The 72,089-nt window shown below is 39.6% G+C and overlaps 2 protein-coding genes and 1 pseudogene across 2 annotated transcripts; all 3 read left to right on the plus strand.

Annotated features, from left to right (window-relative positions):
• Positions 1-32,470: 32,470 nt before the first annotated feature.
• LOC132226548 (olfactory receptor 6C2-like) lies at positions 32,471-33,454 on the plus strand. The gene has a single exon (XM_059681150.1). It carries the CDS (start codon positions 32,471-32,473, stop codon positions 33,452-33,454), a length of 984 nt encoding a protein of 327 aa, XP_059537133.1.
• Positions 33,455-59,846: 26,392 nt separating this feature from the next.
• LOC132227713 (elongation factor 1-alpha 1-like) lies at positions 59,847-61,583 on the plus strand (annotated as a pseudogene).
• A 7,563-nt stretch (positions 61,584-69,146) lies between these two features.
• LOC132226549 (olfactory receptor 6C2-like) lies at positions 69,147-70,151 on the plus strand. The gene has a single exon (XM_059681151.1). The coding sequence runs from the start codon at positions 69,147-69,149 to the stop codon at positions 70,149-70,151; it is 1,005 nt and encodes a 334-aa protein (XP_059537134.1).
• Positions 70,152-72,089: the final 1,938 nt, after the last annotated feature.

A 72,089-nucleotide genomic window follows, 5' to 3' on the forward strand; every position in this document is an offset into this window, starting at 1 on the left:
TTGATAAAGTCTCCAAAAGATTTTAGAGATAGAGAAATCCTGCCTGTGAGGTTGAGTAAGGGTTCAAAAAAATGTGTGACTGGCAGTGCACTTACCTATCTCCGCTGACACATGTCTGGTCAGCTTTTGTCACCCTGAGGAACTTGGGGATTAAGTGACTATCTGAGACTATGATTGTCAGAAGAGTAAGTATTTTCTTTGTTGTTTATTATCTACATAAATTATACAATGATGTTTTGCTTCTGAAATCTAAGGTGATGTGATGTTTTGTTTAAAATTCCTTTCTAAATTAAGACAAGTTATTGTTGTTATTATTGTTGTCAATCCCCACCTGTGGATATTGCTTTTCAAAGGGATTAGAAGGAGGATGTACAGAACAAGAGACATATGAAAACATGCTCAATGTCACTAATCATCCGAGAGATGCAAATCAAAACAACAATGAGGTACCATCTCACATCTGTCAGAGTGGCTATATTCAACAAATCAACAAATGAGAAGCACTGGTGAGGATGCAGAGAAAAAGGAACCCTCATGCACTATTGGTGAGAATGCAAACTGGTGCAGCCACTGTGGAGAACAGTATGGAGTTTCCTCAGAAAACGAAAAATGGAAATCCCATTTGACCCAGTGCTCCCACTTCTAGGAATATATACCAAGAAATCAGAAACACCAATTAGTAAGTATATATGCACCCCTATGTTCATAGCAGCACAATTTACAATAGCTAAGATTTGGAAACAGCCTGAGTACCCACCAGCAGATGAGTGGATTAGAAAACTGTGGTACATCTACACAATGGAATACCACTCTGCTGTAAAAAAGAAGGAACTCCTGCCATTTGCATCACCATGGTTGGGCCTGGAGGACATTATGCTAAGCAAAATAAGTCAGTTGGAGAAAGATAAATATCACATGATCTCACTCATTTGTGGAATATAATGAACAACATAAACTGATGAACAAAAATAGATCCAGAGACAGAGAAGCATTGATCAGACCATCAAACCTCAGAGGGAATGCAGGAGAGGATGGAGTGAAGGGGGAGAGATCAACCAAAGGACTTGTAGGCATGCATATAAGCAAAACCAATGGACACAGACACTAGGAGTGTGTGTGATTGAGTTGGGGGGAGGGGAATGGGAGGATAAGGACACATATGTAATACTTAATCAATAGAGAAAAAAAGAAAGAAAGAAGAAAGAAAGAAAGAAAGAAAGAAAGAAAGAAAGAAAGAAAGAAAGAAAGAAAGAAAGAAAGAAGAAAGGAAGGAAGGAAGGAAGAAAGAAAGAAAGAAAGAAAGAAAGAAAGAAAGAAAGAAAGAAAGAAAGAAAGAAAGAAAGAAAGAGATTAGAAGGGAGAGAAAGAGAGGAATTGGAGGAGAGAGAGAGAAACATCAATGAGAGAGGCACATAGACGGGTTGCCTCCAGCACATACCCTGATCAGGGGTGGGGAGTGAACCTGAAACCCAGGTAAGTGCCCTTGACCAGGAATGGAACCAGAAACCCCTCAGTTCGGGCCAACATTCAAACCAGTGAGCCACGCCATGCTGCCCAAGGTAAGGCAAGTAATATTTAAGTAATTAAATATATATATTAAAATTAGTTGACACCTGCTTATGAATTAGTAAAATTAAAGATATCTCAATGTAGCATGGTTTTTTAACATCCAGAAGCATCCTGTGTCAAAATGTTATTCATACCTGAAAATATATCTCTAAAAAGGGAAACACATATATTATAGGTGTGTGTATATATGTGTGTACACAAACATAGGCATACAATTTCCTCAATAAAATGACATGTTTGTTGATGTTCCAATAGTTTCTTCCTCTACTCACTTGTAAATTTAACAAGAATCATCTCTACAAGAGAGCTAGAAATGGGGCCCTTACACTTTACTATCAATTAGTTTGCCAAAATTTGTCTATTTGTGTCTAGGCAGAGAATAAACATGACTCAAAGACAAAATATTTTTGCAATAATGAACACTGTTCTGAAAACTGTGTACCCATAGAGGAAAGTGAGTTAAGAAGAGATGAACTGAGAAGAGATTACCAAGCTACAGTTATATTTTCTTTCTATAACTCAGTATGAGCTATTGTGGTTGATTTTTCTCTATGGTCTTAAAATGCTGCCTTTCAGCCGGGTTGGTATGGCTCAGTAGTAGAATGTCGACCTATGAATCAGGAGGTCACAGATTCCTGGTCAACGCACATGCCTGGGCTGCAGGCTTAATCAGCAGTGTGGGGTGTCAGAGGCAGCCTGATGATTCTCTCTCATCATTGATGTTTCTATCCTCTCTCCCTCGCCCTTCCTCTATGAAGTCAATAAAAATACACTTAAAAAATAGTAGATGTCGACAAAATGGCGGCAGAATAGAGGGACATGTCCTGAGCCTTGTCCTGGGAGCAGATAGAATGAGCAGCTGAAACGAATAAAATCCACCCCGAATTGGCAAAGGAGACTCAGCTGGTGAGACAATTTGCAGCCAGGAAGGGCAGAGGACCCCTGGAGAAAGGTAAAATCAAGGATCTGGGCAGGAGAGATCTGCCAGACCTCTGAGCCCAGAGGGTCAGAGGGAAACTGCACAGCACTGAGCCACATCCCTTGGGACAGGAACAATTTCAGACTGTGGAAAGGAGGTCCGCAGGACTGCAGTTGGCAGGGGAATCTAGATCTAGGTCCACAGTCATGAAAGACTGAGCCCAGAGGGGGTAGCCTGAAGGGCTGACCAGACCATGCAATGCCAACTGGAGAGAAGCTTGCAGAAGCACAGTCTTTTTCCTCTCTGTGGCCCGTGCTTTTCTTCACTGAACCTAGTTCAAGGGACTTTTTGGATACAGACACTCACCCGTGGCTTGAGGTGCAGGAGAAGGTCCAGACTTGTGGAGTCTGGGGAGAGGAGAGGGTCTAGGACAGGAGTGGGCAAACTTTTGACTCGAGGGCCACAATGGGTTCTTAAACTGGACCGGAGGGCCAGAACAAAAGCATGGATGGAGTGTTTGTGTGAGCTAATACATGTTAACACTGCTGCTGGTGAAGGAGCGGAGGGGAGAGCAAGAGAACCCTCTGCTCTTTTGGCTCTGCGGGCTGGCTAGAACAGCCGAATGGGCCGGATCCAGCCCGCTGGCCGTAGTTTGCCCACGGCTGGTCTAGAAGAAGTGGCAGCGAGTCTGGTGCTGAGTCATACCTGAGCCTGGGACCTGGGCAGCCATTTTCTCCTGAAGAGTTAGCCCCTCCCTCCAGTCTCTAGGCTACCAATACAGCTACAACCAGAATACATTCTGAATGGTACAAAGGATTAAAAAAAGAAAAATCTGAATAGTACCTAAGAGTTCACAGGGATTGGCCTAAATAAAGGCCTTCAGTCCCAGCAATAGAAAACAGAGAAACAGCAGACAGTACTGAAGACTGGGATCTTAAGCCAGCCAAAAGAATGATACTTCACTGTTTCATGTTTATTTTTTTATTTTTTTATTATTTTGTTATCTCTTTTTTTTCTTTTTTCTTTATTTTCCTTTTTTTGTTTGTTGCTTTATTTTCTATTTCTTTTCACATTATTTTTCCATCATTTTATTTTATTTTAATTGCTATTTTTTACACCATTTTTTAAATCAAATTTTTGGTAAATTTATTATTATTATTTTCTTATCATTCTTTTTCTTCTTATCCATTCATCCCCTTTCTACTTACTCTATACTGAACTTATGTCCTCCCCATATTCATCCAATTCTTAACCTTATTTTCTGTATATAAGCTCAGCCTCTACAGATTCCCCCTCCACCCTCTTTACTGGGTGTTTGGTGTTTGCATTTTTTTGGTTTATCTGTTTGTTCTGTGGTGTTTTCTCCATATATATTTTCTTCCTTTTTCTTTTCTCTCTTATCTTTTCTCCTCTCTTCGATATCATTTGTTTGCTGTTTTCTCTCCCCTCTTTTCTCAGGTGGTCACTTACATTGGGGTTATCGGTGTCATGAGTACATTTGTGCTTTGTTCCCTTTGTGTCGTGTCTTGTCAAGGTGAATTTTATCCTATCCAAACAATGTGCCAGAGAGTGAGCCACATAACCATACTCCTGGAGAGGAAACACACCAAAACCAACTACCGAGACAGGAAGACGGCGGCAGTGAGTGAGAGAGCGTGAGTGAGTGAGGGAGCAAAAGAGGAGTGTGTGGTCCTGTGTGGGGTGTGTGTGTGTGTGTGTATGTGTGTGTGTATGTGTGTGGCAGAATTATATCCCAGAGGACCTTTGGGGGAAGGCTAACCGGGCTCACCTCACTTGGCAGCCTCTGCTACCTCTGCAAACAGTACCAAGAGGATGGCTCTTCCTCAGAGGCCTTGCCTCTTTGAACAAGAGAGCTGCTGTAACTGGGAGTCCAGCCTCATCTCCATCCAGGGTGCCCTCAGATAACTCCTGGGACTCTACATCAACCCCTACCAGGACCTGCTACCTTGGCTGCAGTCCCACATTCACCAAGACTCCAGCTACCCCGGGCACAGGCTCCTGTGAGTTCCACCCAGGGTGCCCTCATATTACACCTGGGACTCTACAGCCACCCCAGCCAGGGACCTGCTACCCCAGCAGTGGTCCTATGGTCACCGAATCTCCAGCCACCCTGGAAGCAGGCTCCTGTGAGTTCATAAGCACGCTCCCCTCTTACCAGCCCAAATCTTTAGCCCAGAGCACTGTGACCACATGAGAAGCAGACACATGAGCAGCCCGCTCCTGTCTAAGGAGCAGTAACCCCATGAGCAGCCCATCCCAAGCCAAAGAGCATCAGCCACATGTGGCCTGCCCCTGTCCAAAGAGCAGCAGCTTTGTGAGCGACCCACTCCCTGATCCGAGAAGCAGCAACCACGTGAGAAGCTTGTCCCTGTGCGAGGAGGAGCAGCAGCCGCACGAGCACCCCGCCCACTACTGAGGACCTATACCCCCCGGCAGGCTGCTCCTGTCGGAGGAGTGGCAGCTGCGTGCAGCCCGCACCCTGCACCCGTCCGAGGAGCAGCAGGCGCACAAGCACCCTGCCCCCAACCTAGGAGCAGAAGCTCCTCGAGCAGCCCGCCCCCATTCGAGGAGCAGCAGCTGCCCTAGCACACCACCCACATTGGAGGAGCAGAAGCTCTGTGCAGCTCGCACTGGTCCGAGGAGCAGCAGCCAAATGCAACCAGCACCCATCCAACAAGCAAAATCTGGGTGAGCGGCCTGCTCTCATCTGAGCAGCAGCAGGCACAAATGTACCTCAATCCCATCTGAGGAGCAGCAGCAGCACAAGCAGCCTGTTCCCTGTCCAATGAGCAGGAGCCACACGAGCACCCTTCCCCCATACGAAGAGCACAACCCTGCGAGCAACCTGCAACTGTCCAAGGAGCAGCAGCCTCAAAAGCAACTCGCCCCATCTGAGGAGCAGCAGCCGCGCACAGCCCACCACTTCCTAGAACAGCAGTTATGCAAGCAGCCTCCCCCCAATAGCCAGAGGAGCCACCACTGCTGAGAGCAGCATCCACCAGAGGAGCCGCAGCCAACTGAGGAGCAACCGCTGCCATGACAGCCCGAGAGACTACCACAGCCAAAGGAACCACTGCCACCCCAGGAACAGCTCCGGAACAACTCAATATCAACATTGCTCAGTGAGATCAAAAATGAGTAGATAAAGAATCCCCAAAAGAAAAGAGGATCACTAGAAAAGCAGCTAAGTGAAACAGAGGCATGCAATATGTCAGAAAAGGAATTCAGACTAAGGGTCATACAGTTCATAAACTGGATAGATGAAAAAATCAACAACTTATGTAAGAATCAAGAAGAAATGAAGAGGGATATAGCTGCAATAAAAAACACCATGGAAAGTTTCAACAGTAGTCTAGGACAAGTGGAGGACAGAATTAGAAGACAGGGAAGCAAGACATATCCAAACTGAGCTGCAATTGTAGAAAAAAATTAAAACACCCGAGGAGAGCCTAAGGGAGCTATGGGACAACATGGAACGAAGCAACATATGAAAAATAGGAGTTTTACAACAGCAGGAAGAGGAACAAGGGTTAAAAAACCTATTTGAAGAAATAATGTCAGAAAACTTATCTGATGTGGGGAAGAAAAAAGTCATACGAGTACAGACAGTCCCAAACAAGATGAACCCAAAAATACCCACACCGAGACACTTCATAATTACGATCAGAAATGTTCAGGACAAAGAGAGAATCTTAAAGGCTGCAAAAGAGAGACAGAAAGTTACATACAAGCGATCTCCCATTAGATTATCAAATGATTTCTCAACAGAAACACATCAGGCCAGAAAATATTGGAAGGAAATTTACAAAGTGATGCAAAGCAAGGAACTGAATCCAAGAATACTCTATCCAGCAAGGCTATCATTCAAAATTGAAGGGGAAATAAGGAGCTTCACAGACAAAAAAAGGCTAAGGGACTTTATCACTACCAACCCAGCAATGCAAGAAATGTTAAAGGGACTGGTATAAAAAGAAGAAATAAAAAGGTAAGAAGGAACACAGGCACAAAAAATAAAAAAGGCTACCAAAAAGTACCTATCAATAATAACTTTAAATGTAAACAGACTAAATGATCCAATCAAAAGACATCGAGTAGATGAATGGATAAGAAAACATGACCCATATATATGCTGTCTACAAGAGATACACATCAGAACAAGGGACACACAGAGACTGAAAGTGAATGTATGGAAAAATATCTTTCAGGCAAATGAACATGGGGAAAAAAAAGCTTGGGTAGCAATACTTATATCTGACAAAATAGACCTAAAAGTGAAGGCCATAACAAGAGATAAGGAAAAACACTCCATAATATTAATGGGATCTACACAACAAGCGTGTATAACCCTGATGAACATATGTGCAACAAATTTGGGAGCACCAAAATACATAAAAACACTCCTGGAATATATCAAGGGAGAGATCAATAAAAATACAATCATAGTAGGAGATTTTAATACACAATTGACATCACTGGATAAATCTTCTAGACAAAAATTCAGCAAAGAAACAGCAATCCTAAATGACTCACTAGGTCAGATGGACTTAATTGGCATCTTCAGAACATTTCACCCCAAAGCTGTGGAATATATGTTCTTCTCAAGTGCACATGAGACATTTTGAAAAACAGACCACATATTGGGTTATAAGCAAAGTCTCCCAAAATTCAAGAAGATTGAAATCATATCAAGCATCTTCTCAGACCACAATGGCATAAGGTTATAAATGAAATACAATAAAAATAATCCAAAAAATACAAACACTTGGACACTGAATAGCATGCTATTATACAATGATTGCAGTACCAAAGAGATCAAAGAAGAAATTAAAAAACATCCTGGAAACTAATGACAATGAAAACAAAACAATCCAAAACGTATGGGACACAATGAAAGCAGTCCTGAGAGGTTAGTTTATAGCTCTACAGGCCTACCTCAAAAAAAAGAAAAAATGGTAGTAAATCATCTAACTCTACAACTTAAATAATTAGAAAGAGCAACAAGGAAAGCCCAGAGTGAGCAGTAGGAAGGAGATAATAAAAATCAGAGCAGAAACAAATGACATAGAGACAAAAAAAATTTAAAAAATGATCAATGAAACCAAGAGCTGGTTCTTTGATAGGATAAACAAGATTTATGAACCTCTAGCCAGGCTCACCAAGATGCAAAGAGTGAGGACCCAAAGAAACAAAATCAGAAATGAAAGACGAGAAACAACAACAGACACCACAGAAATACAAAGGATTGTTAAAAAATACTATGAACAACTCTATTCCAACACACTAAACAACATAAAGGAAATGGACATATTCCTATAAAAATACAACTTTCCAAAACTCAACAGGAAGAATCTAAAAATCTCAATAGGCCAATAACTATAGAATAAATTGAAGCAGTCATCAAAAGCTTCCAGCAAACAAAAGCCCGGGGCCAGACAGCTTCACAGGGGAGTTTTACCAAACATTCAAAGAAGAACTAAAACCTATCCTCCTCAGACTACTACAAAAAATCCAAGAGGAAGGAACACTTCCAAGCTCATTCTATGAAGCCAGCATCACCCTAATACCAAAAACAGATAAAGACAGCACAATAAAAGAAAATAGCAGGCCAATATCCCTCATGAACATAGATGCCAAAATCCTCAACAAAATTCTACCAAATTGGATCCAGCACTACATCAGAAAGATCATACACCATGAACAAGTAGGATTTATCCCGGGGATGCAAGGATGGTACAATATCCACAAATAAATAAACATGATACATCACATAAACAAATTGAGACATAAAAATCGCATAGTCATATCAATTGATGCAGAAAAAGCATTTGACAAAACCCTTTTCTGATAAATACTCTCAGCAAGGTGGGAATAGAAGGATCATACCTCAACATAATAAAAGCCATATATGACAAACCCACAGCCAAAATCATACTCAATGGGCAAAAAATAAACCATTTCCCCTAAGAACAGGAACAAGACAGGGATGCCCACTCTCACCACTCCTGTTCGACATAGTACTGGAAGTACTACCATTGCTATCAGACAAGAAGAAGAAATAAAAGGCATCCAAATTGGAAAAGAAGGAGTGAATCTGTCACAGATGATATTATATTGTACATAGAAAACCCTAAAGACTCCATCAAATAATTATTAGACTTAATAAATGAATTCAGCAATGTAGCAGGATACAAAATTAACACCATAAATCTATGGCATTTCTAATAGCGAACTTACAGAAAGAAAGACTAAAAAAACAATTCAATTTACCATAGCACCAAGAAAATTAAGATACCTAGGGCCCTGGTCAGTTTGGCTCAGTGGATAGAGTGCCGGTGTGTGGACTGAAAGGTCCCAGGTTCAATTCCAGTCAAGGGCATGTACCTTGGTTGTGGGCACATCCCCAGTAGGAGGTGTGCAGGAGGCAGCTGATCGGTGTTTCTCTCTCATCGATGTTTCTAGCACTCTATCCCTCTACCTTCCTCTTTGTAAATCAATAAAATATATTTTTATTTAAAAAAGATACCTAAGAATAAGCTAAACTAAGGGGGTGAAAGAGCTATATGCAGAAAACTACAGGACACTAAAAAAAGAGTTAGAGGAAGACATAAACATATGGAAGAATATACCGTGTTCATGGATTGGTAGAATCAACATCATTAAAATGTTCATACTACCCAAAGCAATCTATAGATTCAATGCACTTCCCATTAAAATACCAATAGCATATTTCACAGACCTAGAACGAAATTTCCAAAAATTCATCTGGAATAAATAAAGACCCCAAATAGCTACAACTATCCTGAGAAACAAGAACAAAGTAGGTGGGATCTCAATACCAGATATAAAGCTGTATTACAAAGACACTGTTCTCAAAACAGCCTGGTACTGGCACAAGAACAGACATATAGATCAATGGAATATAATAGAGAACCCAGAAATCAACCCAAACCACTATGCTCAATTAATTTTTTAAAAATATATTTTATTGATTTTTTTTCAGAGAGGAATGGAGAGGGATAGAGAGTTAGAAACATCGATGAGAGAGAAACATCAATCAGCTGCCTCCTGCACATCCCCTACCGGTAATGTGCCCACAACCAAGGTACATGCCCTTAACCGGAATCGAAACTGGAATCCTTCAGTCCGCAGGCCAATGCTCTATCCACTGAGCCAAACCAGTTATGGCTCAATTAATATTTGACAAAGGAGGCAAGAACATGCAATGGAGTCAAGACAGTCTCTTCAATAAACGGTGTTGGGAAAATTTGGAGAGATACATGCATAAAAATGAAACTAGACCACCAACTTACGCTGTACACAAAAATAAACTTAAAATGGATAAATGACTTAAACACATGACAGGAAACCATAAAAATACTAGAAGAATCCACAGGCATCAAAACTCAGTCATATGCCGAAGCAATTTCTTTACCGATTCCTCTCCTAAGGCAATGTAAACTAAAGAGAAAATAAACAATTGCGACTACATCAAAATAAAAAGCTTTTGCAGAGCAAAAGAACCATCAATAAAACAACAAGAAAGCCCACTGCATGGGAGAACATAATTGCCAATGTTAGCACTGATAAGGGTTTAATCTCCAACATTTACAAGGAACTCATAAAACTTAACAAAAGGAAGATAAACAACCCAATCAAAAAAAATGGGCAATGGACCTAAATAGATACTTTTTGAAAGAATACATAAGGAATGCCAAGAGACATAAGAAAACATGTTCAAAGTCAGTAATTATAGGACATGCAAATCAAAATGACAATGTGGTACCATCTCACACCTGTCAGTATGGCTATCATCAACAAATCAACAAACGACAAGTGCTGGCAAGGATTCGGAGAAAAGGAACCCACGTGCACTGCTGGTGGGAATGTAGACTGGTGCAGCCACTGTGAAGAACAGTATGGAGTTTCCTTTAAAAAACTAAAAATGGAACTCCCATCTGACCCAGTGATCCCACTTCTAGGAATATATCCCAAGAATCTAGAAACACCAATCAGAAAGGATATATGCACCTCTATGATCACAGCAGCACAATTTACTGTAGGTAAGATTTGGAAGTTGCCGAAGTGCCCATTAGCAGATGAGTTGATTAAAAAACTTTGGTACAGATGAAGAGAAAATGGCGGAGGTATAAACGGACGTGTCCTGTGCCTTGTCCTGGAGCAGATAAGGGTGAGCAGCTGAAACAGGTAACATACAGCCCGAATAGGCAGAGGATTTTCAGCTGAGAGACTGTCTGCAGCTGGGAAAGACCGAGAACCCCCAGAAAAAAAAGGACAGTTGGAGACTGCGGCTGAAACCTCTCTTGGTGCGCCAGCTAAGCAGCGGAGACTGTGCCATCTTGGGTGGTTGTTGCCGGCATCCAGAGACCAGCTACTAACCTGCAAACAAGGGATCTCAAGCAGCGTGACTGCGTGAACTCAGACGAGCACTGCTTCTTCTCACGGAAAGGTTAGACTTCCCCTAAAGGTGCAGTTTGCAATTTGGGTTGGAGAGAGGACCGAGCTCGCGCGCACGCATGCGCGGGGTGAAATCTGCGTCCCACAGAGTCCGCAGCCATTGGGACCAGCGTGACCTGCGAGTGGGGAAGGGGCCCCACAGGGCTGCTGGCAGAAGGGAACGCTGGAAATAGGCCCATAGCTGGACTGGATGTAAAAAAGCAGCCTTGGACTTTGCCAGTGTGCCGGCTGCTTGGTGCCAGGGGCGAGTGGGTGCACGGAGACTGTGCGCAGACCTGGAAGGTGGAGGCTTGCGAATTCGCACAACATAGCAGGTTCTTGTTACAGTTCCCCTTAGATCCATGCATTTGATCATTAAACCCAGTGCATGGGATTCCCCAGTTGGGGTCATTCACAGAGCCTGTGGGGGAGGGTTCTTTTTGGGGAGCCTGGGAAACAGAGAGGGCAGTGACGATTGAAGAACCAGCTCTGGGCAGTGGACTTTCCCAAATCAGTTTCAAGTACCATAGAGAGAGAAAAAAAAAAAACCCTACTGATAGAGAGGACTTATAGCCTCAGAGGTCAATCCAGACACACTGCCACCCAGAGGCAGATCCACGAACTGTCTCTTCTGTGATCACAAATAAAGGCAGTCTGGTAAACAAATACAACCTGCCTTAAAATCAGGACTGTGGTTTACAACACGGAGGGACAGTGTATCGCAGGGAAATTCAACACTCTCCTGAATGCCTGGCAGGACTAAGGCGTGCCAAAAAGAAGAGTAGAAGATCTGAAGCACCTTCACTACTGCATATTTTTATTTTATTTTTTTAAATTCTTTTTTCACCATTTCATTAAGAACCTATTTTATTATTTTTTTATTTTTTTTTCATTACTTGATTTTACCGTTTTAATTACTACATTTTTTAACCAGTATTATTGCTATTATTTTACCATTTTTTCAAGTGTCATTTTATTTATTTTTTTTTATTTTTTTTTTCTTTATTTTATTTTGGGATTAGTGTTCTACACTCTATTTTCATCGTTCCTTTAGCATCATTTCTCTCTATCTCACATTTACCCTTAAGCCAAAACTCTCTTCCTCACTTTTCCCCTTTTGTTGTCCTGTTTCTCTTACCCTATTCCTTCTTTAGATTTTCCCTATTCCTTCTTTTGACCCACTGTCTAAATTTCACCCTACTTATATATCTAATTTCCAATCCCTTGCTCTAAATCCATATACACCTCTCTCTTATCTTTCTTCACTATCCAATTTTTTTTCTCTCTCTCTGTTGTTTTGCTAGTGTTTGCTTGATTTTGAGTATATTGGGGTTTTTTATGCTTGTTTGGGAGATTGTTTTGCTTTTCATTTTCATTTTTCTGTTTTGCTTACTTTTTCTTTCTCTGGTTATTTTTGTGCTTCTGTTTTCCCTTGCCTTGCTTGATATTAGTGGTTGTTTGTAGTTTGCATTAATCTTCAGGGATCTGCTGCTGGAATTCATTGAGATTAGTTGCGGTTCTCTTAGAGTTTTCTCCCCATACAAATAGCCTCTTCCCTACCTCTACTTCATTCTCTCTCTTACTTTTTTTTTGTCTGTTTGTTTTTTTTCTTCTCTCCCTTTTCCCAATCTCATTTCAGCACTCCTTTCTGTTTTTTCTTTTTCTCTTTAATTTTTTTCTCTTTTTTCTTCTTTATCCCCTAATTCTCTTCACTCGGGTGGTCACCTTTATTTGGGGTTATTAATATCGTGAATACATTTTGTTCAGTGCCTTGTACGTTGTGCCTTGTGTCATATTTTGTGCCTTTAAATCAACGCAGCAGAGAGAGAACTACATAACCAAACACCTGGAGAAGAGAGATCATGGTGAAACAAAGAACCAACCCACATATGAAAGAAAAACAGGCATCATCAGAAAAGGAAGTAAATGAAATGGAGGCAATGGAGGCAAGCAACCTGTCAGAGAAAGAATTCAGAGAAATGGCCATAAGGTGGATGAAAAGAATGGAAGACAAATTCGACAATATATGTAGGAACCAAGAGGAAATGAAGAGAAACCAAGAAGAAATGAAAAATGACATCACTGATATAAAGAACTCAATAGAAAGCATCAACAGTAGACTAGAAGAAGCAGAGGACCGCATCTGTGAGCTAGAAGACAAGGTAGGAAAAAATACCCAAACAGAACAGCTTCTAGAAAAAAAAAATTAAAAAGCAGGAGGAGAGCCTAAGAGAACTCTGGGACAATGCTAAACAAAACAACATCTGAATAATAGGGGTGCCAGAAGGAGAGGAAACTGAGGAAGGAATAGAAAACCTGTTTGAAAAAATAGTAACAGAAAATTTCCCTGATATAGGGAAGAAAAAACTCACACAAATCCAAGAAGCTCACAGAGTCCCAAACAAAATAAACCCGAAAAGACCGACGCCAAGGCACATAATAATTAAATTGGCAAACACCAACGACAAAGCAAGAATCTTAAAAGCAGCCAGAGAGAGACAGAAAGTTACCTACAAAGGATCCCCCATCAGACTAGCAACCGATTTCTCAAAAGAAACACATCAGGCAAGAAGGGAATGAAATGAAATATACAAAGTCATGCAAAGGAAGGGTCTGAATCCAAGAATACTGTACCCAGCGAGGCTATCAATCAAAATTGAGGGTCAAATCAGGAGCTTCACAGACAAAAACGGTCTACAGAAGTGCCGGGGTCCAACCCCAGCGGGTCCAGGGGTCCCCAAAGGTGTGGACGGAGTCGGCGAAGAAGGAATGACACGGAGACAGTGTTCAGTTGATCAGCAGCCTAGCCAGGATCTCTAGCCCGGATCTCCAGCAAAGTTCTGTTTCGCATCTCCAGAGAGGTTCTGCTTAGGATCTCCAGCCAGGTTCTGTAGCCATGTCCCCTCGCTAGGTTCTCCAGCCAGGTTCTGTCTGAGATCTCCAGCCAGGTTCGGTCACCAGGTTCCAGTCAGGCTCTCCTGCCAATCTCCGCAGTCAGGTTCAGTCCAGGATCTTTTGCCATGTTCTCTCCAGCGAAGTTCTTCTGTCTGTAGGTTCTGTGTAGGTTCTGTCTTCTTGGCACTCTTCTAAGTTCTGTGTCCTGGGTTCTGTCTCTCTGTCTGGTTACATCTGTATTTATACCAGTTGATTCAATCCTATCAATCTCTATTACAAAGGTTAGGGCATTTCTTATCTCCATTCCAGGGAGTAAAGATTATGTAGCTTAAGCATGATTGTTTGTAGTGATTAACTACCGGCCTGGCACTTAGTTAAGGAGTTTCATCCCCTCCCTGACTTCAGGGAAAAATTCCTACCTGGGGAAACAACCTTTCTCAGAGAGGTGACCTTGGTTAAAACACACAGCGCTAAGGGGAGCAAACATATTAAGAACTGTATGCCATATATGCCAGGTCCCTTGAAACAGCAAGGATGGACCGGCTCCCGGCACAGAAGTTTATTACAACCAAGCCAGCAATGCAAGAAATGCTAAAGGGTCTGCTGTAAATAGAAAAAATAGGAAACAAAGAAGGATCGCAGCGGTAAAGAACAAAAATGGCGACTAACAAGTTTATATCAATAATAACTTTAAATGTAAATGGATTAAATTCCCCAGTCAAAAGGCATAGGGTAAATGAGTGGATAAGAAAACATGACCCATATATCTGCTGTCTACAGGAAACCCACCTCAGAATAAAAGACGCACACAGACTGATGATGAAGGGATGGAAAAAGGTTTTTCAGGCCAAAGGAAGTGGAAAAAAAAGCCGGGGTAGCAATACTTATATCTGACAAATTGATCTCAAAGTGAAGGACATAAAAAGAGATAAAGAAGGCCACTTCATAATACTAAAGGGAGCAGTCCAACAAGAAGAAATAACTCTGGTAAATATATATGCACCCAATATAGGAGCACCCAAATACATAAGAAATCTTGTGGAGGAGATCAAGGGAGAGATTGACAGCAATACAATCATAGTAGGGGAACTTAACACCTCATTATCACCATTGGACAAATCCTCTAAACAGAAACTCAGCAAAGAAACATCAATCCTAAATGACTCACTAGATCAGGTGGAATTAATTGACATCTTCAGAACATTTCACCCCAAAGCCACAGAATATACATTCTCCTCAAGTGCACATTTGTCATATTCAAAGATAGACCATATATTGGGTCACAGACAAAGTCTCTTCAAATTCAAAAAAATTGAAATCATATCAAGCATCTTCTCAGACCACAAAGGCATAAAACTGGAAATCAACTACAACAAAAACAATCCAGAAAAATCAAACACATGGAGACTAAATAGCATGCTATTAAACAACGACTGGGTTACCTGTGAGATCAAAGAAATAAAAAACATCATGGCAACAAATGACAATGAAAACACAACAATCCAAAACCTATGGGACACAGCAAAAGCAGTCTTGAGAGGGAAGTTCATAGCTCTACAAGCCTAATGCAAGAAACAAGAAACAATGAGAATAAATGACCTAACTCTACAACTCAAAGAGTTAGAAAGAGAGCAACAAAAAAAGCCCACTGTTAGCAGAAGGAAGGAAATAACAAAGATCAGAGCGGAGATAAACGACATAGAGACCAAAAAAAAACAATACAAAAGATCAACAAAACCAAGAGCTGGTTCTTTGAAAGGATAAACAAGATTGATACACCTCTAGCCAGGCTCACCAAGAAACAAAGAGAGAGGACCCAAATAAACAAAATCAGAAATGAAAGAGGAGAAATAACAACAGACCCCATAGAAATACAAAGGATTGTTAGAAAATACTATGAACAACTCTACTCCAACACACTAGACAACCTGGAGGAAATGGACATATTCCTAGAAAAATACAACCTTCCAAAACTTAACCAGGAAGAATCTAAAAATCTCAATAGGCCAATAACTATGGAGGAAATCGAAGCAATAATCAAAAAGCTTCCAGCAAACAAAAGCCCGGGGCCAGATGGCTTCACAGGGGAGTTTTACCAAACATTCAAGGAAGAAATAAAACCTATCCTCCTCAGACTATGTCAAAAGATCCAAGAGGAAGGAACACTTCTCAGCTCATTCTATGAAGCCAACATCACCCTAATCCCAAAACCAGATAAAGACAATACAATGAAAGAGAATTACAGGCCAATATCTCTCATGAACATAGATGCCAAAATCCTCAACAAAATCCTAGCAAATCGGATCCAGCATTACATCAAAAAGATCATACACCATGACCAAGTAGGATTTATCCCAGGGATGCAAGGATGGTACAATACCCGCAAATCAATAAATGTGATACATCACATAGCATAATGCTCTCCAGTTCCATCCATCAACTAAAGGACTTGTATGCATGCATATAAGCATAACCAATGGACATAAGACACTGGGGGATAGGGGAGGCTAGGGGACTGTCTAGGGCGGGGGGATAAAATGGACACCTATGTAATACCCTTTGTAATACTTTAAGCAATAATAAAAAAAATATGTGATACATCACATAAACAAATTGAGAGAGAAAAAACACATAGTCATATCAATTGATGCGGAAAAAGCATTTGACAAAATCTAACACCATTTCTTGATAAAAACTCTCAGCAAGATAGGAATTGAGGGATCATACTTCAACATAATAAAAGCCATATATGACAAACCCACAGCCAACATCATACTCAATGGTCAAAAACTAAAACCATTCCCCCTAAAAACAGGAACAAGACAGGGATGCCCCCTCTCACCACTCCTGTTCAACATAGTACTGGAAGTACTAGCCATTGTGATCAGACAAGAAGAAGAAATAAAAGGCATCCAGATTGGAAAAGAAGAAGTGAAACTGTCCTTATTTGCAGATGACATGATACTGTACATAAAGAACCCTAAAGACTCCATCAAAAAATTATTAGACTTAATAAATGAATTCGGCAATGTAGCAGGATACAAAATTAATGCTAAGAAATCCATGGCATTTCTTTACACCAATAGTGAACTTATAGAAAGTGAAACTACAGAAGCAATCCCATTTACCATTGCACCAAAAAAATTAAAATACCTAGGAATAAACTTAACTAAGGAGGTAAAAGGCTTATATGCCAAAAACTACAGGACGCTGAAAAAAGAGATAGAGGAAGACATAAACAGATGGAAGAATATACCATGTTCATGGATTGGTAGAATCAACATCATCAAAATGTCCATACTACCCAAAGCAATTTATAGATTCAATGCAATCCCCATTAAATTACCAAAGGCATATTTCACAAATCTAGAACGAACGTTCCAAAAATTCATTTGGAATAAAAAAATACCCCGAATAGCTGCAGCAATCCTGAGAAAGAACAAAGTAGGTGGGATCTCAATACCAGATATCAAACTGTATTACAAAGCCACTGTTCTTAAAATAGCTTGGTACTGGCACAAGAACAGACATATAGATCAATGGAATAGAATAGAGACCCCAGAAATCGACCCAAACCACTATGCCCAATTAATAATTCGACAAAGGAGGCAAGAGCATACAATGGAGTCAAGACAGTCTCTTCAATAAATGGTGTTGGGAAAATTGGACAGATACATGCAAAAGAGGAAACGAGACCACCAACTCACACCATACACAAAAATAAACTCAAAATGGATAAAAGACTTAAATGTAAGACAGGAAACCATAAAAATACTAGAGGAATCCACAGGCAGCGAAATTGCAAACATATGCCAAAGGAATTTCTTCTCTGGTAATGCTCCTAGGGCAATGGAAACTGAAGAGAAAATAAACAAATGGGACTACATCAAAATAAAAAGCTTTTGCACAGCAAAGGAAACCATCAACAAAACAACAAGAAGACCCACTACATGGGAGAACATATTTGCCAATGATACCACCGATAAGGGTTTAATTTCCAACATTTACAGGGATCTCATGAAACTTAGGAAGATAAACAATCCAATAAAAAAAATGGGCAATGGACCTAGATAGACATTTTTCGAAAGAAGACATACAGAAGGCCGAAAGACATATGAAAACATGCTCAAAGTCACTAATTATACGAGAGATGCAAATCAAAACGACAATGTGTTATCATCTCACACCTGTCAGAATGGCTATCATCAACAAATCAACAAACAACAAGTGTTGGAGAGGATGTGGAGAAAAAGGAACCCTTCTGCACTGCTGGTGGGAATGCAGACTGGTGCAGCCACTGTGGAGAACAGTATGGAGCTACCTCAAAAAACTAAAAATGGAACTCCCATTTGACCCCGTGATCTCACTACTAGGAATATATCCCAAGAAACCAGAAACGCCAATCAGAAAGGATATATGCACCCCTATGTTCATAGCAGCACAATTCACCATAGCTAAGATTTGGAAACAGCCTAAGTGCCCATCAGCAGATGAATGGATTAGAAAACTGTGGTACATATACACAATGGAATACTATGCTGCGGTAAACAAAAAGGAACTCTTGCCTTTTGCAACAGCATGGATGGAACAGGAGATCATTATGCTAAGTGAAATAAGCCAGTCAGAGAAAGATAAATACCACATGATCTCACTCATTTGTGGATTATAGAGAACAACATAGACTGATGAAGAGGGACAGACCCAAAGACTGAGAAACAGCAATCAGGCTATCAATCCCCAGAAGGAAAGTAGGGGAGGGCAGGGGTAAGGGGAAGAGATCAACCGAAGGACTTGTATACATGTATATAAGCCAAACCAATGGAGATGGACAACAGGGGAATGGGAGCATGAGTGTGTGGGGCCGGGGGGGGGGGGTAAGGTTGGGGGTTAATGGGGGGATTGAGGACACATTTGTAATACCTTAACTAATAATAAATAAATAAATAAACCAAATCTTAAAATAAAAAAAAAAACTGTGGTACATCTACACAATGGAATACTACGCTGCAGTAAAAAAAAAAAAAAAAAAAGAAGGAATTCTTCAAGGGCGTGGATGGAACTGGAGAGCATTATGCTAAGCGAAATAAGCCAGCTAGAGAAAGGTAAATATCACATGATCTCACTCATTTTTGGAATATAATGAACAACATAAACTGATGAACAAAAACAAATTCAGAGATAGAGAAGTATCTTTCAGACCATCAAACCTCAGAAGGAAGGTAGGGGATGGTAGGGGTAAAGATGAGAGATCAATCAAAGGACTTGCATGCATGTATATAAGCCTAACCAATGGACACAGACAACAGTGTGTTAAGGGGATGAGTGGGTTGGTTGGGGGGTAATGGGGAGATAAGGACACATATGTAATACCTTAATCAATAACATAAAATAATAATTTATAGAGTAAAAAAAGAAGACATATGTAATATTTTAAATAAATAAAATGGCCATACTACACAAATCAATCTATAGATTCAATGTAACCCCCATTAAAATACCAATGCCATATTTCACAGATCTAGAACAAATACTTCAAAAATGTATATGGAACCAAAAAAGACCCCAAATAGCCACAGCCATCTTGAGGGAAAAGAACAAAGTTAGGGGGACCTCAATACCAAATATCATGTTATACCACAAACATATGATACTCAAATAAGCCTGGTACTGGCAAACAACTGGTATATAGATGAATGGAACAGAACAGAGAACCCAGAAGTCAACACAAGCCATTATGCTCAATTAATATTTGACAAAGGAGGCAAGAGCATACAATGGAATACAGACAATCTCTTCAATCAATGGTGCTGGAAAATTTGGACAGTTACATACAACTTACACCATAAACAAGAATAAACTCAAAATAGATAAAAGACTTAAATGAATGACATGAAACCATAAAAATCCTGGAAGAAACCATAGCCAGCAAAATCTCAGACACCTCTTCTAGCAATATGTTTCCAGATATATCTCAAAGGCAAGAGAAACAGAGGAAAAAATAAACAGGACTACATCAAAATTAAAAGCTCCCACACAGCAATAGAAACCACAACAAAATGAAAAGGAGGCCCACTGCATGAGTGAACATATTTGCCAATGATATATCTGATAAAGGGTTAATTTCCAAAATATACAAGGAACTCATACAACTTAACAACAGGAAGACAAACATTCCAATTTAAAAATGGGCAAAGGACATAAATAGACATTTCCCCAAAGTAGACATAGAGTAGGCCAAGAAACATATGAAAAAATGCTCAAAGTCACTAATCATGAGATAGATGCAAATTAAAACAACAATGAAGTATCACCTCACACTTGTCAGAATAACTACCATCAACAAATCAACAAATAACAAGTGCTGGCAAGGTTATGGGGAAAAGTTAACCCTAGTACATTGCTGGTGGGAATGCAGACTGGTGCAGCAATTATGGAAAAGAGTATGGAGTTTCTTCAAAAAATTAAAAATGGAATTGCCATTTGAGCCAATGGTCCCACTTCTAGGAAAATATCCTAAGAAACCCAAAGCACCAATCAGAAAGAATATATGCACCCCTATGTTCATAGCAGTGCAACTTATAATAGCTGAGATCTAGAAACAGCCCAAGTGCCCATCAGTAGATAAGTGGATAAAAATGGTGTACATTTACACCATTGAATACTATGCAGCTGTGAAAAAAACAAAGGATCTCTTACATTTTGAGACAGCATGAAGGGACCTGAAGACTATTATGCTAAGTGAAATAAGCCAGTCAGAGAAAGACAAGTGTCACATGATCTCAGTCATATGTGAAATACTAGTACCTGGTGCACAAAATTTGTGCACATTAAAAGGGAATTACTTGCCCTAACCAGTTTGGCTCAGTGGATAGAGCATCAGCCTGCGGACTGAAGGGTCCCAGGTTTGATTCCGGTCAATGGCATGTACCTTGGTTGCGGGCACATCCCCAGTGGGAGTGTGCAGGAGGCAGCTGATGGATGTTTCTCTCTAATCGATGTTTCTAACTCTCTATCCCTCTCCCTTCCTCTCTGTAAAAAATCAATAAAATATATTTTTTAAAAAGGGAATTAATTAGCAGAGATATTTTAAAATTGTTATTTGCCCTTTCTCTACAATAGAAGTGTGAGAGATGAAAGGAAATTAGTAAAATGTATATGAAAACAATATATAAATTTATTAATAAATAAACAGTAGCAAAAGGATATAACAACAACAGAGGCATGATATAAAAATGACAAAAAGTGATATGAAAACAACAAAAAGATGATATAAAAACAACAGTGATGCCAACAATGACTGATAAAGAGATTAAACTTATTCTAATATCTCCCTGTACACCACATTAAGAGTGAAAACACTTTCAGAGTGCTTGACTAATTTCCCTTGTGATGAAGTACTTAGAAGTTTAACTGTAAGATCACATGCTCTTCAAACTCAAGAGAAAGCAACATATAACTGACCATGTGCAAAAACGGGTCCAGGTAGGAATATGCCTACTTTGTCTAGAGTTTGTCCTTGTGATTTATTAATAGTCATCACAAAGGCTGGCATCATGGGAAACTGTCGTCAAATCAATTTAAATGGGAGGCCAGTGTCAGATGGGGACAAATTAATTCTTGGAATCAGAACAGCTTCTCCTTCTGCAGATCCTGTTAACACTTCAGCTTTGATAATGTGGTGTTGTAATCTTTTGATAATAAATCTGGTACCATTACAAAGACCCCATTTACTATTGAGATTTCTCAATAGCATGATGATTGCACCCACTTTCAATTTTAATTTATGACACGGCATTCCCAAAGGAGTAATACTATTAAGAAATTCGATGGGAAAATTTTCCTTTTCAGCATCATCTGTGGAATCAATGGAATCATCACTCAAATATGTGTGAAAATCTCCATCGAGTATATCCAAATTTTCTTCATTTAATTTTTGAACATGCTCATTTTTTGGACAAAGAATTGCACATTTAGATATATTTTTAATATTATCTATAGCAGTGGTTCTCAACCTTGGCTGCACGTTAGAATCACCTGGAATCCTTTTAAAATCCTGACTCCTGGGCCTCGTCCTCCAGAAATTGTTTCTTTGTTATGGGGTGGGGCCACAACATTAGTAACAAAGAAACAGAATTAAAACTTTATTGTGGGGAGCCGCTACAGTGTTTTGGACAGGTTCAAGCCTTGGACTGATGAGAGGGCATAGTCCTCTCATTGCCATGTGCAAGTCCCAGCTTGAAGGGCAGGGCCCTCCCAGCACAATTATAGCCAACAGCTGTAGTTGTAAGCTTGAACCTATGGTCTGAACATGTGGCCCCATGTGCCTGAGTGATGTAGGTTTGATAGAGTTCAGGTACATGTAGTTGAGTAGGACTGAAACCCAGGAGAATGTTGTAAACATCTTGGTCATGCCCTTACTTTGCCTCATAGCATCTGCTATAAAATAAAGGCATGGCTGTGGGTGTGGTCACTGTCTCTCAGAGAAACAGCATCCCACCAAGACCCGGCTTTCATTCTCTTGTCTCTTTTCTAAACCTTTCAGCCGCCCCCACTCAGGTTCACCCTTGGCTGTGCTGACACGTGGCACACTTTAGAAAGATCTGCCTCCACGCTCCGAGGGCAGGTTCCTGCCTCAAACATTGCCCTGTCAGGAAACAGCTCCAGGAAATAGCTCGGGGAGGGCACAGCCATTGCCAAGACAACCCATGAAGGACGGACTTCCTTCCACTTGGTCCAGGAGGTTCTGGTCATGATGAGCACCACCCAAGGTTTTTATGTAAGTAGATAATGAATACAATAAACTGATGAACCATGTAGATCCAGAGACATAGAAGCGTGGAACAGAGTGATGATTCTCAGAGGGAAGGTAGGGGATGTTGGGGGGTAGGGGAGAGTCATAAACCAAAGAACTTATATGCATATATGCATAACCCATGGACATAGACAATAGTGTGATGAAGGCCTGGAGGGTCAGCAGGGCTGGGGTAGAGGGAATCAGTGGGGAAAAAAGGAGGACATCTACAATACTTTCAATAAAAAACATAATTTTTTTTAAAAGAAGACTGCTGTTCAGTATCTGATAGATATTGAACTGGCTAATATCCAGTAGTGCCCTAAAACTATGATCTTTAGGATATGTTTTATACTGAACACAAACCTACAGCTACAGTTTCACTTCATGGTGTCTGGAGTTTAGGCAAAAGTACATAGGAAGTCAAATGCCTATGCATTTTTCTGCATAATTAAATAATTTATTTACAGCTATTTACTACAGCTATTATACTCATTAAGTCATTCTTCTGATTTATTCCTAAAATTTGGAGGACTTTTATCAATAATTTATTTGTGTAACCTCCTGGCAACTCTCCTACTATCCTTCCCCTGCGGTTGAAAACAGACTTACCCAACAGGTGGATTGTGAACTACAATATTCCCTCTCCTGTTTTATATTGTTTTTTCTACCGACAGATGCCAGACTGTTCAAATTCATGAAACAAAAGGGTCTGCCCCAAATGATGGGGTAGAGTTGTGTTTCTAGAACTGTCTATCTGAGAGATATGGCTAACTTGGGAGGTTATTATCAGGATGTTCATAGCCATGTTTTAAATATTTCTATCTATAATACAATTGGTATTTTAAACTCCCTTTACTTGCCTACATTTTGCTCTCTTGTTGACTCAAAACTCAAGCAAGGAATAAATGTGAAATTCCTTCAGATCCCACAATGCCAATAGTGACACAGAGAGACCCAAACATGGTATGTACATAATGCGGTATTATACATTGGAAGCAAAATGTGGCAATACACTTCAAAGTTCTAATATGTAAGAGGGTTTTACAACAGAAATTCCTCTTCTGATCATTTAAACAGAAAAAATCAAGGATATTTATTAAAAAGTGAGATTTTTAATATATGAATTATAATAATGAAATATGGGAAGCTTTCTTAGAGAATGGCTTGCACATAAAAAGAGTACAATACAGAAAAATTATGATATAAACATATATTTTTACCCTGGTAAAGTATGTACGGTTGTCGGATTAGAAATTGTTTCTATACTACTTTCTCGATTTTTTTTTCCATAGGAAATGCAGACAAAGCAATTTTGTTTTTTTTTCTTAACACTTTGTTTTCTATGGGTTGAAGAGTAGCCAGAAATCTTTTCATCGTACAATTATTGTTCTGCACTTGGAATGTGGCTCTTAAAATTGTTGCATCTTATTGTCTCCAAGGACACTGTCCCCACTGATCCCTCTAGGTATTTTGCCAAAATTCAGTGCATATTAACATAATTAGTCATGTTTGAACTTGGTCACAAGGGCCCTACTTATTCACACAGAGGGCCCCTGGACATCCATAGGAGTCTGAGATTATAAAAGTCATCTTAATCGTCCTTCACTGGGTAAAAATCTTTTCCCAGAGAAATGAGAAGTCACCTCTTTCAAAATCTTCTTTAAAAATTACCTTATATTTCTCAGACATTTAAAATACATGAATTTTTATTTTTGCTTTCCAATATAAGAAATTGTTCCCTTGGTTTAAAGTGAATAGAATCTTTAGTGAGAAGCTTTGGGCACTTTCTATTAGAAAATAATTATCCATAAATGTGAATGTCATCATGAGAGGAGCATTTGGGCACATTAACTGACCCCACTTATACTTTCAGTTGCACCTTCGGGACTACCAGGATTACACAGTGAACTGAAGGCAGGATTACCTTCCATAAGAGTAAGTATGTTCTTGTTTGGCACTTTCAGTTTCTGTTATCATTCAACGTTCTAGCTCCTTAGCCCTGGAAAATATGACTAATCTGCTTAAAAATCTGAGATGGCAATATTGGGTGTCTCTGAAAAATGAAATAGTTATTTCTAATGTTAATTTGTATTATAAAAAATAAATCTAAAGGGATTATACTTATTTGAAATATTCATTACATGCATCACTAGAGAGGGGTCAGTACCTGCTCACTATTTATTCTTAATATCTGTAGCACTACCTGTAAAATCATAGATTCTCCATAAATACCTTCTGAATGAATGTATGAGTGTGCATAGCAATATTATATACATTATTATCAGAAATGTTGCTTTTAGAAATCAATGAGCTCATATAATTGCAAATATTCCTTTAAATATATTAAATAGAAAATTCACCTGAATGAAAGTGGTTTACCAGAAAATTCACTTAAATTTTTGTATCATAGAACCAAAATTGAATTTGGTCATGAAGGACCCTTAATTTATCCACACAGAGGTCCCCTGTACATCCTTAAGAGCCTGAGATAATAAAAGTCATCTTAATCTTCCTTCACTGTGTAAAAATCTTTTCCCAGAAAAATCAGAACTCATCTTTCAAAATCTTCTAAAAAACAGCCTTATATTTCAGTGATTTGGTACCACTTAAATTTTGGTATTGGTGATTGGAAAAGGACGTTGAGTGTAAGAATGTGGAACAATATTCTGAGTTAACATGCCACAGTGAAGTATTGAGAGCTTAAGAATTTTCTGTTTGGTTGAAAAGGTCAATTCCTACATGACCCTATCTAAAAAGGTACCTGATTAGCAGCTAATTATTTCTCACCCTCAGCCTAGGTTAGTGCTCCTTTTCTCCAGAGATGCCTGTAAACCATAGGTAATTCTCTGTCTCTAGCTCTCTAATACTGTTATCTGTTACTGCCTTGATGAAACAATTTGCCTCAATTCACCAGACCTTAGGAAAACACACCTGTAGCTTTCTTGTGGGGTAGAGATTGCTAGAAATAAGTGAAGCCATTAATATACCCAACTATTTAAATTTCTCATGGATAAATCTTTTCTCCTTGAAATGTAGAGAAGTCGAAAGACATAGAATATTTACAGCTATTTACAAATGGAAATAGCTGCTCATGTAATTAAGTGTTAATGGGGGTTAAGAAAGAAATGTGAAGTACCTATTGCCTCATGTTCAAAACTGCAGTCTCTAAACTCTGCCCTTAGCATTTCTTCACAAGACATTGAACGGATTATAAGAGGTACCAAAATTCACAAACTTTGTAAAGAATGCAGGAACTGTCCTAGTCATTGTTGCTAAGCGGTTAGAGTGAAGGGTCTGGGTTTTGATTCCTGGTGAAGGGGTGGTATCTGGGTTGCAGGTTCATCCCAGGCCTGAGACAGGGCACCTGCCAGACGCAAGAAATTCATGTATCCCTCTCACTCATTTCCCACCCCTCCCTCACTTCCACTGGCTCTACATATCAATGAAAGAAATACTCTATGATGAGGATTAACAAACAAACAAAGGATGCAGAAAAAACAGTAGTATAGTGGTCACTGATTAGTGCCCTCACACATTAGCATTATTACAGCAGGTTATAGGAGGGGAGGGAGGCGGAGGAAGTGAAAGGAGAGAAAGCTTTAACTTACTATCTTCCAGGCACTTTGGTGAACTATAGCAATCAACAATCACCATGACTATCATAGAGGAAACTGAACCCGAAGAGGAAAAGGGAAACGAGAACTCCACAGTCTTATTCCAGAGACTAAAATACCTTTAAAACACGTTAGAAAATATGGCAAATATGATAGTCATTCTTTCTTTATTTACACAAACTTTTAAGGAACTCTTACTACGCCCCTGGAGATAAGCTTGCTGCTTGGGACAAAACAATGTCATAATAAAATGTGTTTATACATTTTGACAATTTAATCACCAGAGAATAATACGTAATAATCATAGGGTAAAATGGGAATAGTAAGAAGAAACGATACATCTATCTTAAAAAGCTATAGATATATTCCTGGTGGAATTAATGCCAAAACCAAAACTTAAAATAGGGATAGAGCAGTTAGAGACTACAGTGTAGAGATCTGTAAAAACAAAAGGACCAGCATCTGAGACTCTCCACAGGTAATTTTAAGCATCGTCATTAATGGAAACCGCTAGTAGATAAGTTTAGGGAAACAAATTGAATCAGGAGAGATGACACCAGCAGCCCGACTCTATAGGGCATGCTCTTAATCACTATGATATACTGTCTCTTGCTGGTAGCAAATTCAAGTACCTAGAAGGAAAAAACAAGAAATGAGGAAAATTTTATGGACTGATAGCAGAAATATTAGAAAGCTTTCCATATGCTAACTAAGAAGCTTAAGTTTTATAATGAGGACAAAAAAGAGTGATTGAAAGCATTAAAATTAATGTTTCAATTGCGAAACTCCATTTCACTCTAAAAAATATATATATTTTTTTCAATAACATAATGTCAGTCTTCCCTTCCTACCAAACCCCACCACCTCACTCTAGTGCAGTGGTTCTCAACCTTGGCTGCACATTAGAATCACCAGGGAATCTTCTTAAAATCCTGATTCCCAAAAATCAAGGTTGAGAACCACTGCTCTAGTGGATCATCGTCATGTATTTGTGCTGCCTTCCTCAAGCCAGGTTCAGCTTGGTTCTGGAACAATTACATCATTTCGATGTGATAAGGAGTAAAGATGTCAGTATCCATCCTCTGTTCTGGTCCTCAAACATCTATTCATGTCCATCACAGCCTTGGATCCTTTGTTTCCCTTGCCCATATTACTCTTAAGATCTAGTAGTCCTCTGTATAAGTCATAAGACACCAATAGTATTACTGTGGCAAATTGCAGTGCAGGAAAATTTGTCAAATATCTAATGTTTGTCTTTAGGTTAATGTCACACTAGACAAGAGAACACCCTTTTGTAATTCTATACCAACCTTTAGAATGGGAAGACTATGTGACTTTCTAAGGCTTTTTTGCCTGTGTTCAAGGAGCAACTTAATTATTTTTCCCCATAGATCTCTACAAGGAAAAGAAATTGCAGAAATTTATCTCATTTTTCTATCTCTCTGCTATTCTGGCTCCATGTTAGTGGAAGATAGTAAAGGTCTCCTGTGAACGCACATCCATTTGCTACTAGGGTGCAAGATCTGGAAAATAGGCTGATGCACGAATTGAATACACTAGACAAGAAATATAAATTTAGAAGGCATGGGGGAGCCAAGCAGAGACCTTTCTCTAGTGGGAGGTTCTCTGAAACCTGGGATCCAGCAGCTTTTATTTACTTGAATACATATTTGCCCTTTAAGAATGCAAACAGGCATATCAATGGTAAAGTTTGGTAAACAATAAAAGGATTATCAGGTTAGGAGATTGTCTTCAGCCATTTGCCCAACAGCAGGGTAATATATTAGGCTGAATTTCAGCCCTGTTGAATATCAAAGTCCATTAGCCTTCCAGAGGACTTCTCACATAATTATGCTAACTACTGTTGGTCTTTGCCTCCAGCAGTCACCAAACATGGAGAACTTATTCAGAACCACTAACCTGTTCCTCAACTTTCTTATCCTCTGATAAAGAATTTTTATAAATTCTCTAAGGATGAGAAATTTTGTTCTAACTCATTACTCTGAATAAAACATTTATTGCCTGGAATATTTCATTAACCTAAATGCTTGATGCATTTCAAACTCAAACCCATTAATGCATTCCTTTTTCTCCTCTCTCCAACTCCTACTTAAAGCCAAAATTAATTAACTTCAATTTAACTGAGAGGTAGATCAAGAGTTTCAGAGAAATACATAGTATGGGGTAAATGTCAGTTCAAAAATATTGTCCACAACACATAGGGGAGAATTAATCACATCTGAGCTTTAGAAAAATGATTCTGATTGCATTCATTTTAAAATACTGAATGGGAAAAGCAAAGATATATGTTAATCATATGTTTACATATTTCTGCAATATTTCAGCTATGAGATAAAGACACCACGAGTAAAAGTAGTGTTGTGAGTGAGAGAATAAAAGGAACAAATTAAAAAAGATAACAGAAATGGCAAGACATGCCCACAACTGAAAATGGGAGTAAAAAAAAAAAGAACAATAAATAATGTTTTTAAATGAGACTTACTCTTGACAGGGAAGGAAACACAGTCATGAGTGCCACATTAAAAATTTTGAAATATGCACATCGAGAGGACTCTCAAAAGGAAATCATGGTTAACAAAATAAGAATGCCCAATACTGAATAGTAATGAATTATCACCTAATTCCAGATGCAGTTTTACATATTTTATCTATATTATCTAAATTTTTCATTATAACCCTAAGGTGTACATATTATTTTATCTGAAGTTTACACACATACACACAAAAATAAAAGACACAAGATAGAGAAATTAACCAAATTGCTCAAGGACTCTCAGATGGAAAAAAAGGAAAAGTGTAAGATCAAACCATCTAAGTCTGATCTAGATGTCTAATAACAAGTTGAAGTCTGAATACTGTAACATTTTCCTGCAGCTGTAAATGTAGGGATCATCAGCCTACTTGAAATCTCCTTATTATTAGAACTTCCTAGAGAGAGGGCAGAGTAAGAGATATTGCCTAGAAAAAAATATTTCAGGTGCACCAACAAATTAGAAAAGGAAAAGGAGCTATGAAGGAGAATGGGAAAAAATAGACAAAATGATAGGAAGAAATTCAGGATAATGTGAGATGGTAGAAAGCTGTAAAGACTTTCATAAGTTCACGGTTTACTATATGCAGAACAGAACTTGAGTTAAATCAAGTCTGAAGTTTGTTTAATGATTGAAACAAGAGGGAGTCTAGTGGTGATGTTGGCTAGAGTAGTTTAAATGATGCAAATACCTCATGAGTTTATGAATAAATGTTTAATATGACAGAGAAGACAATTATCAAGGAGGTAAAATTTAAGTGAGAATGTTGTAGTATGTTTGAGAAATTGCTAAACCTTGTTAAACCTTATATTGCTAAATGATATTTATAATGGGTGGTAGTGGGTATTTCAAGCTGAAATAGGCTGACCCAAAACATTAAAAAATCAAGATATTGCTCTTCAGCTCTATACATATACTTCAAATGTTCCCTTATTTGTGTGTCACAAATTTTGAAGTAAATACATACAATGAGGAGTGAAAATATGTCATTGTCAAATGTGTTTAGAAAGAAATAATGGAAAAACATCAATAAGAAAAAATTCAATATTCAAGCTCTGGTCTTAACTACAAAGTTCTGATGGGAAAAGGGCTCTCAAAATCTAGAGGGAAAATGAAACCATAGATGTACCACAGTTTTTTAATCCTCTCATCTGCTGATTGGCACTTAGGCTGTTTCCAAATATTAGCTTTTGTAAATCGTGCTGCTATGAACATAAAGGTGAATATATTCTCTCTTATTGGTGCTTCTGATTTCTTGGGATATATTTCTAGGAGTGGGATTACTGGCTTAAATGTGAGTCCCATATTTAATTTTTTGAGGAAACAAAGCAGATAGTTAAAGAGCATTAGGATTTTCACCGTCAAAGGAATTTAAAAGGAAATTAATTAACCAGAGTATATAATTCCAAATTTATGTTCGTAAGCTAGGGAAATTTTTCTTTGTGGCACTAGGATATCCTAAAAAGCATAAAAAATATATTACATAGATATTCTAACAGTAGAAGTAAAATATAGCCAAGGGTAACCTATATATATATAAAGAGCTAGGGGCTGTCACATCTGAAACAACCAAAAGGATGACCGAACAGGCTGAGTGGGGCATCAAGGCCGGCAGGGGGGTTAGTGAGTGACAACCAAATGACTGAGCAGCAGGTTGTGTGGGTTGACAAGGCCGGCAGGGGGCACCAGGCCTCTAGTATTAATGTTATAAAATACATATATTTGAAATAAATTTCCTGTGAGGAAAACCTCAAAATGGTTGGACTGTAATACATTTTAATGAATCTTTAAGAGCGTGTATCCAATAAAAATATTTTAAACACACCTCAGAGAAACTCCACTGGATAAGTTGAAACAGAATAAACTATGTGATAAGCATTCATTGTCAGTTTAATTGCTAATACACATGTAAATTTTAATGTAAGGATTTTCTTAGCAAAGGCCATTGTTAGATTCTTTCAGGGACTTTTCTGCTAGAAGCATTTCTGGAGTTAGGAAGTAGGGGAAAGTCAGAATAGTATATCCCAAGCAACTTCTAGGAAGTAGGGGGAAGTAAGAATAGTGGACCCAAAAGCAATTTTAAGACTTGCTTTCATTTATGTTTATAATATAACTAGAGGCACGGTGCACAAAAATTTGTGCATCGGGAGGGTCCCTCAGGCTGGCCTGTGCCCTCTTGCAGTTTGGGACCCCTTGGGGAATGACCACCTAATGGCTTAGGCCCGGAGGATTGGGTCGAAGCTGGCAGTCAGACAACCCTCTGGCAGCCCGGCAGCCCTTGGGGGATGTCCACTTGCCAGCAGGGAACAGACGTAGCTGCAGTTGGACATCCTTAGTGCTACTGAGGAGGCAGGAGAGGCTCCCACCACCACTGCTGTACTGGCAACCGTCAGCCTGGCTTGTGGCTCAACAGAGCTCCCCTTGTGGGAACACACTGACCACCAGGGGGCAGTGCCTGCATTGCATGTCTGCCCCCTGGTGGTCAGTGTGTGTCATAGTGACCAGTAATTCCCAGTTGCTCTGCTGTTAGGGTCAATTTGCATATTACCCTTTTATTATATAGGATAGAGGCCTGGTGCATGGGTGGGGGCCAGCTAGTTTTCCCTGAAGGGTGTCCCGGATCAGGGTGGGGGTCCCGCTGGGGTGCCTGGGCAGCCTGGGTGAGGGGCTGAGGGACGTTTTCAGGCTGGCCACACCCCCTTCAGTGTAGGGGTCCCCTTTGGGGTGGCTGGCCATTCTGGGTGAGGGGATGATGGCTGTTTGCAGGCTGGTAACAGCCCCTTCAGCGTGGGGGTCCCCACTGGGGTGCCAGGCCAGCCTGGCTTAGGGGCTGAGGGCCATTTTCAGGCTGGCCACACCCCCTTCAGGGTGGAAGATCCTGCTGCGGTGCCTGGCCAGTCTGGGTGAGGGGCTAATGGCTTTTTACAGGCTGGCCACAGCTCCTTCAGAGTAGGGGTCCCCACTGGGATCCCTGGCCAGTTTGGGTGAAAGACTGATGGCTATTTGCAGGCTGTCCAAGCCCCCCACCAGGAACCCTTACACTATGAGGGTGTGACCATCCTGGGTGAGAGGTTTATGGCTGTTTGCAGGCTGGCAACAGCCCCCAGCCACCCAAGCTCCAAGTGGAGGCTGGCTGGAAACAGGTATCTGGGATTTATTTCGCTTCTATAATTGAAACTTTGTCGCCTTTTGTGGAGGCCACAGCTCGCCAGAGCAGGCAGGAAGCTTGGCTTCCTCCATCACTGGGGCAACCAAGCCTCCTGCTTGCTCCAGCTCCGTGGCTTCCGACTGCCATCTTGGTTGGGTTAACTTGCATATATTTGCTCTGATTGGCTGGTGGGCGTGGCTTGATCATAACAAAGTTACAGTCAATTAGCATCTTTGTCTTTTATTAGTGTAGATATGTCAAACTGACAACAATTACAGTTAAATTGTAATTAGAAGCAGCAGAGCGAATATGTGATTCAAATATGGTCAGTTTATGTGACACAAACAGGTAATCAAACATTGGCATGTAAGATATGCTTACTTTCCCACTGAGCTAGGAATCACTCTCCAATTTACTTCTCTTAACTTTAGAAGATAACCTGGACTCTGGATTTCCTCATATAAAGTCTTATTATTTGAAGCAGAATGGGCAAAATAATCAAGGATGAAAAACCAAACTACAGTAACAACCTTCATCTTGCTGGGACTGACCGATGATACTCCACTGAAAATATTGCTGTTTATCTTTCTATTTCTTTCCTACATGTTGAGTATATCTGGAAACCTAACCATCATCACCCTCACTCTGATTGATTCCCACCTAAAAACACCGATGTATCTGTTCCTTCAAAATTTCTCCTTCTTAGAAATTTCTTTCACAACTGCCTGTGTTCCCAGATTCCTATATAGCATATTATCTGGGGACAAGTCCATTACCTATAACGCTTGTGCCAGTCAACTCTTGTTTACAGACCTCTTTGCAGTAACGGAATTTTTTCTTCTGGCTGCCATGTCCTATGATCGCTACGTGGCCATCTGCAAACCCCTGCATTACACCACCATCATGAACAGCAGAGTCTGCAAGAACATCATTTTCTCCTGTTGGGTAGCAGCACTGATGATCATTCTGCCACCAATGAGTCTGGGTTTGGGCCTGGAATTCTGTGATTCAAACGTCATTGATCATTTTTGCTGTGATGCATCTCCTCTCCTGAAGATCTCTTGCTCAGACACCTGGTTGATAGAACAGATGGTTATCGTGTGTGCTGTGTTGACATTCATCATGACCCTCATATGTGTGGTTCTTTCCTACATTTATATCATCAGGACTATTCTAAGGTTTCCCTCTGCCCAGCAACGGAAAAAGGCCTTTTCCACGTGTTCTTCCCACATGATTGTGGTTTCCATTACTTATGGAAGCTGCATCTTCATTTATGTCAAACCTTCAGCCAATGATGAGGTAGCTATAAATAAAGGGATTTCACTCCTTATTACGTCCATTTCACCCATGTTGAACCCCTTTATTTACACACTGAGAAACAAGCAAGTAAAACAAGCTTTCCATTACTCAATTAAAAAGATTGCATTTCTCTTAAAGACACAGAGGAAAAAGGACTCAGTGAATCCAATTAAAAGGAAGGATAACTAGGCAGAAAACCCGAAGTTCTAATATTATTTGTCTCTGCATGACTTATTCTCTAGTCATATCGACATTCTCACTTTGTTTTTAGACTTTCTTACAGTCAACCTTGACTATTTAATTTTTCACTCCCCATTAAAACTAGATTCTAAGTTATTTATGTTTACTATCTGGCAGAAATTTCTGTTTTTGCCAAACATTTTGGTTTCTATCCCTGGAAACACTGTAGGCCATATTGTTCTGCCATATTTCTACCCTGTAAGATGTGACTATGTAGCCTATGTTGTAGCTAACAGAATGAGTGTGGAAGTGATGGGCACCATTTCCAGACCTGCTCTATGCAAATATTCAATAGGTGATCCACCATCCCACCTACTGGCCAGATATGCATACTTCCATGACTTTGTAAGCTTCATGTTGATAATGAATGAACTTGAACTTCTGTCTCGGGTATAGTCTTTACCCAAAGGACAGGCTATCACAGCTAGTTTGATAAAGCTTCTCTTCTCTCCCACCTCCAGTCAGTTGTCATCTGATTTGAGAGGTAAAGTATCAGAGCACTATCCCTGCCACTTACTAAGGGAGCAATATTGAGAGTCACCTCTAATTTGGCTACTTGGGTACAATTATAACCTACCCTCAACTTAGAAATACATACTGTTAAATTTAATGGTATAGACATTATGTCCTGCCTATTGGTATACTCCTACTCAGACAGCCACAAATCAAACCTGGCCCAGGACAATCAGATGAGGAAAAATAGTATTAAAAGTAATATACACAAAGTTGTAATACCACCAACCCTTCTTCAAATCTCCTGCTCTTATACGCCTTTCCCGTGAAGTTCCTCTGTTACATCCTTTTATATTCACTGTGAGGTAGACGTTAGCTAAATAAAATTTTAGTTACTTAACATATTTCAAACACTTGTTTAGAATAACCAATGTTTATATTACCATTTCCACTCTTTAATGAGTCTATGGCATTGAGAACCTTGTGGAAAAAAACATGGCTCTGTAATATTTAGTTTTTCTTGACTCTTTATGTACATTGGTAGCAGTAAAGTATGTAATTTTATCAGAAGTATATTTAAGATATCCCACAAAGGTTTGTGCAGAAAATGTTGAGCCCTCAGTCAATCTTTTCAGATTCCATAAGCTTAAATGAGGGAGTAAATTTAGCTCCATATACAAAAATTTGCTATTTTATATTGCAACTAGAGGCCTGATGCACAAAGATTCATGCAAGAATGGGCCTTCCTTCCCTGGCTGCTGGCACCGCCTTCACTCTGGCCAGTGCAGGCTTTCTGCCTTCGCACCGACCCAAAGCCACCTTTCTGCTTTCCCATACTGCCTAGAGGCCCAAAGCAGCTGGGGTGGTTCAGAATGCCTGTATCTTGCCCCCGGACGCTCGGCACCTCTGTATGCAAATTAACCAGCCATATTTGTTGGGTTAATTTTCATAGTCACTCCTGATTTGCTGATGGGTGTTGCAAAGGTATGGTCAATTTGCATTTTTCTCTTTTATTAATGTAGATACCCAATACATATGAATTCTTACAGGCTAGAATAAATGGAATAAATTTGAAGATGTGTATGAGGAGCTAAGGTAATTTTCCCACACCAAACAATTGATATTTCACTATTAAATCTTCAGTGACATTTTAATAAAAAATCTGTTTTCATATTATTCTGAAAAAGTATGTGTCTCTAGAGGTCAGATACATAACTTCAAATAACTATCTTGCAGCATTTTAGTAAAATTTTTAAAGTATGCAAAAACATAGATTGTTTTAAAAAGTAATGAACATGCATAAATGTAGAACTATATATAGGAATTTTTATGCTAAAGCTTTTGTTAACTATTAAAGTGATATTTCATTCCCAGTGTTTATAAATCTAAAATATAGAACTTTATGTCTTACTTTTATAAATTGCTCCTATATTTTAAATATGCTTAATAAATATCCACATGTATATGAAAAAATGTATGAATGTACATATTCAAATATCTATCTCTCTGCCATTGTGGTTTTACATGGACTTTATTATTTATCAGATTTATTTTATAATTAAAATGTATTCATAAAAATTAGTAAGTAAGGAAAATTGTTTTCTGTTAATTTTTAAAGACCTATGGTGATGTATTTTGCACAATCCCTGTTTCTGATGCTCCTGTCTTCTTCAGTCCCCAAGGACACAGTCCTCACAGCTGCCTTTAGGAGTGTTTCTTATCCCAAAAGTTATTTACACAATCGAATTCTTAGTCACTTTTGAGTCAGAGTCACCGAGGGCATGAGTGTTTGTTTGTTTGTTTATTTATTGATTTAAATGTGCTAGTATGCCAAAGGCATCATCATATCTTCAAGTTCTCTAAAAACCAAAACGAGGTCTTACACATTCTAGCTTTTTTCCCTTTTTTCTTTTCATTTTTTAATTAAATTTATTGGGGTGAAAGTGGGCAATAAGATGGTATAGGCTTCACATGTACTTTTCTATAAAACATGATCTGTATACTGCATTGTGTGCCACCCACCCAAAGCCAAATCATCTTCTGTCACCATATATTGTCCCTATTCTACCCCTACCAACTCCATTTCCCTGGTAACCACCATACTGTTGCCTGTGTCTGACTTTTTGTGTGTTTGTTTGTCTTGTTTGTTCACTTGTTGCTCTCAGTTTTATATCCCACATATGAGTGAAATCTTATGGTACTTGACTCTGTCTGACTTATTTTGCTTAGCATGATATTCTCAAGGTCCATGTTGTCACAAAAAGCAGTATTTCATCTTTCCCTATGACTGAGTAGTAATCCATTGTGCATATGTACTACATCATCTTTATCTAATCATCTATTGAGAAATACTTTGCTTGCTTCCATATCTTGGCCACCATAAATAAAGCTGCAATGAACATAGGGGTGTATACATCTTTGTAAATAAGTGCTTTCAAGTTTTAGGGGTTGATACCCAGAAGCGGAAATTCTGGATCATATAGCAACTCTATTCTTAATTTATTGAGAAGATAAAATGCTATTTTTTCTTAGTAGCTGCATCAGTTGACATTCCCACGAGCAGTGAATATAGATTCCTTTTTCTCACCAACTTCTCCAACAAACGTTACTACTTGCGTTGTTGATAATAGCCAATTTAAGAGATGGCTATTATATGAAGTATCTCATTGTAGTTTTGATTTGCATTTCCTTGATAGTTAGTGCAGTTGAGCATCTTTTCATATATCTGTTGGCCATTTATATGTCTTCTTAGGAAAAATGTCTGTCATGTCCTCTGCCCATTTTATAATTGGATTATTTGTTTGCTTGTTTGTTTAGCATTTTACTTAAAGGGAGTACAAGAAAATATTGCTTTGATTTAAAGTGAGATCAAAATCATGTTGATAAAAATTTTTAAATATTTTAAAGATGGAACACTCAGAGAAATCCTGCCTTTGAGTGTGAGTAATGGTTCAGAAAAAAATAAGTGATTGGCAGTGCAACTACCTATCTCCGCTGACACATGTCTGGTCAGCCTTTGTCACTCTGAGGATTTGGGGGATTAAGTGACCATCTGAGGTTATGATTGTCAGAAGAGTAAGTATTTTATCTTTGTCATTTATCATCTACATACAATGACGTTTGCTTTTGAAAACTAAGATGATGTGATTTTTTTTAAAAAATTCCTTAGTAAATTAATGCAAGTAATTTTTTACTATTTTTCTTCTTTTTTTAATCCTCACCTGAGGACTTTTGTTGTTGTTTTTTTCCATTGCTTTTCAGAGAGAGTTGGAGGGAGGGAGGGAGAGAGAGAGACATCAATGTGAGAGGGACACATCAACTGGTTGCCTTCCACATGGGGTCAGGGAATGAACTTTTAAACCAATTATGTGCATTTGACCAAGAATCAAACCTGCCACCTTATAGTGCCCAGATGGACCCTCTAAATCTTGAGACATGCTGGCCAGGGCAAGGCAAGTAATTTTTAAGTAATGAGTTATATATTAAAATTAATAGATGCCTGATTATGCATTTGTTAAATTAAAGATATCTCAATGTAACCAGAAACAGTGTTGTCAACATGTTATTCAGAACTGAAAATCATCCTATCTAATAAAAGAGAAACATGGTAATTAGCCATACCTCCGCTACACTTCCCATTGGCTAATCAGGGTGATATGCAAATTAACTGCCAGCCAAGATGGCGACCGGCAGCCAGGCAGCTTGAAGCGAACATGAGGCTTCCTTGCTTCAGTGGCAGAGGACTCCAACGTTCCCCGCCTGCCGCTGCCAGCCTCTGAGTTTGCAGTTTGAAACATTGTTATAAATATAGAAGCTAAACAAAACCCCAGAAACCTGTTTTCAGCCAGCTGGCATCTCAGAGCTGGAGTTGAAACAGTGTTTCGATTATAGAACCCAAACAAACCAGATACCTGCTTTCAGCAGCGGAGGCATAAGAGCTGGAGCCAAGCCTGAGAGCTAAAGCTGGACTAGGATAAAAAAAAAAAAAAAGGAGCGGTTGGGAACTTCAGTCACCCGCCAGCATGTAAACAGCCCTCAGCCCCTCACCCAGGCTGGCCAGGCACCACAGTGGGGAGCCCCACTCTGATCCAGGACACCCTTCAGGGCAAACCAGCTGGCCCCCACCCGTGCACCAGGCCTCTATCCTATATAGTAAAAGGGTAATATGCCTCCCGGCACCAGGATCAGCGTGACAGGGGGCAGCGCCCAAACCCCCTGATCGCCCTGTGGCTCTGTGTGTGACAGGGGGCGGGGCCACAACCTCCCTATCTGCCCTGCTCTGTTCGTGACAGAGGAAGGCGCCCCAACCCCCTGATCAGCCCTGCTCTATGCCTGATAGGGGACAGCTCCCAGCCCCCTGATCTCCCTGCGGCTCTGTGTGTGACAGGGTGCGGCGCCACAACCCCCTGATCGGCCCTGCTCTGTGTGTGACAGGGTGCGGCGCCCCAACCCCCACCACCCCCATGGGCCCTGCTCTGTGTGTGTTGGGGTAGAGCCATAACCTCCCCATAGGCCCTGCCCTGAGTGTGACAGTGGCGGGGTCCCAATCCCCTGATCGGCCCTGCTCTGTGGGTGATAGAGGGCAGTGCCCCAACCCCCCCCCCACAGGCCTTGCTCTGTGTGTGATTGGGTAGAGCCATAACCTCCACATCGGCCCTACCCTGAGTGTGACAGGGTGCGGCGCCCCAACTCCCCTATCGGCCCTACTCCGTGAGTGACAGGGGGGAGCTCCTCAACCCCCTGATCCGCCCTGCTCTGTGCGTTACAGGGGGGAGCTCCCCAAACCCCTGATCGACCCAGCTCTGTGAGTGACAGGGTACGGAGCCCCGAGTGACAGGGGGCAGCACCCCAAACCCCTGATTGGCCCTGCTCAGTGCGTGACAGGGGGTGGCGCCGCAACCCTCCCATCGACCTTGCCTTGAGTGTGACAGGGGGCGGTGTGACAGGGGGCGGTGCCCCAACCCCCCAATCGGCCCTACCCTGAGTGTTACTGAGGGTGTCATAGCAACATCCCGATCCGTCCTGCTCTGTGCATGACAGGGGGTGGTGCCCCAACTCCCCAATCAGCCCTGCTCTGAGCCCGACCAAGGTCTGCACCTAGGGATTGGGCCTGCCCTCTGCCACCCGGGAGCAGGCCTAAGCCAGCAGGTCGTTATCTCCTGAGGGGTCCCAGACTGCGAGAGGGCACAGGCCAGGCTGAGGGACCCCCCTCCCCTCCAAGTGCAGAAATTTTTGTGCACCGGGCCTCTAGTATATAATAAAAGCCTAATATGCTAGATGTCCAGTCCTCCCGTCATCAAGTCGTCTGTTCAATCAATTAAAGTGTAATATGCTAATGATATGCTAAGGCTTCTCAACTGCTCTCTATGATGTGCATTGACCACCAGGGGGTAGATAGTCGACCGGTTGACCAGTCACTATGACGTACACTGACCACCAGGGGGCAGATGCTCAACACAGGAGCTGTCCTCTGGTGGTCAGTGAGTTCCCACAGTGGGAGTGCCACTCAGCCAGAAGCAGGCTCATGGCTGGCAAGCGCAGCGGTGGTGGCGGGAGCCTCTCCAGCCTCCATGGCAGCACTAAGAATGTCCAAATGATAGCTTAGGGCCACTCCCAGCATGGAGCAGGCCTAAGCCATCAGTCGGACATTTTCCGAGAGGGAGCAGGCCAGGCTGAAGGAAGCCCCTCCCTGAGTGCATGAATTTCATGCACTGGGCATCTAGTATATATATAAAGAGAGAAACACATATATTATAAATGTGTGTATATATGTATGTGTGTGTACACATAGACATGCACTTTCCTCAATAAAATGACATATTTGTTAATGTTCCAATAGTGTCTTCTCCTACTCTCTTATAAATTTAACAGGAATCATCCCTGCAAGATAGACATCAAACCTTTACACTTTGCTATCAATTCATTTGTCAAAATTGTGCTCTGTATATCTGGGCAAGATAATGCACACACATATGTAAAAAAAATGACTCAAACACAAAATATTTTTGCAACCAGGAACACTGTTCTGTTCTGCAAACAGTGTGCCGATAGAGGAAAGGTAATAAGTTAAGAAGAGATAAACTGAGAAGAGGTTACCAGGCTTCAGATACATTTCCTTTCTATAACTCCATATGAGCTACTGTGGTTGGTATCCCTGTGGTCGTAAAATACTATCTCTCAGGATTTAACTTAGTTCCATTTTCTTAACATGGTGTTTTATTTTTTTAATTGTTTTATAGCTTAAAGTACTACAACGAGTAGTACATGTGTCTCCTTTTGTTCCCGCCCTTGACAATCCCCTGGCCTCCCCTACCCGCCAGTGTCTTATGTCCATTGGTTATGCTTATATGCATGCATACAAGTCCTTTGGTTGATCTCTTCCCCCCTCCTCCTGCCCCCCAACCCTCCCCGGCCTTCCCCCTGTAGTTTGACAGTCTGTTCGAGGCTGCTCTGCCTCTGTATCTATTTTTGTTCATAAGTTTATAATGGTCTTTATTATCCATAAATGAGTGAGATCATGTGGTGTTTTTCCTTCATTGATTGGCTTATTTCACTTAGCATAATGCTCTCCAGTTCCATCCATGCCGTTGCAAATGGTAAGAATTCCTTATTTTTTACAGCAGCACAGTATTCCATCGTGTAGATGTACCACAGTTTTCTAATCCATTCATCTACTGATGGGCACTTAGGCTGTTTCCAGATCTTAGCTATGGTGAATTGTGCTGCTATGAACATAGGGATGCATATATCCTTTCTGACTGGTGTTTCTGTTTTCTTGGGATATATTCCTAGAAGTGGGATCACAGGGTCAAATGGGAGTTCCATTTTCAGTTTTTTGAGGAAACTCCATACTGTCTTCCATAGTGGCTGCACCAGTCTGCATTCCCACCAGTAGTGCACGAGTGTTCCTTTTTCTCCACATCCTCTCCAGCACTTATCGTTTGTTGATTTGTTGATGATAGCCAGTCTGACAGGTGTGAGATGGTACCTCATTGTTGTTTTGATTTGCATCTCTGGGATGATTAGTGACTTTGAGCATGTTTTCATATGTCTCTTGGCTTTCTGAATGTCCTCTTTTGAAAGGTGTCTATTTAGATCCTTTGCCCATTTTTTGATTGGATTGTTTATCTTCCTTTTGTTAAGTTGTATGAGTTCCCTATAAATGTTGGAGATTAAAGATGACTCAAACACAAAATATTTTTGCAACAAGTATCACTGTTCTGCAAACAGTGTGCCCATAGACGAAAGTGAGTTAAGAAGGGAGGAACTAAGCAGAGGTTACCAGGCTTCAGATACATTTCATTTCTATAACTCCATGTATGCTACTGTGGTTGGTTTCCCTGTGGTTTTAAAAAATACTGTCTCTCGGGAATTAACTTAGTTCCATTTCCTTAAGATGGTGTTTTAAACAGTAGAGTTTGAACAGTGGAAGCTGAACACCAAGGGGGAGCTGTTTGGATAATACTGTGCCAGAGTATTCTCCCATCTAACTCAAAATTGGATTAACTTAGAGCATGTTTCCCTTTCAGGGAATCTCATCTTTAAAGATGATTTTTCCCTGTCTTCCAGCTTGCATTTATTCTGATGAGGAATCTGTGATCATTCTTATATTTGTCCCAGTAGTTGCTTTTTTGAGTTTTTATCTATCATTTGTTCTTAGGAATTTTATTGTTATATTCCTTCATGTGATTTCTTTTGTGTTTCTCCTTCTTGATGATTATCAAACTTTTATTATCATCAAATTTGTATTGTTTCATGCATTTTTTATTTCTTTGAATATTTTTATGACCCCCACCCCAGGCCCTGCAGTCTTTCTTTGTTCTCAACTCCAATTACACATGCATTAGGTCAGTTAACATTGGCCTATAAGCTTTAAATCTATTTATATTTTCAGTATTTTACCTCCTCTGTTTCAGTGCATCAGACTTTAATTAATATACATATGATTTTTAACATATTGCTGGATTTAGTTTCCAATATTGTGTTAAAGATTTTAGCATCTATGTTCATCAAGGATATTCGCCTATAATTTTCTTTCTGTGTAGTGTCTTTATCTAGTTTTGGAATTAAGGTAATGCTGACCTTGGAAGTGTTCCTTCCTTTGAATTATTTGGAATAGTCTGAGGTGGATAGATTTTAATTCTTCTTTGAATGTTTGGTAAAACTTGCCTGTTAAAGCCTGGCAGTCCAGGCTTTCGCTTGTGGGGACTATTTTTTTTTTATTACTGCTTCAATTTTAGTAGTTGTTACTGGTCTATTCAGGTTTTCTGAATTGAATTTTGGAAGATTGTATGTTTGGAGGAATTTGTCCATTTCACCCAGGTTGCCTAATTTGTTGGCATATATTTTTTATAGTATTTTCTTACAATCCTTTGTATTTCTGTGCAGTCAGTTGTTACTTTACCTCTTTCATTTCAGATTTTATTTATTTGGGTCCTCTCTCTTTGTTTCTTAATGAGTCTGGCTAAAGGTTCATCAATCTTGTTTATCTTTTCAAAGGACCAGCTCTTGGTTTCATTGATCTTTTGTAGTGTTTTTTCAGTCTCCATGTCACATTGACAATATGATCACTTCAAGATAGTCATGTCAATTTGTTTGGCATATGTAGCCAGTGTTGAAAGCTCATTCAAGTGTCTGAATTTTTCATGCAAATGGGGAAGGAAACAGGGATACATAATGAGAAACCACACAATAACAACATTCATCCTGTTGGGACCCACAAATGATCTTTATTCCAATACATTTTTGATTTATAGTCATCATTACAAATCATTCAGCCAATTATACCAGTTGTTATTATTAACCTATTTTCTATTGATGTGAAAACTCAAGGTCCATCAGACTTCTGGGTTCGCTGTTTGCACTTTCATGATAGTGTGTAAACAATGGATAGCTTCCAACAAAGTCCCACCAAGGATAATTTCCTTATCTTAAAGTCAACTATTTTGGACTTTATTATGTATGCAAAACCCATTTACAGTAACATCTATATTCTTGTATAATTGAATACTCTCCGAAATTGTGTATATCACAGGAGTCTTGGGGCCTGAAATGATTAATTTTATGTGTTCACATGTACCTCTGATGGGCACAGTTCAGTGGGGAATAGAGAACAGCTTAGAGGAGGACAGTCCAAGAGTAATAATCACAAGGATTATTGTTTGGGACCAGGTGGCAGGCAACGTGTTCACAGGAATCTTTTTTGAGCCCAAGCCAGCTGAAACTGCTCATACAGAAAAGGCAATAGGCTGTTTCCAATCTGAATCTTCATCAGGCCATTTTGGGGGGAACTAGAGTTGAAAGATATGGTAGAGACTGAAGAGTCAGCTTTGAAGCAGAGATCAATTTTTCCTCATTGAGTGCCTGGTGGCAAAAATCTCTAAACTACACTAGCCTGCATCTACCCTAAAGACTCTCTTCAAAAACACTAGCAACCACAGAGGGGAGGTGGAATAGTTGACAAGAAGAGAGAGCCACAGAGAACCTCAGACAGGCCCGCTATAAAAAGACACTGAGAGCCAAATGTGGACAGCTCCTGAGATTGGCTGACACAAAAGTACCTCCCAGGAGGCCTGAAATTAGCATACAAAATAGTGAGTCTCAGACATCATAAACTGCCCAGATGAACTTCACATGGTTGGTTCCTTTTTTTTTTCTTTTTTTGGTCTATATTGTTGTTGATGTTTTGTTTTATGACTTTTAATTTTTTCTCTTTTTTTATTTTGTTTTGTTTTGCTTGTTTTTTTTGTTGTTTTTTTGTTCTATTTTCAGCATATTCTTCATAGTCTCTGTTTTACTGCTTTTCTCTACCTTTTTCTTCTATATATCTTATTGGCCTCCTTCTTTAGCTTTTTTCTCTTTATTTCCCTTTGTCTTTCTCATGCTTTCTTTTGCTTTACCTTTCTCCCTCTTCTTGATACCATTGTATAATTTTTTTCTTTCTTTCTCAGACTTCTTGTCTTTTTTTAAAACATTTTCCTATTCCTACCCACTCCTCTTAAATTTTGCTATTTCTGCTTTCTTTTCAGAATCTTTTGCCTGCCCCTTTTACCTCCCAGTAGCTTCTTTATTATTATTTTATTACTATTATTTTACTATCAGTATTAATATCATTTCCTCTTTATTTTTTGCCTTAGTATTTGTGTTCTCTCTTCTCTTTCCTAATTCTCTTTTTTCTTGGGGTGTTTTCATTGTGGTTTTCAGGATATTTTGTATGTTCCAGTTTGTTTCCTGTCAGTTATTTTTTGTTTTGTTTTACCCTGTCAGCACCTATACAACAGCTCACACAGCATGGTAGCAGCCAAGCCTCACAGTTAGCCAGCCTGAAAACAGATTTCTCCCATGAATGGGACAACAAAAATCTGGACAGAAGTGTCTAAATAACCGACAAAAGGGACATAACTAGAGCATATAGCTCAAAAATACAAGAAAAATACACCTCTAGGTCCCACAGGACATTCACCACAAAAGACCATCCCACAAGACTTGGAGTCATAGCAAATATATCTAATACATAGAATCAAACACAAAGAAACAACTAAAATGGGGAGACAAAGAAATAACCCCCAAATTAAAGAAAAGGAGGAATCACCAAAGATCTAGGAGAGATGAAGGGAAAGCAACGTATTAGACATAGATTTCAGAGTAATGGTTACAAAGATGCTCCAATTACGTTCCAACTTAATTGGAACCTCCAGGAACTTAGTGAGAATTAAAGGAATGTAGTGAATGCTACATCAGCATGAAAGAAAATATAGATATTATGAATAAGAACCAGTCAGAAATGAAGAATACTATATCTGACATCAAGAATATGCTGGAAGGAATTAAAAGCAGGCTTTGGGAAGTGGAGGATCAAAGAAGTCAATAAGAAATAAGGTAAGAAAAAAAACAATCAGAGCAGAAACAAGAAAAATACTTAAAAAGCATGAGGACAGTTTAAGGGAACTTTGGAACATCATGAAATGAAACAACATTCATCTCATATGGGTTTGAGAGATAGAAAATAGTGAGCAAGGTATAGAGAACCTGTTTGAAGAAATATTGGCAAAAACTTCCTTAAGCTGGTGAAGGTAAAAGCCACACAATATCAGGAAGCCAGAGGGTACCAATCAAGAGGAACCCAAAGAGATCCACTCTAAGACACATCATAATTAAAATAGCAAATGTTAAGAACAAAGAGAGAATTTTAAGGGCCACAAGAGATATATGGTCAGTGAACTACAAGGGAGCTCCCATAAGGCTATCAGATGATTTCTCAACAGAAACACTACACGCCAGAAGGGAAGGAAATGAAGCATTCAAAGTAATACAAAGCAATGATCTGAAACCAAGACTACTCTATCCAGCTAGGCTACCATTCAAAATAGATGGGGAATTAAAAGTTTCCCAGACAAAAAAAAAAAAGGTTAAAGGAAATTATTACCACCAACCCAGCATTGTAAGAAATGTTAGAGCAGTGATGGCGAACCTATGACACGCGTGTCAGAGGTGACCCGTGAACTCATTTTTTTGGTTGATTTTTCTTTGTTAAATGGCATTTAAATATATAAAATAAATATCAAAATATAAGTCTTTGTTTTACTGTGGTTGCAAATATCAAAAAATTTCTATATGTGACATGGCACCAGAGTTAAGTTAGGGTTTTTCAAAATGCTGACAAGCCAAGCTCAAAAGGTTCGCCATCACTGTGTTAGGGGGACTGCTATAATAATAAGAATAAATGTATAGAGAAAGAAAGAGGAACATATGGGAAAAAATAAAAATGACAATGAATAAATATCTAGCAAAAATAACCTTAAATGTAAATGGGTTAAATGTTCCAATCAAAAGACATAGGGTAGCTAAATAGATAATAAAGCATGAACCATATATGTAGTCTACAAGAGACCCACCTCAAACAAAAAACTGACACAGGATGAGAGGGAAGGTATGAAAAAATAATTTTCATGCACTGGAAACATAAAAAAGCAGGGGTAGCAATACTTATATATGACAAAATAGACTTCAAAGCAAAGGCCATAATAAGAGACCAAAAAAAAAGGCCATTAAATAATACTAAAGAAATCAATCCAACAAGAAGATATAAACCTATTAAACAATTATGCGCCCAATATAAGAGCACCTAAATGTATAAAAAAGTTCTTGGAAGACATTAAGGTAGAGATTGATAGCAATACAGACATAGTGGGGGACTTTACGACCCCACTGACACCACTGAATAAATTTCCAGACAAAAACTCAAAGAGGAAACACAGACCTTAAATGGTACTAGATCAGATGGATTTAACTGGCAGTTACAGAACATTCCAACTCCAAAGCTGCAGAATATACATTCTCCCTTAGTGTACCTGGGACATTCCCAAAAATAGACCATGTGTTAGGACACAAAATAAGTCTCTACAAGTTCAAGAGTATTGAAATACTATCAAGCATCTTCTCAGGCAACAATGGCATGAAACTACAAATCAACCAGAATAAAAACATTCAAACACATGGAGGCTAAGTAGTATGTTACTAAACAATGAATTGGTTACCAATGAAATAAAAAAGAAATCAAAACCTTTCTGGAAACAAATGAAAATGAACACAAAACAACCCAAAATCTATGGGACACAGCAAAAGCAGTTCCAAACGGGAAGTTCATAGCATTACAAGCCTACCTCAATAAACAAGAATAACCTCTAATAAACTATCTAACACTACAATGAAAAGAAATAGAAAGAGAACAACAAGAAAAGCCCAGAGTAAGTAGAAGGAAGGAAATAATAAAGATCAGAGTGGAAGTAAATGACATAAAGACTAAAATAAATAAATAAATAAATAAATAAATAAATAAATAAATAAATAAATACAAAAGATCAAGAGCTGGTTCCTTGAAAAGATGAACAAGATTGATGAACCATTAGCTATACTAATTAAGAAACAAAGAGAGAGGACCCAAATAATAAGATAAGGACAGAAAGAGGTGAAGTAACCACTGACACCACAGAAATACAAGGGATCATAAGAAAATACTATGAACAACTATATGACAAACTGGACCACCTGGACAAAATGGACAAATCCCTAGGAAAAAACAATCTTCCCATAATGAAACAGAAAGAATCAGAAAACCTAAATAGGCCAATAACATCTGATGAAATTGAATCAGTAATCAAAACACTCCCAGCAAACAAAACCCGTGGTCTGGATGGCTTCACAGGAGGGTTTAACCAAACATTCAAAGAAGAACTAACACCTATACTCCTCAAATTACTCCAAATTATCCAAGAAGAAGGACCACTTCCAAGCTCTTTTTATAAGGCCAGCATTATGCTAATTCCAAAAGCAGATAAGGACACTACAAAGAAAGAGAATTATGCCTTAGCAGATTTGGCTCAGTGGATAGGACTTCAGCCTGAGGACTGAAGGGTCCCGGGTTCAATTTTGGTCAAGGGTAAGTACCTTGGTTGCAGGCTCCTCCCTAGCCCCAGGCCCTACTCAGGGCCCTTTCAGGGGGCAATCATTTCATGTGTTTTTCTCACATCAATATTTCTCTCTGTCTTTCCCTCTCCATTTCACTCTCCCTGAAAATCAATGGAAAAATATACTCAGGTGAGGATTTTAAAAAGAAAGAAGAAAGAAAGAAAGAAAGAAAGAAAGAAAGAAAGAAAGAAAGAAAGAAAGGGAATTATAGGACAATATCCCTAATGAGCATAGATGCTAAAATCCTAAAGAAAATATTAGCCAATCAGATCCACCCATATATTAAAAAGATCATATATGATGACCAAGTAAAACTTGTTCCAGGGATGCAGGTCAGTAGAATATCCACAAATTTATAAACCTGATACATCACATAAACATGTTGAAAGACAAAGACTGCATTATCATACCAATAGATGCAGAAAAATAATTCGACAAAATCCAACACCCTTTACAGATCAAAAAAATTCTCAGCAAAATGGGAATAGAGAGATCATACCACAACATGATAAAGGCTATATATGACAAACCTACAGCCAACAGCATGCTCAATGAGAAAAAACTAAAAGCATTCCTCCTAAGAACAGGAACAAGACAGGGATGTCCACTTTCACCACTGTCATTCAACATCGTACTGGAAGCCCTAGCCACAGAGATTAGATAAGAAAAACAAAGAAAAGGCATGCAACTTGTAAAGAAGGAAGGAAAACTGTCATTATTACAGATGACATGCTATTGTACACAGAAAACCCTAAAAACTCCATCAAAAACTACTAAATTAAAAAAGGAATTAGGCAACGTAGCAGGATAAAAACGTAACACCCAGAAATTGGTGGCATTTTAATACATCAATTATGATGTCTCAGAAGAGAAAATTTAAAAAAAATGCCATTTACAGTTGCAAAAAAAATAATAAGATACCTAGGAATAAACTTAACCAAGGAAGTAAAAGACAGTACTCAGAAAACTACAGGACGTTGAAAAAAGAGATAGAGGAAGACATAAACTAATGGAAGAATATACCATGTTCATGGATTGGTAGAATCAGCATCATTAAAATGTCCATACTACCCAAAGCAATCTATAGATTCAATATCCACACTACACAAAGCAATCTATCTACACTAATAAAAGAGAAAAATGGTAATTTTCTACCCTTTTCATTGGCTAATCAGGGCTATATGCAAATTAACTGCCAACTAAGATTGGCAGTTAACTGCCAACTAAGATTGGCAGTTAACTGCCAACAAGATGGCGGTTAATTTGCATATGTAGGCACAATGCAGGGAGGCGAAAGGGAAAGCAGGAAGAAGCCCCCTGCCACTGACAGTGATCAGAAACCCAGGGGGGAGCTAAGAGCTGGGGGGCAGGGCAAAGGTGGCCCTGGGGCCGCCTTTGCCCTGCCCCCCAGCCATGATCAGAGAATCAGGTGCCTCTTCCATCCTGGCCAGTGATAGCAGGAAGTAGGGGTGGAGCCAGCGATGGGAGCTGGGCATGGTCGAAGCTGGCAGTCCCAGGAGCTAGCGGTCCCTTGCCTGGGCCTAAAGCGAAGCCCACGATCACGGGGCCGCTGCAGCTGCGGGTCCCCGCTGCCCGGGCCGGATGCCTAGGCCAGAGGCGTTAGGCCTGGGCAGGGGCGGAGCCTGCAACCGCGGGGAGCTGGGGGTCCCCTGCCCAGGCCTGACACCTCTGCTGGAGGCCTCAGGCCTGGTCAAGGAGCCAATCCAGTGATTGGTGATCGGAGGGTGATGAGGGTCAACTCCTCTGGCCGAGGCATCAGGCCTGGGCGGGGGGCTGAGCCGGGGATTGGGGGGATATGATGGTCCCCTTGCCCAGGCCTGAAGCCTGGGTCAGAGGCATCAGGCTTGGGCAGGGGGTGGAACAAGCGATTAGAGGGAGATGGGGGTCCCCTGCCCAGGCATGATTCCTGGGCCAGAGGCCTCAGGCCTGGGCGGGGGCCAGAGCCAGTGATCGGGGGGAGATGGGGGTCCCCTGTCCAAGCCTGACACCTCTGGTGGAGGTGTCAGACCTGGGCAAGGGGCCAATCAGGCGATCGGAGGGTGATGGGGGTCTACGCCTCTGGCCGAAGCATCAGGCCTGGGCAAGGGGCAGAGCCAGCAATCGGAGGGGTCTGTGGGTCCCCTGCCCAGGCCTGATGCCTGGGCCAGAGGCATCAGGCCTGGGCTTGGGGCAGAACCAGTGATGGGAGGAAATGAGGGTCCCCTGCCCAGGCCTGATGCCTCTGTCAGAGGCGTCAGGCCTGGGCAAGGGGCTGATCCTGTGATTGGAGGGTGATGGGGGTCAATGCCTGAGGGCTCCCAGTATTTGAGAGGGGGCAGGCTGGGCTGAGGGACACTCCCCCCCACACACACCCAGTGCACGAATTTCGTGCACCGGGCCCCTCGTATATTCATAAAAAAAACAATGGCATATTTCACAGACCTAGAACAAACTCTTCAAAAAATCATATAGAGTAAAAAGAAACCCAGAGTAGCCACAGCAAGTACATAGGAGAACAGTATGGAGCTTCCTCAAAAAACTAAAAATGGAACTCCCATTTGACCCAGTGATCCCACTTCTAGTAATATATCCCAAGAAAACAGAAACACCAAACAGAAAGGATATATGCACCCCTATGTTCATAGCAGCACAATTCACCATAGCTAAGATCTGGAAACAGCCTAAGTGCCCATCAGCTGATGATTGGAATAGAAAACTGTGGTTCACCTAAACAATGGAACACTATGTTGCTGTAAAAAAAAGAAGGAACTTCTACCATTTGCAACAGAATGAATGGGCCTGGAGAGCATTATGCTAAGTGAAATAAGCCGGTCAGAGAAAGATAAATATCACATGATCTCACTCATTTTTGGAATACAACGAACAACATAAACTGATGAACAAAAATAGATCCAGAGACAGAGAAGCATCTACAGACTGTCAAACCTCAGAAGGACGGCAGGGGCACAGTGGGAGGCGGGGATGGGAGGTGTTAAGAGATCAACCAAAGGACTTGTATGCATGCATATAAGCATAACCAATGGACATGGACACTGGGGAGGTGGGAGCTTGTCCTGGGATGGGGGGTGGGAGTGGCCAGGGAGGAGTCGATGGGAAAAAAGAAGACATATGTAATACTTTAAACAATAAAACAAACAAATAAACAAGTAAATAAATAAATAAGTAAAATGACTGTACTACCCAAATCAATCTATAGATTCAATTCAATCCCCATTAAAATACCAATGCCAAATTTCACATATCTGGAACAAATACTCCAAAAAATGTATATGGAATCAAAAAATACCCCAAATAGCCACAGCCATCTTGAGAGAGAAGAACAAAGTTAGGTGGATCACAATAGCAAAAATCATGTTATACCACAAAGATATGATACAAAATAGCTTGGTACTGGCACGGAACTGGCATATAGATCAATGGAACAGAGCAGAGAACCCAGAAGTTGACATAAGCCGTTATGCTCAATTAATATTTGACAAAGGAGGCAAGAGCATACAATGGAATAAAGACAATTTCTTCAATAAAAGGTGTGGGGAAAATTGGACAGGCACATGCAACTTACACCATAAACAAGAATAAACTCAAAATGGATAAAAGGCTTAAATGAAAGACATGAAACCATAAAAATCCAAGAAGAAGCCATAGGCAGCAAAATCTCAGACATCTCTCGTAGCAATAAGTTTCCAAATACATCTCCAAGGCAAGAGAAACAGAGGAAAAAATAAACAGGACTACATCAAAATTAAAAGCTGCCATACAGCAATAGAAACCACAACAAAGTGAAAAGGGAGCCCACTGCATGAGAGAACATATTTGCCAATGATATATCTGATAAAGGGTTAATTTCCAAAATATACAAGGAACTCATACAACTTAACAACAGGAAGACAAACATTCCAATTTAAAAATGGGCAAAGGACATAAATAGACACTTCCCCAAAGTAGACATACAGATGGCAAGGAAACATATGAAAAATGTTCAAAGTCACTACTCATCAGATAGATGCAAATTAAAACAATAATGAGGTATCACCTCACACTTGTCAGAATGCCTACCATCAACAAATCAACAAATAACAAGTGCTGGCAAGGTTAGAGGGAAAAGGTAACCCTAGTACACTGCTGGTGGGAATGCAGACTGGTGCAGCCATTATGGAAAACAGTATGGAGTTTCCTCCAAAAATTAAAAATGGAATTGCCATTGAGCCAGTGATCCCACTTCTAGGAATATATCCTAAGAAACCAGAAACACCAATCAGAAAGGATATATGCACCCCTATGTTCATAGCAGTGCAACTTACATTAGCTAATATCTAGAAACAGCCCAAGTGCCCCTCAGTAGATAAGTGGATTAAAATGGTGTACATTGCAGGGTGCTGGAAGATGGCTGCTGGCAGGACCGAGGTGAGGGAGAGGATGTGAGTGAGTGAGAGGGTGAAGGGAGAGTGTGTAGATGCAGGTGGTGTGTGTGTGAGTGTTGAGGGAAAGTTAAAACCAAAAGGCATAGCAGGGGCTGGAAGACCAGACTCTTCTGGACAGGGAGAGACTACCACCTCTGTGGGCACTCCCCGGACTGCAGGACTTGGGCACAAAGCCCACGCCATCTTGAAGGGGAGAGTGGCCTTGTCTAGGAACTCACCAACACCACCACTGAGACAGCCCTTGGACTCTGCCCGCGACCCAGCAGCCACTCCAGCCAAAATCATGCAGCCACACCTGCAGACTCGCAGACCCTAGGACCTCCACCTCCAAAGGAGCACCACTCCAGCAGCAGTAAGTGCAGCTCCCCCCACCCCAGTGGCAGACCTCCCAGCGCCACATTCGCTCATTTCCAGTGTGCAAGCCTCTGGAGCCCATCACCCCACAGGCAGCCCTTGGGAGCCACTGCAAGCGCCCGCTGAGTGCGATATTGTGAAAACGGGAGTGCTGCCCCATCGTAAAAATTCTGAATTCACTCTTCCTGAATAACTGCCCACAGACACTGTCACACAACTTCAATGCCAGGGCCCCTCAGTGTGTGTCAGAGCTCCTAGCGCGTGTTTCCAGCAGGCAGGCATCCAGAGCCCACCACCACAGAGGCAGATCTGGGGAGCCACTTCAAGCCTCGCTGAGTGTGATATTGTGCAAATGGGGGTGCACTGCCATGCAGCAGAAATTCTGAATTCACTCTCCTGAATAATTGCCAATAGACACTGTCGCACAACTTCAGCCCCAGGGCCCCTCAGGGTGGGTCAGAGCTCCTCCCCGCAAACGGGGTTTCCAGCAGGCAGGCATCTGGAGCCCACCACCCCATAGGCAGATCTGGGGAGCCTCGCTGAGTGTGATATTGTGCAAACGGGGGTGCACTGCCCCATAGCAGAAATTCTGAATTCACTCCTGAATAACTGCCAATGGACACTGTCCCACAACTTCAGCCCCAGGGCCCCTCAGAGTACCTCGGAGCTCCACGCCTCAAATGCACCATAGGTACCCCTGTGAGCTGCCACTGGGAGCGTGTGTATCCATCCAAAGACACAGCAGCAAAAACTGAGTCTTCCCACTCCACAGCTGCAGAACTCTAGACACTAAAGTTGTGCTTTTCCAGTGCTCAGGCCTCCTGAGCCCACTGCTCCACAGGCATGCTCTTATCCCAACAAGGGTGCACTGCCCCAGCAGTAGAAATTCTGAATACCCTCGTCCTGGATACCTGCCCACAGACACCTCGATTGCTTGGCTTCAAACAGGGGTCTTCAGAGTGTGCCAGGGCACTGCACTGGCAAACACACCATGGGTGCCACTGTGAGCTGTTTCTGGGAACACGTGTATCCAACCACAGGCCCAGCAGCAAACACTGAGTCTTCCCACCCTACAGCTACAAAACTCTGGACACCACAGTCGTGCCTTTCCAGTGTGCAGGCCTCCTAAGCCCCACCACCCCGACAGACAGCTCCTGGGTACCTCTGTAAGCCCCTGCTGGACATGTACGATTTCAGCCAAGGATGCAAGGCAGCAAAAATTGGGACATACCCCTCCCCAGCTGCTGACATCTGGACACCGCACTTGCACCTTTCCAGCTCGCAGGCCTACATCAAGAAAACCCAAATAGCTCAAGTAGGGAGCTATGCTAGATTACCAAGCTCAGGAGACCTGAGAGATCACACCAGCAGCATCCTCCTCAAAAGAACCAGGGTAGCAAAACAGTCAGATCTAGGGCACAGAAACAATTAAAACGTTAGAGCGAAACATGGGGAGACAAAAAAGCAATCCCCAAAGGAAAGAAAAAGAGAAATCACCAGAGAGGGAGTTAAATGAAACCGAGGCAAGTAACTTCTCAGAGAAAAAATTCAGAGTAATGGTTATAAGAATGCTCAAACGGCTAGATGACAAATACACGCAACTCAATGACAAATACACACAACTCAATGAGAATTATAAGGAGCTGAATGAAAATGTCACCAATATAAAAAGGAACCAAGAGGAAATGAAGAATGACATAGCTGCAATAAAGAAAAATGGAAGGCTTAAATAGTAGACTAGAAGAGGCTGAGAACCACATCAGTGAGCTAGAAGACAAGGTAGGAAAAAAACACACAAACACAGCAGCAACTGGAAAGAAAATTTAAAAAGCAAGAGGAGAGCCTAAGGGAACTTTGGGACAACACAAAATGAAACAACATCTGCATAATAGGGGTACCAGAAGGAGACGAAGGGAAGCAAGGGGTAGAAAACCTGTTCAGAGAAATAATGACAGAAAACTTCCCCAATATTGGCAAGAAAAAAACTACGCAAATCCAAGAAGCACATAGAGTCCCAAACAAGAAGAACCCAAAAAGACCAACACCAAGACACATCATAATTAAATTGGCAAACATCAACAACAAAGTATGAATCTTAAAAGATGCCAGAGAGAGACAGAAAGTTACATACAAGGGATCTCCCATTAGAATATTGACGGATTTCTCAACATAAACACACCAGGCTAGAAGGGAATGGAATGAAATATACAAAGTGATGCAAACCATGGGACTGAATCCAAGAATACTATACCCAGCAAGGCTATCATTCAAAATTGAAGGTGGAATCAGGAGCTTCACAGACAAAAAAGGACTAAGAGAGTTTATTAACACCAAGCCAGCAACGCAAGAAATGCTAAAGGGACTGCTGTAAAAAAAGAGACAGAAAGGCAAGAAGAAACACAAATATTAAGAATTGCCCTAACCGGTTTGGCCCAGTGGATAGAGCATTGGGCAGTGGACTCAAGGGTCCCAGGTTCAATTCCGGTCAAGGGCATGTACATTGGTTGCGGGCACATACCCAGTAGGGAGTGTGCAGGAGGCAGCTGATCAATGTTTCAAACTCTCTATCCCTCTCCCTTCCTCTCTGTAAAAAAAATCAATAAAATATATTTTTTAAAAAGAATAAAAATGATGACAAACAAATATTTATCAATAATAACATTAACGTAAATGGATTAAATGCCCCAATCAAAAGACATAGGATAGCTGAATGGATAAGAAAACACGACACATATATCTGCTGTCTACAAGAGACACACCTGAGAACAAATGATTCATACAGACTGACAGTGAAGGGATGGAAAAAAATTTTTCAGGCAAATGGAAATGAGAAAAAAGCTGGAGTTGAAATACTTATCTGACTAAATAGACCTTAAAGTAAAGGTCATAACAAGAGATAAGGAAGGCCGCTACATAATACTAAAGGGAGCAATCCAACAAGAAGATATAACTCCGGTAAATATATATGCACCCCATACAGGAGCACCCAAATACATAAAACAACTTCTGAAGATATCAAGGTAGAGATCAATAGCAATACAGTCACAGTAGGGGACTTTAATAACCCACTGACATCACTAGATAAATCCTCTAAACAAAAAATCAGCAAGGAAACAGCAATCCTAAATGACTCACTAGACCAGATGGACTTAATTAACATCTTCAGAAAATTTCACCCTAAAGCAACAGAATATACATTCTTCTCCAGTGCACATGGGAGATTTTCAAAGATAGACCACATATTGGGACATAGGCAAACTCTCTTCAAATTCAAGAGGATAGAAATAATATCAAGATCACAGTGGCATAAAACTAGAACTCAACTACAATAAAACCAATGGAAAAAAATCAAACATGTGGAGGCTAAATAGCATGCTATTAAACAATGATTGGGTTACCAAAGAGATCAAAAATGAAATAAAAAGCATCCTGGAAACAAATGAGAATGAAAACACAACAATCCAAAATCTATGGAACACAATAAAAGTAGTCCTGAGAGGGAAGTTCATAGCTCTCTACAAGCCAACCTCAAAAAAACAAGAAAAAATGGTAATGAATTACCTAACCTTGCAACTTAAATAATTAGAAAGAGAGCAACAAGAAAAGCCCACAGTATCCAGAAGGAAGGAGATAATAAAGATAAGAGCAGAAATAAATGACATAAAGACCAAAAAAAAAAAAAAACCAATAAAAAAGATCAATGAAACCAAGAGCTGGTTCTTTGGAAGGGTAAACAAGATTGATGAACCTCTAGCCTGGCTCACCAAGAAACAAAGAGAGAGGACCCAAATAAACAAAATCAGAAATGCAAGTGGTGAAGTAACAACTGATCCCACTGATATACAAAGGATTGTTAGAAAATACTATGAACACCTCTACTCCAACAAACTGGAAAACCTCGACGAAATGGACACATTCATAGAAAAATACAAGCTTCCAAAACTCAATCAGGAATAACCAAAAAACCTGAAAAGGCTGGTAACTACTGATGAAATTGAAACAGAAATCAAAATTCTTCCAGCAAACAAAAGCCCTGGACCAGATGGCTTCACGGGGGAGTTTTACCGAACATTCAAAGAAGAACTAAAACCAATCCTTCTCAGACTATTCCAAAAAATTCAAGAGGAAAGCACACTTCCAAGCTCTTTCTATGAAGCCAGAATTACCCTAATCCAAAAACCAGATAAAGACACCACAAAGAATGGGAATTACAAGCCAATATTCCTGATGAACATAGATGCTAAAATCCTCAACAAAATTCTAGCAAACCAGATCCAGCATTACATTAGAAAGATCATACACCATGACCAAGTGGGATTTATTCCAGGGATGCAAAGCTGGTACAGTATCTACAAATCAATAAACGTGATACACCATATAAACAAATTGAGAGACAAAAATCACATAATCATATCAATTGATGCAGAAAAGGAATTTGACAAAGTACAACACCCTTTTCTGATAAAAAAAAAAATGCTCAGCAAAATGGGAATAGAAGGATCATAACTCAACATAATAAAAGCCTTACATGAAAAACCTACAGCAACATCATACTCAATGGGTAAAAACTAAAACCATTTCCCTTAAGAACAGGAACAAGAGAGGGATGTCCGCTTTCACTACTCCTATTCAACATAGTACTGGAAGTGCCAGCCAATGCAATCAGACAAAAAGAATAAATAAAAGGTATCCAAATTGGAAAAGAAGTAAAATTGTCCTTATTCGCAGATGACATGATAGTGTACATAGAAAACTCTAAAGACACCATCATATAATTATTAGACTTAATAAATGAATTCAGCAATGTAGCAGGATACAAAATTAATGCCAAGAAATCAATGGCCTGTAAGCTGCCTAAGTAGTGCCCATCAACAGATGAGTGGATTACAAAACTGTGGTACATCTACACAAATGAATACTACGCTGTGGTAAAAAAGAAGGAATTCTTACCATTTGCAAAAGCATGGATGGAACTGGAGAGCATTATGCTAAGCGAAATAAGCCAGTCAGAGAAAGATAAATATCATATGATCTCACTCATTTTTGGAATATACTGAACAACATAAACTGATGGGAAAAAAAAATTAAGAGACAGTGAAGCATCTTTCAGACCGTCAACTCTCAGAGGGAAGATAGGGGAGTGTGGGGGTAAGGTGGAGAGATCAACCAAAGAACTTGTATGCATGCATATAAGCCTAACCAATGGACTGAGACAACAGGGGGGTTAGGGCATGAGTGGCTGGGTTGGGGGGCAATGGGGAAATAAGGACACATATTAATACCTTAATCAAAATAAAATAAAATTTACAGATTTAAAAAAGAAGACATATGTAATATTTTAAATAAATAAATAAATAAATCATAAATAATAAAAAGGCCGTACTACCCAAATCAATCTGTAGATTCAGTAGAATCCCCATTAAAATACCAATGGCATATTTTACAGATATGGAACAACTACTCCAAAAATGCATATAGAACCAAAAAGGACCCAGATATGCTCAATTAATATTTGACAAAGGAGGCAAGAGTATACAACGGAGTAAAGACAATCTCTTCCTTAAATGGTGTTGGGAAAATTGGACCAGTACATGCAACTTACACCATAAACATGAAAAAACTCAAAATGGATAAAAGACTTTAATGAAACACATGAAACCATAAAAATCCTGGAAGAGACCATAGCCAGCAAAATCCCAGACACCTCTCCTAGCAATATGTTTCCAGCTATATCTCCAAGTCAAGCGAAACAGTGGAAAAAATAAACAGGACTACATCAAAATAAAAAGCTCTCACGCATCAATAGAAACCACAACAAAATGAAATAAATGGGAGAACATATTTGCCAATGATATGTCTGACAAGGGATTAATTTCCAAAATATATAAGGGACTCATATAACAACAACAGGAAGACAAACATTCCAATTTAAAAATGGGCAAAGGACATAAATAGACATTTCCCCACAGTAGACATACAGATGGCAAAAAAAAAACAAATGAAAAAAAATACTCAAAATCACTAATCATCAGATAGATGCAAATTAAAACAACAATGAGGTATCACCTCACACTTGTCAGAATGGCTACCATCAACAAATAACAAGTGCTGGCAAGGTTTGGGGAAAAGTAAACCCTAGTTCACTGCTGGTGTGAATGCAGACTGGTGCAGCCATTATGGAAAACAGTATGGAGTTTCCTCAAAAAATTAAGAGTGGAATTGCCATTTGAGCCAGTAATCCCACTTCTAGGAATATATCCTAAGAAACCCAAAACACCAATCAGAAAGAATATATACACCCCTATGTTCATAGCAGTGCAACTTACAATACCTGAGATCTAGAAACAGCCCAAGTGCCCCTCAACAGATAAGTGGATTAAAAAATGGTGTACATTTACACCATGGAATATGATGCCACTGTAAATAAATAAATAAATAAATAAATAAATAAGGCTCTCTTTGAGACAGCATGAAGGGACCTGGAGACTATTATGCTAAGTGAAAAAAACCAGTCAGATAAAGACAAGTGTCACATGATCTCAATCATATGTGGAATCTAATGAACACAATAAACTGATGAACCATATAGATCCAGAGACATAGAAGCATGGAACAGAGTGATGATTCTCAGAGAGAAGGTAGGGGATGGTGAGGGGAGGGGAGGAGTGATAAACCAAAGAACTTATACATATATATACATAACCCATGGACACAGACAATAGTGTGATGAAGGCCTGGTTGGTGGACACGGCTGGGGTAGAGGGAGTCAAAGGGGAAGAAAAGGGGGACATCTATAATACTTTCAATAATAAAGATAATTTTTTTTAAAAGAAGACTGCTGTTCAGTATTTGATAGATATTGAGCTGGCTAATATCCAGTAGTGCCCTAAACCTGTGATCTTTAGAATATGTTTTCTACTGAACACAAACCTACAGCTACAGTTACACTTCACAGTGTCTGGAGTTTAGGCAAAAGTACATAGCCAAGTCAAATGCCTGTGCATTTTCCTGCACAATTAAATAATTTATTTACAGCTATTTACTACAGCTATTATACTCATTAAGTCATACTTCTATTTCATTTCTAAAATTTGGAGGACTTTTATCAATAATTTATTTCTGTAACCTCTTGGCCACTCACCTACTATCCTTCCCCTGGGGTTGAAAACAGACTTACCTGCCAGGTGGATTGTGAACTACAATATTCCCTCTCCTGTTTTATATTGGTTTTTCTACAGATAGATGACAGACTGTTCAAATTCATGAAACAAAAGGGTCTGCCCCAAGTTGTGGGTAGAGTTGGTTTCTAGAACTGTCTATCTGAGAGATATGACAACTCGAGAGGATCTTATCAGGATGTTCATAGCCACATTTTAAATGTTTCTATCCATAATAAAATTTGTATTTTAATCTCCATTTACTTGCTTACTTTTTGCTCTCGTGGTAACTCAAAACTCAAACAAGGAATAAGGGTGGGATTCCTTCAGATCCCACAATGCCAATAGTGACACAGAGACCCAAACATGGTGTGTACATAGTGCAGTATTACACATTGGAAGCAAAATGTGGCAATACGCTTTAAAATTCTAATATTAAGTGGGTTTTACATCAGAAATTCCTCTTCTGCTTTTTTGCAATGGGTTTGCCGCCAGAACACAGGTGTCGTGAAAACCACCAGTAACTCAAACCCAAGATGGGAAAGGAAAAGACTCACATCAACATCGTCATCATTGGACATGTAGATTCCGTCAAGTCTACCACTACTGGCCATCTGACGTACAAATGTGGGGGCATCGACAAAAGAACCATCGAGAAATATGAGAAGGTGGCTGCTCAGCTGTGGAAGGGCTCCTTCAAGTATGCCTGGTTCTTGGATAAACTGAAAGCTGAACGGGATTGTGGTATCACCATTGATATCTCCCTGTGGAAATTCGAGACCAGAAAGTATTATGTGACCATCATTGATGCCCCAGGGCACAGAGACTTCATCAAAAACATGATTACAGGCACATCTCAGGCTGACTATGCTGTCCTGATTGTTGCTGCCGGTGTTGGTGAATTTGAAGCAAGCATCTCCAAGAATGGACAGACCCGTGAGCATGCCCTTCTGACCTACACACTGGGTGTGAAACAGCTGATTGCTGGTGTTAACAAAATGGATTCCACTGAGCCACCCTACAGCCAGAAAAGATACGAGGAAATTGTTAAAGAAATCAGCACCTACATTATGAAAATTGGCTGCAACCCTGACACAGTAGCATTTGTGCCAATTTCTGGTTGGAATGGTGACAACATGCTGGAGCCAAGTGCTAATGTGCCTTGGTTCAAGGGATGGAAGGTCACCCGTAAAGATGGCAATGCCAGTGGAACCACACTGCTTGAAGCTCGGGATTGCATCCCGCCACCAACTGACAAACCCCTGTTGTCTGCCCCTCCAGGATGTCTACAAAATTGGTGGCATTGGTACTATTCCTGTGGGCCGAGTGGAGACTGGTGTACTCAAGCCCGGCATGGTGGTCACCTTTGCTCCAGTCGCGTTACAACTGAAGTGAAGCCTGTTGAAATGCACCATGAATTCGTGAGTGAAGCTCTTCATGGGGACAGTGTGGGCTTCCACGTCCAGAACGTGTCTGTCGAAGGTGTTCGCCATGGCAATGTGGCTGGTGACAGCAAAAATGACCCACCAATGGAAGCAGCTGGCTTCACGGCTCAGGTGATCATCCTGAACCACCCAGGCCAGATCAGTGCTGGATGGGCACACCGCTCACATTGCTTGCAGATTTGCTGAGCCGAAGGAGAAGATTGGTCGTCGTTCTGGGAAAAAAACTGGAAGACGGCCCCAAATTTTTGAAATCTGGTGATGCCGCCATCGTTGATATGATTCCTGGCAAGCCCAGGTGTGTTGAGAGCTTCTCTGACTACCCTCCTCTGGGCCGTTTCGCTGTTCGTGACATGAGACAGACAATTGCTGTGGGTGTCATCAAAGCCGTGGACAAGAAGGCAGCTGGATCTGGCAAAGTCACCAAGTCAGCCCAGAAACTCAGAAGGCTAAATGAATATTATTCCCCACATCTGACACCCCAGTCTTAATCAGTGGTGGAAGAACTCTCAGAGCTGTTTGTCTCAGTTGGCCATTTAAGTTTAATAGTAAAAGACTGGTGAGTGATTGCAATGCATCATAAAACCTTCAGAAAGAAAGGAGAATGTTTTGTGGACCATTTACTACTTTTGTGTGTGTGGCAGTTTTTAAGTTATTAGTTTTTAAAATCAGTACTTTTTAATGGAAAAAACATGACCAAAAATATGTCACAGAATTTAGAGACCCATTAAAATAACAAAGTTTAATGAGAAAAAAAAAGAAATTCTTCTTCTGAGGATTTAAATAAAAAAAATCAATAATGTTTATTAAAAATGAGATTTTTAATATACAAATTTTAATAATGAAATATGGGAAGCTTTCTTAGATAATGGCTTACACATAAAAAGAATACATACAGAAAAATTGTGATACAAACATATATTTTTACCCTGAGAAAGTATGTATAGTTATCGGATTAGAAATTGGGTCCAAATACTTTCAAGAATTTTTTTTTCATAGAAAATGCAGAGAAAGCAATTTTGTTGTCTTTTGTTAACACTTTGTTATGTATGGGTTGAGGAGTAGCCAGAAATCTTTTCATCATACAATTATTGTTCTGCACTTGGAATGTGGCTCTTAAAATTGTTGCATCTTATTGTCTCCAAGGATACTATTCCCACTGCTCCCTATAGGTATTTTGCCAAAATTCAGTGCATATTAAAATCATTAGTCATGTTTGAACTTGGCCACGAAGGGCCCTTTACTTATCCACACAGAGGGCACCTGTGCATCCAGAAGAGTCTGAGATTATAAAAGTCATCTTAATATTTCTTCGCTGTGTAAAAATCTTTTCCCAGAGAAATCAGAAATCATCTCTTTCAAAATCTTCTTTAAAAATTACCTTATATTTCTCAGACATTTAAAATAGTTGACTTTTTATTTTTACTTTCCAAAATAAGAAATTGTTCCCTGGGTTTAAAATGAAATGGAATCTTTAGTGAGTCTTTTGGCACTTTCCACTAGAAAACAATTATCCATGAATGTGTATGTCTTCATGAGAGGAGCATTTGGGCACGTTAACTGACCCAACTTATACCTTCAGTTGCACCTTCAGGACTACCAGGATTAAACAGTCACCTGAAGCCAGGATTACCTTCCATAAGAGTAAGTATGTTCTTGTTTGGCAATTCAGTTTCTTTCATCATTCAAAGCTCTAATTCTTTAGTCCTGCAAAATATGACTAATCTTTTTAAAAATCAGAGATGGCAATATTGGGTATCTCTGAAAAATAAAATAGTTATTTATAATGTTAGTTTGTATTATAAAAAAGAAATCTGAAGGGATTATACTCATTTGAAATATTCATTACAGGCATCACTATAGAGAGGTCAGTACCTGCTCACTCTTTATCCTTAATATTTGTAGCACTACCTGTCATATCACAGATTATCAATAAATGCCTTCTGAATGAATGCATGAGTATTCATAGCAATATTATATGCATTATTATCAGAAATGTTGTTATTAGAAATCAATAAACTCATTATAATTGCAAATATTCCTGTAAGTATACTAAATAGAAAATTCACCTGAATGAAAGTAGTCTACCAGAACATTCACTTAAATTTTTGTATCACAGAATACCAAAATTGAATTTGGTCACAAAAGGCCCTTTACTTATCCACACAGAGGTCCCCCGTACATCCATAAGAGCCTGAGATAATAAAAGTCATCTTAATCTTCCTTCACTGTGTAAAAATCTTTTTCCAGAAAAATCAGAAATCATCTTTAAAAATCTTCTAAAAAACAACCTTATATTTCAGTGATTTGGTACCACTTAAATTTTGGTATTGGTGATTGGAAAAGGACGTGAGTGTAAGAAAGTGGAACAATGCTCTGAGTTAACATGCCACAGTGAAGTATTGAGAGCTTAAGAATTTTCTCAGTTTGGTTCACTATGTCAATTCCTATATGACCCTATCTAAAAAGGTACCAGATTAGCAGCTAATTATTTCTCCCCCTCAGTCTAGATTAGTGCTCCTTTTCTCCAGAGAGGCCTGTAAACCATAGGTAATTCTCTGTCTCTAGCTCTCTAATGCTGTTATCTGTTACTGCCTTCATTGAAACAACTTGCCTCAATTCACCAGACCTTAGGAAAACACACCTGTAGCTTTCTTATGGATAGAAATTGCTAAAAATAAGTGAAGCCATTAATGTATCAAACTAATTAAATTTCTCATGGAAAATTCTTTTCTCTTTGAAATGTAGAGAAAACCAAAGACATAGACTATTTACTACTATTTACAAAGGGAACTAGCTGCCCATGTAATTAAGTGTTAATGGGGTTGAGAAAGAAATGGGAAGTATCTATTGCCTCATGTTCAAAATTGCAGTCTCTAGACTCTGCCCTTAGTATTTCTTCACAGCACATTGAACAGGTCATAAGAGGCACCAACATTCACAAGCTTTATAAAGAATGCAGGAACTGTCCTAGTCATTGCTGCTCAGCAGTTAGAGTGAAGGGTCTGGGGTTTGATTTCTGGTAAAGGGGTGGTATCTGGGTTGCAGGTTCATCACAAGCCTGAGACAGGGCACATGCCAGAGGCAACCAATGCATGTGTCTCTCTCACTCACTTACCACCCCTCCCTCATGTCCACTCTCTGTACAATTCAATGGAAAAAATATTCCATGGTGAGGATTAACCAACAAACAAAACGATGCAGAAAAAACAATAGCTTAGTGGTCACTGATTAGTGCCCTCACACATTAGCATAAGCATTTTAGCAGGTTATAGGAGGGGAGGGAGGAGGAGGAAGTGAAAGGAGAGAAAGCTTTAACTTACTTCCTGCCAGGCACTTTGGTGAACTATAGCAATCAACAATCACAATGATTCCATGAACTAAATATCATGGAGGACACTGAACCCAAAGAGGAAAAGGGAAATGAGAATGCCACAGTCTTATTCCAGAGACTAAAATACCTTTAAAACACATGTTAAATAAAATATGGCAAATATGATAGTCATTCTTTCTTGATTTCCACAAACTTTTAAGGAACTCTTACTATGCCCCTGGAGATAAGCTTGCTGCTTGGGACAAAACAATGTCAAAATAAAATTTGTTTATACACTTTCACAATTTAGTCATCAGACAATAATAAATCATAATCATAGGCTACAATGGGAATAGTAAGAAGAAAAGACACATCTATCTTAAAAAGTTATAGATAGATTCTTGGTGGAATTAATGCCTAAACCAAAACTTAAAATAGGGATAGAGCAGTTAGAGACTACAAGTGCAGAGATCTGTAAAAACAAAAGGACCAGCATCTGAGAATCTCCACAGGTAATTTTAAGCATCGCCTTTAATGGAAACCGCTAGTTGATAAGTCTAGGGAAGCAAATTGAATCAGGAGAGATGACACCAACAGCCCGACTCTATAGGGCATGCTCTTAATCACTATGATATACTGTCTCTTGCTGGGAGCCAATGCAAGTACCCTAGTAGGAAAAAAACAAGAAATGAGGGAAATTTTATGGACTGATAGCAGAAATATTAGGAAGCTCTCCAAATGCTAATAAGAAGCTTAAGTTTTATAATGAGGGCAAAAAAAGTGATTGAAAGAATTAAAATTAATGTTTCAGTTACAAAACTCCATTTCACTCTAAAAAAAAGAAATATTTTTTCATTAACATAATATCAGTCTTCCCTTTCTACCAAACTCCACCACCTCACTCTAGTGCCGGGGTCGGCAAACTGTGGCTCATGAGCCACATGCTGCTCTTTGGCCCCTTGAGTGTGGCTCTTCCTAAGCCTTAGGAGTACCCTAATTAAGTTAATAACAATGTACCTGCCTATATAGTTTAAGTTTAAAAAATTTGACTCTCAAAAAGAAATTTCAATCGTTATACTGTTGATATTTGGCTCTGTTTTCTAATGAGTTTGCAGACCACTGCTAGTGAATCATCTTCATGTATTTGTGCTGCCTTCCTCAACCCAGGTTCAGCTTGGTTCTGGAACAATTACATCATTTCGATGTGATAAGAAGTAAAGATGTCAGTATCCACCCTCTGTTCTGGTACTCAAACATCTATTCATGTGCATCACAGCTTTGGATCTTTTGTTTCCCTTGCCCATGTTACTCTTAAGATCTAGTAGTTCTCTGTATAAGATATAAGACACCGATAGTATTACTGTGGCAAATTGCAGTGCAGGAAAATTTGTCAAGTATCTAAGGTTTGTCTTTAGTTTCATGTCACACTAGACAGGAGAACACCCTTTCGCTAATTCTATACCAATCTTTTGAATGGGAAGACTATGTGATTTTCTAAGGCTTTTTTGCCTGTGTTCAATGAGCAACTTAATTATTGTTCCCCTTAGATCAATACAAGGAGAAGAAATTGCAGAAATCTATCTAATTTTTCTATCTTTCTGCAATTCCTGCTCCATGTTACTGGAAGACACTAAACATCACCAAACATAGAGACCTTATTCATAACCACTAAATCCTCTAACCTATTCCTCAACTCTCTTATGCCCTGAAAAAGTAATTTTATAAATTCTCTAAGGATGAGAAATTTTGTTCTTACTCATTATTCTGAATAAAACATTTATTACCTGGAATATTTTATTTACCTAAATGCTTGATGCATTTGAAACTCAAACCCATTAATGCATTCCTTTTTCTCCTCTCCTCAACTCTTACCTAAAGCCAAACTTAATCAACTTCCATTTAACTGAGAGGTAGATCAAGAGTTTCAGAGAAATACACAGTATGGAGTAAATATCAGTGCAAAAATATTATCCACAACACATAGGGGAGAGTGTCACATCTGGGCTTTAGAAAAATGATTCTAATTGCATTGATTTTATAATACTGAATGGGAAAGCAAAGATATATGTTAATCCTATGTTAACATGTTTCTGCAATATTTCAGCTATGAGGTAAAGACACCGAGAGTAAAAGTAGTGTAGTGAGTGAGAGAATAAAAGGAAGAAATTAAAAAGATAACAGAAATGGCAAGACATGCCGACAACTAAAAATGGAAGTAAAAAAAAAAAGAACAATCTATAATGTTTTTAAATGAGACTTATTATTGACAGGGAAGGAAACACAGTCATGAGTGCCACACTAAAAATTTTGAAATATGCACATCGAGAGGACTCTCAATAGGAAGTCATAAGGTAACAAAATACGAATGCCCTATACAGAATAGTAATGAGTGGTTGCCTAATCCCAGATGCAGTTGTACATATTTTATCTATATTACTTAAATCTTTCATTATAACACTAATATGTACATGTTATTTTATCTGAAGTTTGCACGCATACATACACAAACAAAATACACAGGATAAGGAAATTAATCAAATTGCTCAAGGACTCTCAGATGGAAAAAAAGGAAAAGTGTAAGATCAAACCATCTAAGTCTGATCTAGATGTGAAGAATAAGTTGAAGTCAGAATATTGTAACATTTTCCTGCAGATGTAAATGTAGGGATCATCAGCCTACGTGAAATCACCCTATTTAGTAGAACTTCCTAGAGAGAAGGCAGAGCAAAAGAGATATTGCCTAGAAAAAATATTTCAGGTGCACCAACAAATTAGAAAAGGAAAAGGAGCTATGAAGGAAAATGGAAAAATTAGACAAAATGATAGGAAGAAATTCAGGATAATGTGAGTTGGTAGAAAGTAAGCTGTAAAGACTTTCATAAGTTCACGGTTTACTATATGCAAAAGAGAACTTGAGTTAAATAAGTCTGAAGTTTGTTTAATGATTGAAACAAGAGGGAGGCTAGTGGTGATGTTGGCTAGAATAGTTTAAATGATGCAAATACCTCATGAGTTTAAGAATAAGTAGTTAATATGACAGAGAAGACAATTATCAAGGAGGTAAAATTTAAGTGAGAATGTTATAGTATGTTTGAAAAATTGCTAAACCTTGTTAAACCTGATATTGCTAAATGATGTTTTTAATGGGTAGTAGTGTGTATTTCAAGCTGAAATAGGCTGACCCAAAACATTAAAAAATCAAGATATTGCTCTTCAGCTCTATGAATATACTGCAAATGTTCCCTTATTTGTCTGTCACAAATTTTGAAGTAAATACATACAATGAGGAATGAAAATATGTGATTGTCAAATGTGTTTAGAAAGAAATAATGGAAAAACATCAATAAGAAAAAATTCAATATTCAAGCTCTGGTCTTAACTACAAAGTTCTGATGGGAAAAGGGCTCTCAAAATCTAGAGGGAAAATGAAACCATAGATGTACCACAGTTTTTTAATCCTCTCATCTGCTGATTGGCACTTAGGCTGTTTCCAAATATTAGCTTTTGTAAATCGTGCTGCTATGAACATAAAGGTGAATATATTCTCTCTTATTGGTGCTTCTGATTTCTTGGGATATATTCCTAGAAATGGGATTACTGGGTTAAATGGGAGTTCCATATTTAATTTTTTGAGGAAACAAACCAGATAGTTGTGGGGATCCTGACTGACCATACTGAGGATGGCCCTGGCGCTAGGGTTGAGCAAGGGTGCGGGGTGCTCCCTGCCTGCTCCCCTTGAATAGGGTTGAGCAAGGGTAGGGGCACCCCCGCCTGTTCCCCTGGCACAGGTGAGTGGTCCTCAGGAAAGGTCAGGAAAGGAGTTGACGTAGAAGAAAGTAGGAAAAGATGTCAAGGAACTTTGAGAATAAAACAATGTGTATTAAGATTGCTTAGTCGGCGTGACTCCCGGATTGGCTTGCAGCCACATGAAGTTGGAGGAACGCCCAGAAAGAATTGTATAAAGGTAGCAGCAAGCGAAAATAAAATTGCCATTAGCCATTAGCCATTAGCCATTAGCAGAAAGCAGCTATGGTCCTCCCAAACCCCGCTGTTCTTGTCTTATTTTTCTCTGAAATCTGTCTTGTTTTTTCTTAAACCTCTCAGCCCTACTCTCAGGTAACAACCCGGCCAGGCTGGACCCGGCAGATAGTTAAAGGACATTGGGGTTTTCACTGTCAAAGGGATTTAAAAGGAAATTAATTAACCAGAGAATATAATTCCAGATTTCTGCTTGTAAGCTGGGGGGAAATTTCTTTTTAGCACTAGGATATCCTAAAAAACATAAAAATGTATAATATAGATAATCTAACAGTAGAAGTAAAATATAGCCAAGGGTAATATTAATGATATAAAATACATATATTTGAAATAAATTTCCTGTGAGGAAAACGTCAAAAAGGTTGGATTGTGACACATTTAAATGAAACTTTAAGAGCATGCATGCAATAAAAATATTTTAAACACAACTTAGAGAAACTCCACTGGATAAGTTGAAACAGAATAAACTATGTGAAAAGCATTCATTGTCAGTTGAACTGCTAATACACATGTAAATTTTAGTGCAAGGATTTTCTTAACAAAGGCCAGTGTTAGTTTTTTTAGGAACTTTTCTGCTAGGAGCATTTCTGGAGTTAGGAAGTAGGGAAAAGTCAGAATAGTAGATCCAAAGCAACTTCTAGAAAGTAGGGGGAAGTAAGAAGAGTAGATCCAACAGCAATTTTTAGGCCCTGCTTTCATTGATGTTTATAATATAATATGTCAAACCTACACCAATTACAGTTGAGTTGTAATTAGAAGCAGCAGTGCGAATATGTGATTTAAATATGAACAGACAGTTTATGTGACACAGGAGGTAATCAAACATTGCCATGTATGATAAGCTTACTTCCCCGCTGAGCTAGGAATCACTCTCTGATTTACTTCTCTTGAGGTTAGAAGATGACCAGGGCTCTGGAGTTCCTCATATAAAGTCTTATTATTTGAAGCAGAATGTGCAAAAGACAGTAATCAAGGATGAAAAACCAAACTACACTAACAACCTTCATCTTGCTGGGACTGACCGATGATACTCCACTGAAAATATTGCTGTTTATCTTTCTATTTCTTTCCTACGTGTTGAGTATATCTGGAAACCTAACCATCATCACCCTCACTCTGATTGATTCCCACCTAAAAACACCGATGTATCTGTTCCTTCAAAATTTCTCCTTCTTAGAAATTTCTTTCACAACTGCCTGTGTTCCCAGATTCCTATATAGCATATTATCAGGGGACAAGTCCATTACCTATAATGCTTGTGTCAGTCAAGTCTTCTTTACAGACCTCTTTGGAGTAACAGAATTTTTTCTTCTCGCTGCCATGTCCTATGATCGCTACGTGGCCATCTGCAAACCCCTGCATTACACCACCATCATGAACAGCAGAGTCTGCAAGAACATCATTTTCTCCTGTTGGGTAGCAACACTGATGATCCTTCTCCCACCAGTCAGTCTGGGTTTGGGCCTGGAATTCTGTGATTCAAATGTCATTGATCATTTTTGCTGTGATGTATCTCCTATGCTGAAGATCTCTTGCTCAGACACCTGGTTGATAGAACAGATGGTTATCGTGTGTGCTGTGTTGACATTCATCATGACCCTCATATGTGTGGTTCTATCCTACATTTATATCATCAGGACTATTCTAAGGTTTCCCTCTGCCCAGCAAAGGAAAAAGGCCTTTTCCACGTGTTCTTCCCACATGATTGTGGTTTCCATTACTTATGGAAGCTGCATCTTCATTTATGTCAAACCTTCAGCCAAGGACGAGGTAGCTATAAATAAAGGGACTTCACTCCTTGTTACCTCCATTTCACCCATGTTGAACCCCTTTATTTACACCCTGAGAAACAAGCAAGTAAAGCAAGCTTTCGATGACTCAATTAAAAAGATTGCATTCCTCTTAAAGATGCAGAGGAAAAAGGAGTCAGTGAATCCAATAAAAGGAAGGATAAATAGGCAGAAAACCCCAAGATTCTAATATTATTTGTCTCTGCATGACGTATTCTCTAGCCCTATCGACATTCTCGCTTTGTTGTTAGACTTGTTTACTGTGAATCCTGACTATTCAATTTTTACTCCCCATTAAAACTAAATACTGAGGTATTTATGTTTACTATTTGGCAGAAATTTCTGTTTTTGCCAAATATTTTGGTTGCTATCCCTGGAAACATGGTAGAACACATTTTTCTGCCATATTTGTACATTGTAAGATGTGACTAAGTAGCCTATATTATAGCTAACAGAATAGATGTGGAAGTGATGTGCACTGTTTCTAGACCTGCGCTATGCAAATATTCAATAGTTGATCCACCATACCTGTTCTCCACATACTGGCCAGATGTCCACATTTCAATACTTTTGTAAGCTTCATGTCAATAATGAATGAGCTTGATCTTACATCTCTAGTATAGTCTTCACCCAAAGAACAGGCTATCACAGCAAGTTTGATAAAGCTTCTCCTCTACATCAACTCCAGTCAGCTGTCATCTGATTTGACAGGTAAAGTATCACATAACTATTCCTGCCACTTACTAAGGGAGCAATGCTCAGAGTTAGTTCTAATTTGGCTACATGTGTACAATTATGACCCATCCTCAAATATTGTTAGAAATACATTCTGTTAATATTTTTATAATATGTTTTTTAATTTATTTTATTTCATTGATTAAAGAGATAGGAAAGGAGATGCATAGAGAGAAATGTCAATGATGAGAGAGAATCATTGATCAGGTGCTTCTTGCACGCCCCCCACTAGGGATGGAGCCCATAACCCTGGCATGTGCCCTGACAGGAATGGAACTATGACCTCCTGGCTCATGGGTCAATGCTCAACCACTTAGCCACAATGGCCAGGCCATACTTTTAATTTTAATGGTATAGACATTATGTCTTTACTATTGGGATCTACTACTCAGACAGCCATAAATTCAAACTTGGCCCAGGACAGTTATATAAGGAAAAATAGTATTAAAAGTAATATACACAAGTTTGTAATACCACCCACCCTTCTTCAAATATCCTGGTCTTATAATCATTTCCAGTGAAGTTCCTCTATTACTTCCTCTCATATTCACTGTAAGGTAGAAATTAGCTAAATAAAATTTTAGCTATTTAATATTTCTTAAATATATTTTTATTGATTTCAGAGAAGAAAATAGAGAGAGAGAAAGAGAGAGATAGAAACATCAATGATGAGAAAGAGTCATTCATTGTCTGCCTCCTGCACTCCCCCTACTGGGGAACAAGCCTGTAACTGGGCATGTGCCCTTGAGCAGAATAGAACCGGGATCCTTCAGTCTACAGTGGGCTAGCTATTTAATATTTTTCAATAATTGTTTAAAATATCCAGTGTTTATATTACCCATTCCACTTTCTGAGGAGTATATCCCTTTGAGGACATAATGGGGGGGAAATGATTATGTAATATTTTGTTTTTCTTGACATTTTATGTACATTGGTAGAAGTAAAGTATGTAATTTTATCAGAATAAGTATATTCAAAATACCCCACACTGGTTTGTGCATAAAATATTGTTCCCTCTGTCAATCTCTTTCAGATTCCATGAGCTTAACTGAGGGAGTACATTTAGCCCCCCTGTACAAAAATTTGCTATTTTATATCTCAATACCCAATACATCTGAATTCTTACAGGCTAGGATAAATGGAATAAATCTGAAAATGTGTATGTGGAGCTAAAGTAGCTTTCTCACACCCAACAATTGATAATTCACTATTAATTTTTTGGTGACATCCTAATAAATAATCAATTTTCATATTATTCCCAACAAGTGTGTTTCTGTGGAGGTCATTCAAATACAAAACTTCAAATAAATACCTTACAGCCATTTTAATGAAAATTTTTAAAAATGTGCAAAAACATAAATTATTTTAAAAAGTAATGAAGCATTCATAAATT

Source organism: Myotis daubentonii, chromosome 2, assembly GCF_963259705.1.
Source record: "Myotis daubentonii chromosome 2, mMyoDau2.1, whole genome shotgun sequence".
NCBI lineage: Eukaryota > Metazoa > Chordata > Mammalia > Chiroptera > Vespertilionidae > Myotis > Myotis daubentonii.

Excerpts from the sequence above, each read along its gene's own strand:
- LOC132226548 (XM_059681150.1), top strand. The coding sequence starts at position 32,471 with ATGAAAAACCAAACTACAGTAACAACCTTCATCTTGCTGGGACTGACC.
- LOC132226549 (XM_059681151.1), top strand. The coding sequence starts at position 69,147 with ATGAAAAACCAAACTACACTAACAACCTTCATCTTGCTGGGACTGACC.